General features: G+C 44.4%; 1 protein-coding gene across 1 annotated transcript; it reads right to left on the bottom strand.

Annotated features, from left to right (window-relative positions):
• Positions 1-1,205: 1,205 nt before the first annotated feature.
• On the bottom strand, positions 1,206-41,910 carry Tmc3 (transmembrane channel like 3). The gene is made up of 22 exons (XM_021231687.2): positions 41,682-41,910; positions 40,406-40,552; positions 33,869-33,944; positions 31,873-31,954; positions 29,489-29,595; positions 28,786-28,884; positions 28,549-28,691; positions 27,048-27,195; positions 26,263-26,306; positions 23,743-23,890; positions 22,414-22,523; positions 19,678-19,756; positions 18,300-18,548; positions 17,432-17,560; positions 16,648-16,715; positions 14,813-14,941; positions 12,228-12,338; positions 11,269-11,394; positions 10,459-10,537; positions 9,050-9,092; positions 7,211-7,466; positions 1,206-5,445 (listed from the first exon to the last, which is right to left on the bottom strand). The coding sequence occupies exons 1-22, from the start codon at positions 41,768-41,770 to the stop codon at positions 4,611-4,613; spliced, it is 3,297 nt and encodes a 1,098-aa protein (XP_021087346.1). The 5' UTR covers positions 41,771-41,910; the 3' UTR covers positions 1,206-4,610.
• Between the last annotated feature and the right edge of the window lie 30,179 nt (positions 41,911-72,089).

A 72,089-nucleotide genomic window follows, 5' to 3' on the forward strand; every position in this document is an offset into this window, starting at 1 on the left:
CTGAGGTAGTGTGGAGCTGCTCTGTCTATTTTGTGGCTGCAGGCAGGTCCAGGGGAGGGAAAGCAACTTTCTTGAGCAGAAAGGAGTTAGGTGGTACCCACAAATCACTCCTAGGGGGCAGACAGGCTTGCGTTTAAAGTCTGCTTGAGGCTGTAGTTGAGAGCTGAAGGGGAAGAGAAAGAACGGAGCTCTGCAGGTTCCTTGGTCAGTGCCCTCCCACAAAATGCTAGCCTCTCAGCCCACCAGGATCCCTTGGCAGACCTCACAGAATCCCTAGCTGACTTTAAGATAGGGGTTCAGGGCAGGTGTGCCACAAACTATGCATTGCATTATCTCGGGACACCATTAATCTAGTAAATAAGTATGGAGATGCCCACTTAGTCCCTTAGCAACATTTCTGTTTGCTCATTTACTTACTGTTTGTCAGCTGCTCTCATACACATGCATTTTACCTGGATTGAGTCATTTGTCATCCAGTTAATTAGTCACAGCACAGGGAGGTAGAGCCCAGTATTTCTAGGGGCTTGGAAAAGATAAAAGAAATCAATCACTTGCAAACAAACAAATGAAAAAGGGAAAGTACTTTTACTATGTAATGATTTTTAGGATAGAGATTTTTTTAAAGATTCATTTTATTTTTAAGTGTGTGTGTGTGTGTGTGTGTGTGTGTGTATGCATATACACATGAACACAGTGTTCGAGGAGACCAGAAGAGGACATTGGATCCCATGAAACTAGAGTTACAAGCAATTGTAAGCCTCCCAACATGGGTGCTGGGAATTGAACTCAGCTCAGATGTCTACTAGAGTGTATGTGCTTTTAACCACTAAGCTATTTCTCCAGGCCCTGGACTTGTAATAACACAGTGGATCATGTGACCAGTAATAGTTTGATGACAGGGCGAGAAGGCAGACAATTTCCCTTGCCATGGACCATTACTAAATTACACAGGCATCTTGTGAAACCACAGTTACATAAGCAACCTTGATAAAGCAGCCTGGTAGCATTCTGTTCTAAAGCATAGATAAGAGCTGGTATTCCCAAAGAGGAGGGAGATGAGCCATCAGCAAGCCATGCTTTTGTGAGGAGCGTCATGGAAGCCCATTCACAATGATGACGGCGATGCGGTAAGAGAGTAAGAGTGCTGAGAGGCGATCACCTATCAGCCTGAGGAGAGTCCGGAAAAGGAAAACAGAACAGAGTAATTAAAGCCACTTGATTTATTACATTTTCATCAGATTGACAGAAATTACACACTGCGGCAAAATTAAGCTCGGTCAGATTGTAAGGAAAGTTATTCCAGTCATCTGCCAAGGCAGGAGGATGCAACATCTGGGCTTGCAAAGAATAATACAGAGGAAACTGGGAAAGCCTGATATGATTGTCTCCAGCAAGCTCAAAATTTTCTCTATAGGACTAATAACTTCAAAGAAAACATACAAAAGAAATATAGTACAACTTTTTAATAGGGAATATATGGAAATTATTTCAATACCCTTCGTGTAGAAAAGGAAGAGACATTATGTAGTTCATCCTAATAATGAAATACTAAACAGCTGTCATAGGGAGTTTCATCTGTACATATTTCTATAATAGATTTCAAAATACAAATACAGTAATGGCATTGACTTAAGACATAGGTATTGCTTCTGTTATATATATTTATATATACATACACACACATACACACATATTCATACATACAGTATCAGTGTCCATAAATACAACGATCTATTGAATGTGTATACACTGAGTTCATGATAATATGAAAGGAAGAACTTCTAGTATGGGGGCTAGAGAATAATTTGATGATCTCTCTCTTTCCCTTTCTCCCTCTCTCCTTAATATTCTTTTGCTGCTCACGCTAGCCTAACACTATGTAGCTCAGGTTGACCTTGACCTTCTGGTTAAGTCCTCCTGTATCAGTCTCAGTCTTTCAAATCCAGCACTATAGGGTTTTCTTTATTATTAAGAGCTAAATGGCTCCATGGAAACAAGATACAAACCGTTGTTGACCCTCACAAGGGAATAGGGATGCTCATCACCCTCTGTTTCGTATTGTTCGGTGTCCTAAATTTCTCCAAGTGGGAATCACCCAAAACAAGGTGCCATATACATAAACATGCTCCGAACTCACACTTCAGCCCTGGGTATGGGGTAGATGGCTGTTTTCTTGGAATGTTCCAGGATATGCTCGTCACACAGGTTGCTGCTCCTGCAGATATCTGGAGGTAGGTCTGGCTTTCCTAACCTAATTCCATGTCCCAGGAAACTTTAGGCTTCAGTCCTAACCTCAGAACCTGGGATAGGAGGCCTCCTCACTGTGTCACTGATGTGGGTACCTCTGACAAGCCAGGCACTGTAGAACACTAAGTCTAGACCATCACCTCCTAGAACCAACATGGCATACCATTTGAAAACCTGTGCACTCCTCATGAGTTTAGTAAGGGGGATTATCAGTGTGGACTTTGCAAATGAAGCAACATTTTTACAAACTTTCCTGGTTAGAACTGGGAGTTATCTTGGCCTCTAATCCAGTGGCCTTGCCACATGTGATTCAGTTATCAATATGGTCTATTCACCCATTCACATCTGGCTAAGTATTAAGCATGTGTGCAGATCTCCAAGATCCCTGCCTCTATGGGATGGATGACTTGTGGGATGTCCTGAATAGTATTAACTTTCACCCCATGGCTGGCTTATGATATGAAGTAAAGGTGAAGTGATTTTAGTGCTGTGATTAATATTCTTCACAAGCCAACTTCTAGGAATCAGAAGACAGGGTTTCCTGGGTGGCCCTGGCCTACTCAAGCCACTTATTAAAAGAAGGCCCATTTATCCCTGCCAAAAGGGACTGGAAGCCAAATAGCCATACTAAGCTGCCAATAAAGATCTACCAGCCATGCTCTGTAGAGTGTTGAGCAGCAGAGACATGCAGGAAGCCTCTAGAACCTCAAGGACTGGACATTTGATCAAGAATTCTATGTGACTGGAAGATGACCTGGGACCTTTGATGAGATGTCAATACTTGCTGATGCTTCAGCTGTTGCCTGGAGGAGAGGACCCAGCCAGTCGTACCTGTGCTCCTAAGCCATGGAAACTGTGTGATGTTTAGTGGAATCCTATTAAGCCACTCTGTTTATTGTTGTGGGGTGAAAAATCACAAAAATCAAGATGGGGTTGCTTGTGTTGAGCACTGACATGTAAGTAAATGAAGTGTGGGGGTTGTGAAGTGAGGATTGCACATATGCCCAACAACAGAAAATGATCACAAAATTGGGCCAGACCACAACCTGACACATAAGGGCACCACAATTTTGTACAGATTGTACCTCTTCAAGAACACCCCTCTGACCTTGGGCTGGTGCCAACCTTGTTGTTGATCTTATTGACAAGGAGAATTGGCTGAAACAGCTCACGCAAGCTCCATTTGCTGGTGGAACCTTTCCCTTGCTCCAGACTTTGTATATGCCCATGGTTTACAGTGCTTTGGATTATCAATGTGATGCTCTCTGTTTTCAGAGAAATCCCACTTGTGGAGAGTCCCCATGGCTAATCTGATTGAGAGCTGTGCTCTTATTGTGTGTCAGTTACTGGGAATGTAGAACCATGGTGCCATTTTTGTTCCAGAGACACTCAGAATATACTAGAGGAGACAGAAATGTTAAAAGTCAGAGCTTCTGAAATGTGACATGGAATTAGGAGTCAGGGCACACAGCTGGTTACTGTGGGATGGAGCACACATTGCTGCCAAGCCCTGCACAAGGCCAGTCAGAGGCTCCAGGGAACAAGGGGAAGTAGGGAATGCAGCTCCGGTGGAGGCTGGAAGCTGTGCATCTCTGTAGCTGTGAAATCTTCACCACTTACCTGAAGGAAGTCTACTGGGAGTGGGAGAAAACAAGTCAACAAGCAGGAACAGAACAGAGAGGTTAGATGACAAGTGTTCTTGGGGATGTTTGAGCCTTGGTTTCAGCTGAGCATGGTACTGAGTCTCAATCCCCATTCTTCTCAGTGAAAAGAGTCAAGGAACCCCAGGTGTGAATTTGCAATCCTGTCTACTCTGTGTCCTGACTAACTAATACAGAGTTAGATAAACTTGCAGTGTACTGTTCTGGCCACCACTAAACTGATTGTCCTCATCAACTAAATACAGTGGACACGTCAAGGATGGCCATCTGAGTTCTGATGCTCACTACATAGTGTCACTACCTGTATGTTGGAAGAGCACAGTGCAAAGCACTCCCTCATATCACTGAAGATAAACAAGTGTTAGGGTTGGTCTGTGCAGTCCTGGTGAGAGGCCTAGCTTGCTGGTGAGTATGGCAAGCCACCCTGAATGGAATCAAGGCCGGATGTTTTCTTGAAAGGACAGCCTGATGTGGTGATGTGTGCTAGACATAAGGAAACACCAGGAATGGCCACTCACACACCATTGCTGTGAATAGCAAGGTATAGTCCCACGGTCTCAGAACCTCAGACAGTGTCACCCAAAGAAGTTCCACAGATCTCTAAAACACCCAGAACCGGGCTCTCTTCCAGAAAGGGTGGGGCTGTGTGCTCCCGATACTTCCAAAGAGGTCCAGCCTTTAGGAACAGGCATTGAAAGAAGTCTAGACATTTGAACAAATTAGTTCATTTAGATCCATGGGGAGCGCCTGCCTGGGTTTGGCCTTCCTCCTGCCTAGCTGGCTGGCAGACCTCAGGAATCTGCCCTGACTGGACATGACCTGCAGGTACTGGTCATTGCTGCTGTTCTGCTGGTCACTGCTGGATGCTGCTGACACAGAATCAGATTCTGTGAAGGATGGCTCCAACTTGGCTTTGACTCTGGGCTTCAGAGGATGCTGCGAGTGCTGGGCATTCCTGGCTCGTAGCTTTTTATGTACAAATGAAGGCCTCTCAAGCTGGCCCTCAAAACTGTTATCCCCAGATCTGTAGTACACTCTTCGTTGGTACTCAGGGTCTCTGGCATCACTTTCTGGTCTGTTACCAGTGTAAAAATGAAGGTCTGTCAGGGAGCCAGAGGGGATTGCCCAACGAACCAAATCTGTCCTCAGTGTCTCCTCCTCCTCCTCTTCACTCAGCTGTGGTGAGCAAGGCTGTTGAGGGGCCCAGGACATGTACTGCTGCACATTCCTGGGATACAGCTCTACAATGTCACCTAAAGCATCTATCTTGAAATGTCTTTCTGGCCAGAAAGTCGGGTGGGCCTTTTTGTGACAGTTATGTTCATTTACAACATAGTGTCTGGGAGCACGGGGTCTGTGGCCATGTATCGTCAGGGCAGAGACCCCAGGACCACAGAAATGAGGTCTGATTGGCTGAAAGTCTTTTCGGGAAAGAGGCTCTGAGCGAACACCCTTGAGGGGCTGTGTCTGTGTCACAGATGTGCAGGATTTGTTCTTATGGAGGTTGCCTGTGCTGGCACACGGTCCATGTGGATACCTGTAAGACAGAAGTGGTTAGGTAGCTATGGCCTCTGTTTCTCTTCACATCTCCAGGAATACCAAAGCATCTGTTGGTGATCTGTGGATACAATCAGTGAGTGGGACCACATTGGACATCTTAGAACCCTGATACAATAAGGGATGCCAGTCTCCTTGGGGGCTCATGGCAAGGCATGCCTCATTAATAATATCCTATTACAGAGCACTGGCTGTGTTAGGAGCATTTCATGGGACCAGTGTTTGTGGAGTGCACATTAGGAATGCTGCTATAGTGGCTAAACTGTCACTCCAGCTTCCCAGGCACTCCCTTAAGTGTCCACTTGGGAGAGCTATACCTGCTCCAAGGACTAGTGGCTGTGGTTTGATCCCACCCCCAGGGACCTCCCTAGAAGGATTTATGTCCCCATACTACTTGTTAAAGTACTACAATGATATGAAGACAACTTGCTTAAAACAAAACATCAAGTTCTATGATCACTTGCAGAAAGGAAAAAGCAAATTATATTCATCTCCATGGTGTCCACTGTGCTACAAATGATGAAGATAATTTTGACTATGACTTTGGGTCAGCAGAGCTCTGCCCCCTCATTCTTCTGGGTGCTATCCAAATGCTAAAGGAAGCTGGGCTCTTCTGCCTTCTTGTCTGAAGCAGTTAGCCCATATGCACTGAAGATCTTGCTAATAACTTGATTAGTCTCACAAAAAGCAGTGACCCTTTACCACTAATACAGCTATTCTGGGACCCAAGATGTAATGAGGCTGGATAGAAAGACGGGGAAGCTATCGGACTTGGGGAGAGAGGAAGGAGCTCATCACCCCAGGATGCCGAGAAGCTGGAATCCAGCACACTCAACACTGGCTGTGAGGGTTGGGACACAGGGTTCATATTCCTCTCATACAGAGATATTTTATGCGTGCTAAGGAGACAGGATTAAGGCCTGAATGTACATGACTTTGGGCAGTCATTCCTTTCTCCAAACAAGGCCTGAGAACCTCAAATAAGACTGCCCTCTTTGTTTCCAGAGACAATATCCCGACTTCCAATGTCCCTGAGAGCTACAAATTTTAACCTTATAAATTGCAATCCTGCCAGGTACTCCTTAGGAATCTCATTTAAATTTCATAATGACCCTCTGCACAGAGCAACTTCAACCCCTACTGCAACAAACAACAACAATAAAACAAAAACAATAAGCCGTGTCTCTCCTTGAAGAGCCCACCCCCATGCCCTCCCCTGCATCTTAGTTTTCCTTCAGAGTGTAGCTTTCTTTCATTTAGCCCTCCTGCTTAAGCCTGAATTTAATGCCATTATTAACCTCAACTCTGCTTCATAAGCTGGTTAGTCCAGAGATTCCTCCCTGGGTGGAAGCAACGGATCCCAGTTTGGCCTGAATTGGGTCATCAAAGCTCCTGGGGAACTCCTCAGGCTACTGTGCCTTCTGATGCCACACCCCCAAATCCTGTCTTGGGACATGAATTGTTATAAAGACATCTTATTTTCATAGGCTGCAGAAATATGTATGCTAGGCTGTGAGAAAGATTTTCTTACAGATTAAGTGATTAAGGTTTGAAAAATCTTGACCCCCCCCCATTTTCTTGCCCATTTCCTGCATCCTCTGTGTCCCAGCAGTCCCTGACTTCTGACTCCTCCTGTCAGATCTGGAATTCAACCACCCCGGCCTCCTGATAGCTCTTTTGGTCTGACACTGGCATCACAATCAAGAAGCCTGCTTTCTTCCTTCTGGGCCAGCATTCACCCTCACCTACTGGTGTCCTGCTCTGGCCTTGATCTAGATCCACCAGGAAGAGGAGAGCAGGGGCCCCTGGACACTTTCCCAGGACTCTGGGGCAGGGACCTTGTGACTGGCTCCATCCTGAGGCTCTTGGTACTCAGAGAGTCAAAGTTGACCATGGTGCCATTGTTTTGGGTTGTTGCCATGTATGCTGAGGACAGCTGGCTGATGAGGTCACCATCCTTTAGAAGCCTCTTGGTGCTTTCTTCATGAGTCTGGATTCGAGCTGTGGGCAGAGGGAAGAACAGATTACAGGTCCAGGTTTGCTATGCTTTGAGTCTTAAATCCCTCACAAGACCCTCAGGCTAAGACCTGGTTCCTAAACTGGCCCTCTTGGGGGGAGGTGGAGCCTTTGAGATTAGGGCCTGGTGGACAGTACTCTGGTCACAGGGGGCATGTGCTATAAGGGGATTGTGGGAACCTGTTCTGCTTCTGACTGTGAGGTTTGCTTGTCTAGCAAGGTGGTGTGCTCCCTCCCTAAGCAATGGGGCCAAGGGAGCACAGATTGGAACCTCGAACCTGGGAGCCAAAATAGACTTTTCTGTCTTTATAAGAAAGTGATGCCAGGTGTTCATTATCATGACTGAAAGATGACTGACACAAAGCTGATTTAGCTGCAGGACTTTTATAACTAAAGTCTACAGTCATTAGCAGCACCCACAAACATGGTAGAACCATGGCAACACACATCCAGTTATTTGAAACATGGCATCCTGGCAGCTTAAGCAAGGAATGGAGGAACCCAGGGAAGCCAGAAACTACAAGGGTACAATCTCATACTCCTCAGGCAAGGCAGGCTTTTTGAGAAAATCTCTGTGGACCCTACTTCGGGAGGCTCTGGCTAGATTAAACAACATTCTTAATTGGCAAGTCATTCCTCACAGTTACTATGGATTTTATAGCACAAGCCACAGTCACCTTCTGTGTGTGAAATTGTCACCTGGTGACTCCTCTGCATGAAATGTGACCCTTAGGCTTGAGTCTCCTGGAGGAGAAGCGCTCTCCTTCAGATAGCTCGCCTTAAAATAGTGACAGGAACTGGGCCATGGCCACATTTGAGCCCCGTTCTCTTCCATGCTCTGGCAGGTAGTGGGGGCTGTGCCAGCCCAGTGATACCAACTGAGCATCCTGGATCTCAGTGCACTTCGCTAATGACCTTAAGGAGCAGAGTCACTGCCTCGGTTTTGAGCTGCACCTGCCCCCCCCCCCATCCCTGAATCTAGCCCAGCCACACCAAATCTTGTTCTCACGCTTTCCTTCCTCTCGGGCCATAGCTGTCTCTTCTTCATGAAGGGTCTGAGTTTGGAGAACTGGGGGAAAGAAGGTATGGCCTTGGAGAGTCTCTGACTTTTGGTCTTTACTCTGGAATCTGCTTCAGTGGCTGAACCTGCGTGGCTGGCATCACTAGGTAAGGCTAAGTCAGAGAAGACAAAACTTAGGAACATGGGAGCTGGGGCAGAGGCCTGGGATGTGGGCTTCCATGGGAACACATGGGTGCCTGAGAGGACTATACCACATGATCAGACAAGCAGATTCTTGAGCATTTTCCACCTTGCCATATTGAGTTTTCTCTCCTGTTTTAAAGCCCCTTTCTGTTTACAGAGATTTGGGGGTTGGTTACAGGCCTAGGCATGACTAAATCAAGGGCCTAGAGCTGTAGATGGCCTGGTCTTACTTTAGTGTGATCAGTGACTTGTGAGAACCCAGCACTAGTTATGAGGAATCTTCACAAGTGGTGGGCCTTCTGCCCTTTCTTAAAATGCCCAATCTGTTTAGAGAATAAACATTTGTATTTTAAGATTCACTTACCCTCTACCATTTGAGCAACCTTTTTCTTATCTTCAGATCTTGCCTGAAATGGGAATGATAATCAGTATGCTTCTGGTTTGAGAGGAGGCAGTTAGCATTTTATTTGGGGGAGAGAGAAAAAGACTTTTATGCTATTATTCAAACCTTGGGCATGGTAACACCAATGAGGACAGGAGGCTTGGGTCATAGAGACTGGACCTGTTATTTGAGTGAGTAAATGCAAACATGGAGGATCCAAGACTTTACAGTTGATGGGTTTCCTCTAAAGACAGCTAACTCATGGGTGTTACATTCTGCCCAGGCAGGCAGAGGAGCTGAAGGAGTTAGGACCTATTCTGGTTATCTTAGGGATAAGATACAAGTCTCAAATGACATTCATTTGTTTCACCTGTACTGAGTACATGTGACCCAGAGGTGATTTTATAGAACATTATTTTTGGTAATTTTGTGCACAAAACATTTTCATGGTGTAGAATCTTCCACTAATGGCCTCATGTTGACAAGCAGACACTTTCAGGTCTTGAAGCAATTCAGATCTTTAGATTAGACCCTGCCTGAAATGACTTGAGTCACAAAGAAAACACAGATCAGCCACTAGGGAGATACCCATGGGCAAAATGCCCTGCAAATAACTGTGAATGGATTTCTAACTTGACATTTCACAAAGCTAGTCTGTTACCCCTTTCCATAAATTTGAATTTATGGAAGCAGTTGTTTTTCTTTCCTTAGTGAAAAGGGAGTTGTTTTTCAATGACGGTAAAGACAAAGGAGGTAACTAGGATGACCGGGATGCCACACTTAACAAAGGATGACTCTTGGTGTTACGAAAGGCAGGGTCGGTGGGACCCAGAGAAAGCATCCTTGAATTTGGTACCCTGAGTGTTTCCCAGGCTTCCTCCTGACCCTAAGGGAGGGGATATAGCAGAGCAATTTTGAAAGGGTTGGGAGTGTCTGCCTCAATCTGTTTACTTTAGGAGAGGATGTGTACCCCAGGCGGGAAGGAGTTCATGCCAGCCAAATCTAAAGGATAAGAAAGAGGAAGGAGGGTATTAGGTTACAAACAGCCCTAGGAGCTCAAGGGTCAGAGTTGATCCAGGTTAGGTTAAGGGTGGCTCCTCACCAGTCTGTTAAAGTCTGCAGAAGTGCCTGGCACACTGGGAGCCTGGCATGGCCATGCAAAGAATGCTCAAGTGAGCAGGCTCACTCCCAGCAAATGCAAGCAGCCACTGGGTATTCTTAGAAGTAATGTGAGGGGACTCTGGGGGTAGCCACTTTGTGCCACAGTATGTCAAGTGTCACTATAACATGAGAGTTTGAGCTCCATTGCAGTATCCTGCTAAAGAGGGGGCAGTTACATGGCCAGGGTTGACATTGTCACAGTTGAGAGCTGAGTTCAGATGATACTTAACGTTTTGGATCTGCATCCTGAGTTGCTGGCTGCTGAGCTTCAGTGATCTTGCGATGCTCTGGAGGTAGTAGATGAGCATGCTGGCATGGAAGGACATGGAATAGTGAGCGGATTTCAACTGGCTCTTTAGCTTTCAGGTCCTGCTCAGGTGGTAGTGGAAGTGTGGATTCCCAGGTGAGACGTGAGCTACCCGCTGACCCCTGACCCCTGAACAAAAGTGCATCTGCCTTCTCACAGCATGTGGCCACTGGGAAAGTGCCACCTCCCCCCTTTTCCCTGTCCATAGCTGATCCCTGTTGCCTTCAAATCCTGTTCCCTGGCAATGACAACAAGGCACCAAGATCAGCAGGCGCTTTGTAGCCAATCAAGCTATGAGTACTGGTTTCACTTCTCCCTGGAGGCACTAATAAACATAAGCTACCCAGCTGAATTATGACATTCCAAAATTATCTACATTTCTGCAGAATACTATACTGGTACTAATAGCATTCGGCCCCATTTTAGTGGTCACCAGATGCTGTGGATTAGAGTAGCTATGCAGTAGCTACGCAGCGGTCTCTCTGTGGCACGGTGGCTTGTGCTACTGTGAAGTGTGGCTCAGTGTCCGTGCTTAGAGCGTCAGCTCCTGTAAGTGATTTCTGAATGGACTAATTTTATTTAATTATTAGACAGCAGTGTGATCGTGTGGCTACCCACACAGCGGTCCTTGAGGGGTGAGGGGTGTGGCATCCTTTGGAGGCTGGGAGGAGTCATGGCCCTTTAAGGTTGGGAGGAGTTGCGCCCCCTGGAGGTTGGGAGGTTTAGCACTTACAAGAGAAGCAGTACAGCAGGAAGTATCACCACAGGGCTGCTGATGTGTCCAACCACAACGTGAAACCATGCAGGGAAGTCATTCTCTATTGTCTCTGACACAATGTCATAGATCTTCTCTTGTCCACTGTGAGAAAGCAAAAGATAACTCCAGATTTGACTGCTTTTGGCTAGGGAATGATTCAAGACTTATAACAAAATGTTTGGATGTCTAGAGACAGATCTCCAAAACTAGCTATAAAAGCTGGAGGCAAATCTCCAAATGGCAAAGATATATAATGTTCCCCAGAAGTTCTTTGAAGTAGCTAGTCATCTAGTTACCCAGCAGGACTGGAGTTGGGGCCATTGATCACACTGCAAGTGTACTGGCTTTTTAACGAGTAAATCAAGACTCCTCCAAGGGTTTGTGTGTCAAAACGGGCTTAGGCATTGGTGGAGACTGCAGTTGGGATTTATATATGGTTACAGAGAGATAACATAGACTGAAAATTGACATGGACTGTCTTCAAGTAAAGCTTCTGGCTTCAGCCATGTAGATTTCTATAGAGCTAGCTGCTCTCTCTCTCTCTCCTTTTATTTTTTGAGATCTTAAAGCATAACTACATCATTTCCTCTTTTTCTTTTTTCCCTTAAAACTGTATCACACACCCCTTCCTTGCTCTCTTTAAAACACATGGTTTCTTATTGCATTAATTTTCTCATATGTATATACATATATTCCTAAATACATAAATACCTATTCTGTGTATCACTTGCATGCATGTTTTCAGTTTTGAGACAGAGTCTTACTTTGTATCTCAGCCTGACCTTAAACTATTGACAATCCTCCAGCCCCAGCCTCCCAAATACTAGGATCTAGAGATGTGACAGACCATACTAGGTTTTTTTTCCCCCTCTTACTTAAAAATACATGATTTTCAGTTATCTATTTACTTATTTACTTTTTTCTGCATGTGTTACCTGAAGGGGCCACAGTTCAGAGACGGCTTGTAGTGGACGATAGCAAAGATAGTTGGCAGCATGCAGAGAAAGAGCATAAACAGGAGCATCGCCAGGTAGAAGTTGTTGGATCTGCAGAAAGACCAAACACCATGCAGCGCTCATCCCAGAGTCTGAGTGAGCTCATCCTAACCCACCAAGAAGCAGCCAGCGCCTCTGGAGAGGGAACCGGTCTCTTAGCAGGGCCAGTTGGTCCAGTGCTTGCCACACAAGCGTGAGGACCTGAGTTTGATCCCCAGCACCTCTGTAAGAAGTCTGGAGGCTTGAAATCCCAGCACTAAGGAGGCAGAGATGGGAAGTGCCTGGGGTTCACTGTCCAGTCAGTCTGGCCAGACTAGCAAAACATAAAGTGGAGAGTAACTGAGAAAGATGCCTGATATCAAGCTCTGGTCTCCACTCCTATGCACACACATGTGCACATGCACTTGTGTACATACACAGGCCAGCATGTGCTTGAGTGTGGGCATTTGCACCCCCCCCACACACACCCCACACACGCCTGTGCTTTATGTGAGGGGCTTGTACAGCTTAGAACCTGGCTTTCAGAAAAAGGCTTCCAGCCCAGCAAATTCACTTTACAAACACTGGCTGGGTACTTGTAAGCTGTAAATGGAGAAAGCAGTGCCTCCACCCCTGTGTCCATGGCTTCTATCCATTAGCTCCACATAGGCAATCTTAGAACTGCCCTCCACCCACCAGGGGACTTACTTAATTGTAGTGGAATATTAACAGGGGCCATTGCACCTGACATTTATTCTGGTGTGATGGCCTTGGAATTATCTCTTGTAAATATCAGTGATTGCTATCTGAGATTTATGTGATTGCTGTGTCTTGGAAATTTCGGAACCTTAGCAAACCTCAGCCACAAGGCCTTCCTGGCACACCTGGAATTTTTATCACGACTGTGTTTGCTTAGGTAACAAACAGTTCCTTAAGATAACTCCTCATTCAGATAAGAGATTATGGTATTTGGGAACTCACTTGCTAAATGGCCTTTAGTGTATCAATAAAAAGGGTTCTTCAGTCAGTCAGTCCATGGAGACTGATTTCCCCTGTTGCCTTTGCTAAGCCTAAATTCATCTGCAGTTGCTCTCTTTCATCGACTGACTCATGTAGCTCAGAGCACTGATACTTCGTGCCTTCCTCCCATGCTGCCAGCCCGGAGCTTGCCTCTTGGGTCTCAGGAGTAGGGCTTGACCCTCAGCCATCTGACTTGGATCACATTTGCTCTCAGTTTATTTCTCTGCCCCTTACTGCTCAGAGTGAATAGTCCCAGGCTGGTATCAGGGCCTTCAGTGACCTGGCTTCCCCAACAGTGACTCGGACCAATTTGGTATGTGAGGCCCTGCATATAGTTTATCAGTCTAGTGATATTCAGCTACCTTGTCTGTCTGTTTCCCCATCTTTCTCTTTCTCTGATGAAACAGACTTAACTGGAAGTCCTGCATGGAGTGTGTTAACTAGCTGCTAATGCTTGTACCTGCTATAGCTCATGCTGACATGAGGTTGCCTTTGTGGGGTCTTTGGGAGGTAGAGACTAAATAGCTACATGTAAATATATAAAAGCACATATATCCAAACATAAGCATAAATGTGTACTGGTCACCAGGTAAAGTGGAAGTAGTTTGATATCCAAGTAACGTTAAAAAGCTTGATAGTCACTGACAGACAAGACAGATATACAGATAATTACTGTAACTGAGGTCTAATCATGAGATTTAAAATGTGTTATGAATTCACCCATGTGGCTAGAATGAAATGCAGGGAAGAATAGATATAGTCAGGATTGCAGAAGAATTCAAACTTTTAGCCAACTATGAGAATGAATGTGGGCCTGCCCTAATACTCAGCATTACACTTTGTTCAGGGTGTTGGCCATTACAGTCAGCAGCTGGAAGCAGCTACAAAACAGATAAAGAAACCAGAAGTCAGTTTTCTGTGTTTTGGTCAGTGACATGAAGTGGGGAAATACAATGTTGAGTGAGGAAGGGGGAGGAGGAGGACAAAGAAGAAGAGGAGGAAGAGGAAGAGGAAGGAGAAGAAGAAGGGGGAGGAGAAGGGGAAGAAGAAAAAGAAGAAGGAGAAGGAGAAAAAGAAGAAGGAGAAGGAGGAGAAGAAGCCTGAACACAAAGGAGCACATTCTGTGTGTGTCACATTTTACATAAACCACAAAACCAGGCAGGCCCAACTAGTTCTGTAGCGATCGGGTGATGGGAAGAAGGGATGTGCTCTGGGAATCACTCATGTTTCATGTGGATGCTGCACCTACCTTTGTGTTCTGTGAAAGTTCAAGCCTGACATTTCTAACTTGTGCACTTTTTCCAAATGCTTGTTAGATGTCAGTAAAAACTTAAAAAAAAGTGTGCCAAGAGCTTCAAAGGGATGACCGCTGACTGCAAGGTGGAGGCATAGGCAGTGACTTCATGACAGGCGCTGAGTAAGAAGCCGTAGGCTTTGAGAGGCTCTGTGCTAGGAGGCCCTAGTGTGAAGCGGCCTGCTCAGAGGATGCATGGTCTCAGCACAAGGCAGACACAACTGCTACCCACCTGGAGGCTCGAAACACTTGCTGGTGGGGTACATTGCAGGTCAGCACCGCCCAGCTCCTCAGGTACATCAGCCCAATGAGCTTGAGAACATTGAAGGCTGGTAGACATGGAGAGAAGAAGGCCCCCATCCTGAAATGGCAGAAGGTAGTCTGTGTGTGTCCACATTCAGGGCTGCATACCAGAGGCCCCACCCATGGTGGAGCAAGGGTCTGAGCTGGGGCATTTACATTCTATATGTCAAGAACTGCAGAACCCTCTAATGATCTGAGACACAGTCTCCACATTCCAGAGGTATGATAAGTCCCTGCAGGGTGCAATGGTGATGTGTTTGTCTCTCCTAGTTTAGCAACAGGAAAGGCCTTCTCTGGGGAGAGGCAGGCATTGGAGAACTAGGGCTAAACTCTACACTTTGCAGCTCTGGGGCAAGAACTAAGTTAATAAGTTACTGAGTCCGATCAACACAAGTCAAACACCACCCCCACCCCCACCCCAATTTTCATGGCCATTGCTGTCATCACCCTTGCACATGTTAGCTTATTTATTCTTCTGAAATTGTGAAAAAAGGAGAGATGACCAAAGTTAACAGATCAGGAAGGCAAATCTGGGAAAAAATTTTGATCAAAGACATGTTGACAATTAAGTGGCCCTATGTCTCGATGTGGACACTTTTAAAGCGAAATAAGTAGACTGGGAGTAACTGGGGCATCTAGCCAAAGTACAAATGCCAAATGCACAATAAAACCCATGACCTCCGTTTTAGTTCAAAATCAATTTGTATTGGATATGCAATTGGACTGATCCCCATGGAATTCAGACTCAGCGGCCGGAAAATGAAGTGTTTAAAAGTAAAAATGTCAGCATTCTTCCTTGTGTTTCTGTCGCCTCATTTTCTACTGCATTCAGTGATTACAGTGACTTGATAGTGTTGCAGTAAAAATTAACTCAGCATGTGCATATTAAATAAATATTTCAAACACCAGATTTGTACTACTGGATTCCCGGTGCATTCTGTGACTGATGATGGAGGCTGCATTTTCTGAATGATTAGAATAGCCAAGCTTCTTTTTCTTTGCCTGATAGTATTTGGACCAACAGTGCCATTTATGGTTCCACAGGTAAGACTGGAGGCCCCCACACATAGACATACTACGGAGGAAAGGATGGCAAAATGACCCTTGCCTGTGCTCTGGTGCCCCTAGGAACAGGATCCACTTGGCTGGAGGCTTGCTAGGATCCTGCTCACCCTCAAGGATGTGCCAGCTATCCAGAAGACTAGTCCTCCATCTAGAAGAATAGCCCTCCATCTAAAGAATGGCCCTCCATCTAGAAGAATGGCCCTCCATCTAGAAGAATGGCCCTCCATCTAGAAGAATGGCCCTCCATCTAGAAGAATGGCCCTCCATCTAGAAGAATGGCCCTCCATCTAGAAGAATGGCCCTCCATCTGGCCCCCATGTCTACATGAAAGAAATGATGGGAAATGCCCAGGATGGGTTTGGCTCTAAGTGTTCAAGTGTAACACAGTTCCTGACACCTTCCTGGCAAGAAGTCCTTCTTCTTGGATTGCCCCCCTCCCAGCTGAGGAAGTCAACGCTTCCTATGCAGACGTTTTTGGGGGCTGTGACCAGAAGTGATTTAAAAAAGAACCACCCCCTGTCATTTTTTCTATAAAATCCTCAGAAAGTCACTAGTAAAATCACCTCACCTGAGAAGTATCCCTTGTCAATACCCTTTCCTGATTGTGCCCGTGGCCCTGTGCATTCATAGTCCACCTGGGCTCATCGAGCCTTAGCCCAGATGGCACAGGCAAAGCTGGGAAGCAGGCTTGAGACCTACCAAATCATGCCTTGATTGTAGACCAGGTGCAGCACATTCTCAGCGATCTTGAATTCCCCATATTCAGGCTGTTGGAGAAAAGCCTTTGCATTAAAAACAAAGTCATGAGGTTCTTTGTACACGGCGGCTCATTGTGGCAACTTGGACAGACTCCTTTGCTCTTACAGATACTCAGAGATCACAGAAAATGGAGAAATTTGAAGCCGGGGAAAGGGCTAGCCTTGCATGTGTGCCCTCTCCTCTTTCCTCATGAATCCCCTCTATGGTATCTCTGTGCCACCTGGGCCATGCTCTTATGTAGCTGCTTCCTGGGGCTGAAGCATTGCCTCCCGGAAGGAGGAAGGTCAGGAGCCTTAGGAAAGTCAAGACTCAGAGGCTCAGGAAGTGTTCAAGGCTCAGGATGCCCTCCCCCATGCTGTAAAAGCAGTTAACAAGGAGACAAAAGAGTCTTCGGAGCAGCTGCCTGCAAATTGTGCAGCAAGCTTTGCTGTCACCACCCGAGCTGGAGTGGGCATTTTGGTGAAGTAGCTGCCTGAGTCACCCATGGACCTATAAGTAACCTTTCACCCATGCCCTTGTAAGTAACCCCAAGAAGCTCATAGGTTCACTAAGTTAGACTTGAATGGAATCACTTGGTGGGCCTGTTTCCTCTATTTGAGATAAGTGGAAGTAAACTTTGCAGAAAAAGTCATACAACACATGCCTGGCTGATTCCTAGACAAGCCAACAGCGAAAGGTGGATTTAGTTTTAGCACCCTCCCAAAGCACACAGTGTTTCACTTACAAACTTGCTTTCAAGGTCCCAACACCAATAGTCACTTAGGTAGCGAACGAAAAGTCCCCGGAAGAAGTCTATGAGGAGGATGCTGGCCACCGTGAAGAGCATGTCAATGACAGACAGCTTCAGCATCTCCTGCAACACATGGGTCCTGCTACCACCATGCCCTGCCTCCCCAGTCCTCCCCATCTCTGTCTTCTTCACCATCCTCCAGGGTCTGCCCTGTCTCTGTCCCTTCCCCGGAGTCAGAGCCAGAGGCTATATAATGTTTTCCCTTCACATGTTTATACAGCACATTGGCAGAGGGAGGGGCTTCCACTACATCATGGCTGTTTGGAGGGTATCTGTTCATTTGCGTTTGGGTCACAAGATCCAAGGCAAAGCCTGTACTACACAAAACTTGGGAAGACCCTAAGGTCAGGTTCTGAAACACAAGTTCTTTTTCTGTTTTGTTTTGTTTTTTGCTTTCAAGACAGGGGTTCTCTGGGTAACCCTAGCTATCCTAGAACTAGTCCTGTAGGCCAGACTGGCCTTGAACTCACAGAGATCCGCCTGCCTCTGCCTCCTGAGTGCTGTGACTAAAGGTGTGCACCACCCCCACCCGGTCTGAAACACAAGTTCTTAACAATGTGGGCCTCAGTTTCCTCATTTCTGCCTACGAGGTTGAGGTCAGCACCTTATAAGGACCTTGCTTAGTTACTACTCCACAGTACCTTTTCTCTGATTACTATGATTAATTCTGAGACCAGGAACACAAGAAAATAAAACATCACTGGATTCCATGTTCCTTTTCTATGAAAAGGGAACAGCGATGCCCCAGAGAGTTGCCAGGGTGAGGTGTTGAAGGGACTTCCCCAGGGGCAGAGGGAGACACCTGGCCAACATATGTCTCCCAGCACTGTCCTTGTGGGCTCTGCATGTAGGACACCGTTTTGTTGGCCTTGGTGTGTGGTATAGCCGTAGTCAGAATGCTTGTGTCTTCCAAGTCCCACGTGCTGGTGTTTCTCCTGAGCTCCACTCCTGTCCCAGGTGTGGACCATTGCCCTTCTTCAGGCACTGCTCTGGTGGCATAGAAGTTGGAAGGATCTGCCCAATGGCTTGTGATGTTTTTGGCAGCCGCCTCCTGTTGAGAGGGGAAGGAGAGAAGGAAGGAAGAAAGAAAGGCTGTTTGTGAGCAAGAATCCAAATGAAGAGGACCACGGCACTGCTTTGGAGTAACTATTCTCTCTCTCTCCATCTGTCTCCTTCTCTCTCTTCCCCTCCTCTGTCTTTCTCCATCTCTAGACTCCTTTTTTCTCACTGCTTGTCCTCTCTTCTCTCTTTCCTTCCCTCTTACCATTTGACTAGAGGTTACCACACTCAAAAGACACCAGCTGAAATAGTGCTCCCCAATGAGTATCAGAAATAGTTCTATGGTTCTTGGTGACAGATTCCCATCGTCTCAATCTCAAGGGAATTTTAGATCAAAGTCATAAGGATTCAGTGAGTGGTAGACTAATGCTCCAGACAGAACTCCAGTAAGTGGCAGGTAAGGACTGAGGTCTATGTGACTCCAAATCCTCGGCTCTCCACGGCTTCTTTGGCCCATATGCCCTGAAATTTGTGATGTACTTGAGTAAATGACTTTCAGAAATCTCCTCCTCCTGTCTTCCCTCCTCTTCTACTCAGGGTATCCTGGAAGGCTGAATTTGCTCTATGGTGCTGGGACTGGATGGAACATACTCTGGACCATCTGATATGGGAAGACTATTCTCTTTCCACTCTCTGGATGGGCCTACGGCCTGATCATCTTCCTGGGGTTATTTGAAAGAGCCATTGACAGTCTTTCCTGATGGAGGCATGAAAGTAAGAGAGCATATCCCAGGCTCTGTTAATTTTTTAATCTGGGAAATGTGAATTAAATTTCTTTCTACACCTTAAAAGGACCACAGCGGCATGGTTTGAGATGTGCTATATGAGACACACATATAAGCAGTAAAGGGGACATAGATGATGAAGACACTGACATGGGGATGCTGTATGGGAAGCAATGACAAGAGCCTGTCCAGTTTGGACAGTAATGGGAGGGAGACTGTTCAATATAGGCCTTGATGTTGACTGAACATCTTTTCTAGGCAGTGGTAGCAGGTGACTATCCAATCTGGACAGTAGTTAGAGGAAGACTAGTCAGTTGAGCAGTGATGGCAGGTACAGCACAGTCTAGATAGCTATGACAGCAGTGACAGTAGGTTTTGTTCCATCTGGACACTCACCTCAATGTTCATGCTGTTCACTTTGTCCAGAAGAGCAATAATCAAGCTGTAGAGATTTCCTAGATACAGTACCAGGACCCTGAAAAGCACAAGACATCTTGAGAAACAAGATCACCACACACAGGACCAGCAGTCTGGAACTTCTAGAGTTCTATGCCATCATGGACATGAAAATAAGACAGTGGTTACTGCACATCTTATAGGGCAGGCGAGATGGCTCAGTGGGTACAGACACTTGTGGCCATGCCTGACCTCTGACTTTGATCTCCAGGAGCCACATGGTAGAAACAGATAACTGGCTCTTGCAAATTGTCCTCTGACCTCCACGCACATCACATGAATCACACACACACACACACACACACACACACACACACTATTGTAAAAAAAAGCAAATCACAGACTACTCAAATCATCTAACTTGAGCAGGTGAGGATGAGGTTTGGGGTCTACATCTTTCCCAGGCAATCCCACAGTAGCCATCCCTGGACCAGCCTGCTAGAAACACTAGTACAGCAGAAAGAACACGGGTCCTGTGGGGTAATGTAACATCTGGCCCATGCTTTTTTGCCTGTAAGTTTATTACCTGGCATCATTCCACTCAGTTCTCAGTAAGTCTATGTTACACTGTCCAAGGAATGAGAGAACAGAAAGGTGGAGTGCTGAGAGTTGTTCAGTCCATGAGGCTGGAAGGACCAGCATGCCACTGGCAGATCTCAGCACCCACCCTTAGAAAGACAGGCTGGGCTCCACAGCAGCACAGAGGGACAGTATCACAGTCACACCTGCAAGCAGCTGCCACAGAGTGGAATCTGCTTGCTGAAGTTTGTGCCAATCACTAGAGACACCACGTCTGTTCTCCCAGAATAGAATATTTGGGAAATACAACGGAGCCTTGGGTTTTATGGAAACCTGTCTAAGAAATAAGATGGGCAAGGAAAGCACCCTCTGCAGATCCTTCCCTGGGTCAGCAATGCACAAATGTGGAATCAAATCCAGTGATAGGGAAATGGTTTTATTTTAAGGAGACTACTTCTGCATGGAAGCAATGACCCACACATCTGCATGGGCCTCTTTCATCTCTATGGGGTTCAGGTGACGTCACGTGTAGGTAGACATCTTCTCAAGGAGACACCTTTGCCACTTGTTTTTCCTCTGAAACCATGGAGGGGGTCATCTCAGGATGACCTCAGCATTTGCCTTAACCTGTGTGGGCTACGGCCCCTCAAATGGTACATGGTGAGTACTGATGAAAGAAGGGTCTGACGAGTTCTTGGCAGAGCCAGGCTCTCACTACATCTCGTTGAAGGGTATCATGGTCTGTTGGTGAGTGAATGGAACTGAAATAATAGGTCTTGCTTTTATTATCAAAATTATGTCTCATTTGTCTGAGGTTATGTCTCTCTGTGGCTCTGTTTCTCTAGTTTTGATTATGAATAACGAGGCCGATCTGTGTAATAGGATTGCTGTTACACCAAATGCAATAATGGAATTGATTCAGTGCCTGTGGGCAAGGGAGGAACTGGGAAAGGTCCTTCTTATCCAGGCTGGAGAGGTACAGAGTGGGACACAAAAAAAGCAGGGTGAGCGGGCCCACAAGCTTTGCCCCAGGTGTATCACGTGCTGTGGGCTTTTGGTCAGCTCCCTGATCTTTCTAGCGATGGCTTCTGTCTTTGTGGCAGTGGGATTCCAGGAGTCATGGAACTGGAGTCTTCAAGTGAAACAATGCTTTCACCTATTTTAGTGAATAAGGTGCTGTTGGATAGCCCAGCCCTTTGTCTGCACTATCAGCAGTGGCTATTTTCATGCTTCTTCCTTAGAGCTTGTAGTTGGGACAGGGATGTAGACATAGATGGTAGAGTATAAAATATTGTGGCTGCCATGTCTTTTTCAGAAGATATTTACTGATTCCTGGGTGGAAGGGATCCTTCTCAGAGTGGTCTGAGGTTTGGAGAGTGTCATGAGGTGTCACAGGAGATGGCATGGAGAAGCCAGGAAGGACACGGTAGGGAGGAAGTGTCCAGGGCTGTGATGCCTCCTATACCATTCTCTCTGCTTACTAATACAGCATTTAAGTGGAGAAGAAAAAACTCCAGGTAAGAAAAGCAGGCTTTCAGAAGGCCAGCCCTTGCTAGACACGAATGTGGCTCTAACTCTTGATGAGGCAGTCTTGGGATGTTCTCTTGTACACACAGTCTGCTGTGCCTCAGGCCACATCTGCTTTTGACATCTGCTGTAGCAGCCACTGGCTGCCTTGGTACAGCTCATAGCATTATACAACTCTGTGCTTGGGTAGTTATTAGCAGAGAACAGGCTGTCTATCTCTTATGTCTGGCAAACAATGAGGGTCCATTTTGCCACTCAGAGTCCAACCACAGAGGGAATTCAGTAATGAGGAAATCCAGACACACATCCCATCAGCTCGATGATCTTTTGTGTCTGCTTTCCCTGCCCACTTCCCCTGTCTTCCTCTCTGTTCCCTCCTCTTCTTTCTCTGCTTCCTCTTCTTTATTACCCATAATTCCAGCTGTGTTACCTGCATCACTCTGTTCTCTCCTTCCCCACTCCTCTCCTTCCTTTCCAGTTGCCCCCAGTTTTTCTTGAGCTATGTCCCTAGGAAAGCCTTATATTAAGTGTTGAGGAGAAACCTGCCTTAGCTCTGTAGGGATCCCCAGTCCTATTGTGGGTGGATGATGACTGAGCCATCTTGGGGCTCTTCTAGCTAAGATGCTATACCTTGCTAGCTGGAAACGCAGTGTTGTCCGTGGGTGGTACATCTCCAGGGCAGCGATGAGGTCAAAGGCAGATGGTGCTAGCATGGTGACAAGGGAGACCACCACACTCACCTATGGAGAGAGTATATGTTTCTCAATTCCAACTCTCTCAACAACATTTGGTTTTCTACATGGCCACCTAACATTCACAGGGACACTGAGCTCCTGTTTAGAAACCTCCCTAAGTCCCCGAGAGTCATCCTTTTTCAGAAGACTACCACCATTCCACCATGAGGTTGCTTACGCATGCTATCTGGGCTTCTGTAGCATTTCTGTCACGTTCACCAGTCATTAATTCATTATATTTATACCTTCCTGACCTTGGATGGAGGATGGAAATAATTGTGATTATTACGATCAGAAAGGGGAAGGCAGAGATGTAATTGAATATCCCTCTGCACACGGGGGATTAATTATCTGGAGAACCATGCCTGGCTCTTGTTTGTCTGGACTTAGGGCAAAAGAAAGGAGAATGTAAGCTGGTACAAAACATGTTAGAGCTAACTAGAGAAGTCATTTCTGAACAGATGTTCTAAAAGTTGCCACTTTATAAGTGTGCAAGGAAGTAAAACTTTACTTAACTCACATAACTGGTATAAAATATAAGGAGGCATGGGAAAGGCTACCTGGTGTAATATCAGCTTCTAAGAAACGGACGCATGCGACACAGATGGATCCCCATCTAATTACTTGTTATTTTATCAGAATAATCCAAAAGGTGGTCTGGAGTTATTTTTGTCTTTTAAATCTTGGCAGGTAAATTGGGCCAAACATTCAGGACAGCAGTCACAACAGATATTAGAAATTTGGAAGTTCTCCCTAATCTCCTCCTTGGTAGTTTTTAATTTTTGGAGATAGTCGCACAAGTGGGGATGTAGGTTGTTCAATGCCCAAACACTTGGTGTGGCTGGTTCTGGAAACTATCTAAGTATTGGATGAGGCAGCTAGTGGGATTTGAGGCACACACGGTAGGTCAGTGTAGTCACTGATGCAGGTCTGTGCGTGGGGTCCACGCCTGAAAGTGTGGATGCAAAGGAACAGAAGTCAAAACTGAACCATAAGGGTCAGCGTGAGCGCATGAAGGAGTTCTTAAAAATGAAGATCTTCCTGGTTATTTAACCAGGACTCCATGCTACTGGAACTGAAGGTCCTGGCCTCTACTCTAGAACTAGCAGGCTATGCTCATTTTTAGAGATATTTCTGTCTAATTCACTAAAGAAGCAGAAACAAGGTAATGCTGTCATCCTCCTTAAAGAGCAACCTGATAATATAATCACTAGTCACTGGGTACCTCATTCTTTTCCCAAAGTGTCAGCTCCTTCTTCGACTGCTCCAGCTTCTGGGACCGGTCCACCACAAAGTAGATGAGATAGATGCTCCCAGCCAGTGACAGGAGCACCAGGATGTTGGCAATGATTCTCAGGCAGACAGTCACTGCCCTGAAAAGAGTAGCAACACAAGGATGCTGGTGATGGGACTTCAGGAGAGGGGCCTTTTCCCTGCTTGGAGTCCTCTCTGCTCCTTCCACATCCAATTTCTCATTTTCTGAGAGATCAACAGAGTTGTAAGTACAGCTATCCAGTATCCTGGAGCTTCTAAGAAACCACCAAACATTTGTTTTAGGATCCAAGTATGTGGGTCTCAGTTCTAGGGTTGTCACTTATAATTGGAGTCCTACAGGGGTCAGGAGGTGACTCTGCTGTGAATTGCCTGCCGCACAAACATGAGGACCTGAGTTCAGATTCTGAGAGCCCACATTTAAAATATGCCAGGCAAGATGGAGTGTACTTGTAGCCACAGCACTTGGCTTTGGGGAGGCAGTGACAGGCTGATCCCTGAAGCTCATCAGCTAGAGAGCCGAGGCAAATGAGTTTCAGGTCTCAAACCACAAAGGAAGACAGACTTGAGGAAAGACACCCAGCATCTACATGTGTGTATTCACACCTACAGTAACCAATATATACTCACATACACCCACACACATACACACATTAGAGTCCTGTGATGCAGACAGGAATTCACATAAAGCTTCCAGCAGAAGAGGAATGGGGTGGAGAGGGGAGACTGGCCTCCTGTCTTTCAAATGACAGTTGGTGGACACGCCCATCATTCCACACCATGAGTCTGACATCTGCATGTGTTTACTTGGTTACTAGTTATCTTTTCCCTGGGTTACATGGAATCTCAGAATCTCTTTTTCATCCCTATATTTACAGCTCTCAGGGTAGACCCCCATCACATCTAAATAATTCATCAATATGTGTCACATAAACAGCAACTCAGTTACCATGAGATGGGAATTGATAATATCCCCTCCCTTGTTTGGTCAAACTTCCTCTGACAGTGTGAGAAGATTAATAAATCATCAGTGATTCTAGAATTTATATAGAACACCTCCCCCCTTTGTAGAGACTGGGCAACTGACTGGTTGGTCTGTTTCCAAAACTTTTTCTTCTGCCTGTTTGGGGACCAGCAGGAAACGAGAGTTCCAGGCAAAGGTTTGTCTTCAGGGAGGTGACTTGGGAAATAATTTCAGCAAGCAGGAGTGAAGGCTGGGGAAGTGGTAGAGTCTGCCACAGCTGGACACAGCTGGAGGCCTGCTCAGGGCAATGGAATGCTCCCAGTTACTCAGCATACAAGAGAAAAGTGTTCATTCCATTTCCTGAGTGACTCCATAGGTACCCTTGTCCAGAGTGTACCTAGCTGCGGATGACAGTACATGAGTGTGGATCAGGACCCTGTGAATACTTCCCAGAGCAGCATTAGGTTAGCTAGCCTAGGTATGAATAAGCTTGCATAACTCTGCCTGGAGAAAGAGAAAGAGCCAAGATGATTTGTAAGGGCACACAAGAATTATATCACTCCTCCCATGAAATCCCCCTACTGGCTCACCAGTAATGAATTGTTGAGTAAGACCTCTTAGATCTAGAATAAACTTAAAAGTGGCAATGTTTTTCAAATTCCAGGTGTCATTTAAATCACTTGACTAGATATGATAAAGACATAGACTCTGCATCCTATTGCCAGGGACGCTAATCCAAACTGAGGTATGGCTTTCAGAGACTGTGGTGACTGTGTTGGGCTTCTTCTCTGGTCTCTGAGAGACCTGCTGGATCTATCCTGCCAATCACTGGAGAGGAAGTGTGGGTCAAAAAGGTTGTGGGTCAGCTCTCTGGGTCACCGGGGTTTATGCCGGGGGTGGGGGGGTGACTAGATCACACCTCTCTCAGCTGCTTGTGTATAGCTCTTTCTGGCATCACCCCTGTTCTCATCACATTTAATTGAACTGGACTATGATGTCAGCAAGGACATGAGGCAGATGGACCTGTCTGTCCTGACGAGGACAGGACCATTGCTCCTTCATAGCAGCACCATTCCATTCCCTTGGGTCTCTGCTTATAGATCTCAAGACATACCTGTCCCCCAGGAGGCCTTCTCAGAATGCTACAGCTGTGAATGGGATGCTCCTTGTACCTTAGGAACTCAGAGATTTGTTTCTAAATAAAACAAATCCTAATGATACTCACATGTCTAATTGTTACTAAAAATGGCCATTTTATTACGTAAGTAAAAGAACAGGAAACTGGTCGATTTCAGACGCCCTGTCGAGGTGCAGGAGGTACAGAAGGAGAAACCACTCCTAAAGACTGCCATGGAAAAGGAATGAGGTTCCCGCAGGTGGCATTACTAAGGCGACTAATGATAAGAGGAAGGAGGAGCTGCCTACCAATTATGAAAATAAGACAAATAACTCGATAACTCTTTGTACCAAATAAGGCAAAAATTAATGAATGGGCATATTAATACTTACATGTTTTTGTGTTTTTTCTTTTCTTGCTCTTCCAGTATGGCCTCCTGGAAAGAAAAACACATGCAGCATTAGAAGCTTAGCCTCATAACCAGTTACAATCACTAGGAATAATGCATCCAACTGGGCATGGAGGCACACCCCGTCATCCCAAGCCCTTCGGTGTGAGACCAGCCTGGGTCTAAAAGCAAAATGAAAAACAAGAACATCAACAAAACCAGCCCTTCCCCAAAACTCTGATCTATTATCTTAATTCTTATCGTCAATGTCTATGACTTTCTTCTGTAAGTTTCTATTGACAGCAATGAATTAGACATCAATTATCTAATAATCAGTTAAGCAAAAGAATGGAGAGAGAAGGTTGTGACACTTTGGATCATGGGAACATTTCCCCCTCAGAATAAGGTTTCCTTTAGTTGCCTATGACATTCAGCTGTCCCAGATCTCTGATTTTGATCACACTGATTCCTAAGTTAAAGATAAAAGCTTGTATACATCACGTAGAAGTATTTATTCATTTGTAGGCTTTAAGAATCCATTGTGTAATTTATAAAAAATACACGAATCAAAAGTTTTAAGATGAAACAATATACGCAAATAAAAGAGTCATTTTGATCTTCTGCTCTCACACCCTATGGATTCTTGCCGTGCATTTCTGGGTCACGTTGACCTCATTGGGCCTGTTGCCCTGGCCCTGAGGAAAGGGAGTGTGCCGGCTCAGCCAGCAGAGGGTGCAGACTGTTTTGCAGTCTTGACAGTCTGGATTCCACAATGCCGCCTTCACTTACCCTAATGCTGTTCACGATGGCAGCTGTTTTGCTCTCTGCTGCCTCTGGGTTCCCAATGAGGTAATCCCAGGCACAAAATACCCGCCAGCAGAAGGTGTAGTTTTCATTGGAGGCACTGGCCAGGCTGGTGCGGGAGTTCTTAGCCATTCTGCAAGAGAGGCCCCAGTCAGGTCACAGGCACAGGTCTGGACCCTCAGCCCAGCCTTTCACCAGCATGAAAATGCAATAGTAATTATCTCATGAGTCCATCCGATAGGCAGTCCCACTAGCACTGTGGCGGCCAGCAGCCATTGGGGTATGCTTGTCTCAGGACATCTCATGTCTGCCGCTGTGATGGTAAAGTTGTCACCATCCCTCTGAGGTCAGCTGTGTTCCTGTAGCTTCTGCCTACCGTAACTCCTCCCATGGGATCCCCCAAAACTGCCGAATCCCTCCTGCCCAGGGCATTCCTTAGATATTCGAAGGCAGGAGATCCCTCTCTGCCTTTTAGACCGTACCTCCAGTAATAAGCATTGGCTTCCTTCCCCAGCTACATTTCTTGCTCTCGAATCTGCTCTGAGTTGCTTTTAAAGAGCAACACCTAGTAAAGGATTGGAATTGCTCTGGTGGGGTCCTGAGGCTACCAGGAGCTAAACTGGAGGGCCTTCAGTAATCTGAAGAGCCCTTGCAAGTCGCTGTATACCTCTTCAAGTGTGGTGGGTTTGCTTATTGTATTTTCTGTGTAGTTCCTGACCCTAAACACGTCTATGTGCACTTTGCTGCCAGAACACTGAACGTGTGTGTGTGTGTGTGTGTGTGTGTGTGTGTGTGTGTGTGGCAGGGTGGCAAGTGGGTGAAATCACAAAGTAGACCAAAGATATGCGCTGAGGATCCTTTGTCATCTCTCTCTCTCTCTCTCTCTCTCTCTCTCTCTCTCTCTCTCTCTCTCTCTCTCTCTCTCTCCAGCTCTACACTGAAGTAAAGAATATTAGCCTGAAAGGGAGCTTGGTAGCCTGGTGCCTTTTTGAGCCAATGTTTGCAAAGGGCTCTGGGTGAAGCTGGTGGAGCTCACAATGGGGTGCTGCAGGATTCTCAAGCCTATTTGCTTTCCTTTATACCTGAGACCTCCTCTCAGTGATACACAGGAGGCATCAATGGCATGACTTCTCACCTGGTCACAGATAAACACAGAACCAAAGAGAGCTGTTTGCTTTCTCCCACTTCTAGTCACCTAGATGCCATTGATCATATCTTATTAGTGCAGCTATGGCATTTTCTGAAATCACACGCTACACATAAATTGCTAAACTTATTTCTCCAATCCCCTCGCAGAGGCTTGCACAAAGTAGTTGGTGTACAGTAACTGCTGGTTAAAATTAGTATAACTCTCGAGCCTTGGTCTCCTCCTCTGTAAAATGGCTACAGTGACTCATAACTTCACAGGGCTATTGACAGGATGAAGTGAGATCACACACGTTCTAACTGAACTCCAGATATGGTTTAGAGAAGTCGACAGTCATACTTTTTTAAGAGAATGATGAAGCTGTAGGCAAACACTGCCATCCCCACCAGGAAATATGCCAAGGGCAGGCGGTAGCCTGCTCTCCCAATCCTCCTCTCTCTTCCATAGTACCCGTAGAACAGGACAGAGTACTGAAGGTAGCCCTGCAAAGAGAGCAAAGAGTTGTCTCCCAGATCCCAGAATGGTAGCCCTTTCAGCCCTCCTGCAAGGCCTGGGTGTAGTCAACATTAGCCTTACCCCCAGGGACCAGACAGTGTCCAGATCTTGCGCAGACATGACCTGCTCCTGGGGGATAGTCTTGCTGGCTGTACTTCCAAAGGGCTGGCCTGCGATCAGCTGGTAAGAGAGGAAGGGTTGACATGTTCCTCAGGCTGGGGGACTAGATAAGAGGAATGGTGGATCCCTGTGTATCTGTGAAGGTGCTGTGATTAGAGTTTGCTTGCCAGTGCAGTTACTGTGCAAACCCACATGAAAGAACTAGAAGCGGCATCTGTAGCTAGACCACTGAGGTCCCCAGACCTCTTCTGCAAAGGATATGAACAGTTCTATTTATAAGAGACGGGTTTAGTTGGAACACTGGGCTGGCAAGCCAGTATCTAGGCCAACTACAGGATGTCACCTCTTCTTGTATGTCCTGATATGGATATGAATGGTTTTACATCATTAAGTGGTTGGGGAAAATAATCAAAAGAAAAACAACATGATATGGAATTTAGACTTCAGCCACTCTCACTGGTCTCCGCCACATTCAAACCTTCTTTTGCAATACTGGACAAATCTAAGTAGTGGTGACTAAGTCTGACATGTTCACTGTGGTTTTTTTTTCCCGGAATGCTTGCCATGTCCTTCCTAGCCTTCGTATGAAGACAATGAGGGCAGCAGGTTGTAGCACCTGTCTCTTTCATGCTTTGCACCTCCTGGCTCCTGGGACAACTCTTACCTCAGGAATGACAACAAAAGCACCTGTCATCATTGTGAGCACTATGTTAATTCCGAATAACCACCTCAGGAAGATGAAGTAGGAGGCCACACCAGATCCGAAGTGACCTATGGGAAGACAACACCATAGTGACTGTGCTCAACCACCACAGTGCAGAAAGCCTGTATCCAGCAGCATTGCCATCCACCCTCACCAGCAGCACACACAAGAATAAAGATGCTACGATGATGACCCCCACTGGCTGGGTCAGCATCCTGAGCTTGGCCTCCACGCCTATGTACAGAAAGACTAGCCCTCGTTTACCAAGACCACTGTCTGACAATGCCCCCAGTGCCATACTCAGCTAATATGCCAACTCAAATTAACTAACTGATGTATGCTTTGGAAAGGTAGCAACTTCTGAGACTTTCATATACCTCTGTCCTGTTTTGGTCACTTTGCACATTCCAAGGTTTCTTTAAGGTCTCAATTTCAACAGCAAAAATACCGTGGTGTTAACACCTGGGGAAGCTGGGTAAAGGGTATGTAGAAAGTCTATAATGTTCTGTACACACACACACACACACACACACACACACTTCCTCTGAACTTAAAGGTAGGAGAACATTTAATTCCACTGAAATATTGGACACGCGTTTTCTAGCTTTCCATCTAGCTTTTGATCTTTTTATGTACGTGAAATCTATTTTCTGAGGCTGGAGAGATGGCTCAGCCCCTGAGATCATCAGCTGCTCTTCCAGAGGACTTGGGTGTGATTCCCAGTAACCAGGTGGTGGCTCACAACCATCTCCAATTCCAGACATCCTCTCCTGGCCTCTGTGGGCAACGCACACGTGTGGTGCACACACACACACACACACACACACACACACACACACACACAATGCACCCACACGCTTGCAAATAAACCAATCTTTAAGGAGCGCTTTCCAGTAGTTAAATTAAAAGTCAGTTTTCTAGGTAATTTTCCTCTTTGCTTTTCTGATTAGACAGGTATCCATGCTAAGATCTCATTTCTCATATTTGCGGTAATGGTTTTCATGATATCTGACTGTAGACTCATATTATTTAATAGGATATTAAAATGAAAGGACCGGTTTTTCTTTTTGAAACAGCTGTATTTACAGAGTGACTTCTATTGACTCCAGCAACAGTTTGATACAGAAGGAATGGTTTGCATTCTTATCTCCTTCTGAAATGTTTGCCTATTCCTTTGAATGTTGGTCGGTCCCCGCACTGTATTGTTTAGCTGTTTAATGTTTAGTAATATATTTTATTTTAACGTTTTGTTCATGTAATTGCTTGGGAATATTTTTCACTCCTATCTCCCAATTTATCTCTTGTACGTTTTTGTACTTGATTTTGTGATCATGTGATCAAGGACTCTATGCAATACACCGCAAATATTTGTGGAATTGCATTAAACATTGGAACTGATTTTTGTGGAAGTCTACAACTTTGAATACATGTTCCCCTGTCTCTTCAAAAGGGCATTCATCATGTCAGATCCAGCTTCCTGCTTTTCTTTAGTCTGGGACATTTTCAAGTTTATTTCTTTGTGTATGTGGGCTGGGGGGAGAAAGAGATGTGGGGCATGACTTACTTATTTTTAGCATGAATTTTCTAAATGCTTATGGTCTTCTATAAGAACATGTATTTTCATGCTTATATCTGGATGCTATCATCTTACTTCTTACAGTTTTTCACTGGTCCTTGAGAGTTTGCTGTCTGAATGAATTAGTGAACTAGGAATAAACACGTAGCCATGGCTGAATGTAGAAATGCAGCATGGGGACTTGCCCCATTCTGAGAGGTGGGGAGTGGTGGGGAATGTCATTCTGTATGCTGTGACTATGTGTTTCTCTTATTGGTTGATGAATAAAGCTGTTTCAGCCAAGGGACAGGCAGAATTCAGATAGACGGGCAATCCAAACCAAGATACAGAGAGAAGGAAGACAGGGTCAAGGGACACCATGTAGCTGCTGGAAGGAAGGATGCCAGGACATCACCTAGGTAAGCCACAGTCATGTGGTGATACATGGATTAATAAAAATGAGTTAATTTGTAAGAGAGAGCTAGCCAATAACTAGCCTAAGTCATTGGCCAAACGATAATAACTGATATTAAGCCTCAGAGTGGTTGTTTCATAGTGGCTGCAGGGACCCAGTGGGCAGAGTGAAACTGATCCAAAGGGACTAGATTAGATGGGGAAAGGTCTTCTACAGGTGAGGGCACTGGGTCTTCCATCTCCAAGTCCAACATGAGCAGAGCCTCTAGCCATACAAGTGCCCTGGCTGACTCTACGCCAAGGCCTACCAGATGTCTTAGACTGTGTGCTGGCCACAGCTGCCCATCCTTCTTCCACTCTCCCAGTGAATACTTACTCTCAATTTTCTTTATCCTCATTTCCCAAGGGATGAAGATGACCACAAAGTTACAGGCCAAGCGGGCGAATTTCCGCCAGAGCTAGACAGGAGAGGCCATGATTAGAAAATTTCTCATTCATAACCTTGAAAATGGCTAGGGCTCTGGGGTTCTGGGTAGAGGAAGGCCTCCCAGACACATCCACAGAGGCTTTAACTATGATGTTGCAGGCCATTAAACACCCCAAAGGCCACAATAGCTAGCCCCTTACCTTCCTTGTGTCCTGACCAGTCAGTATACATCAGTTTGCACTTCGTGCTATGGGGTCTGTGTTCCTTTTTGGAGACAGACTCATGCCAGGCTGAATTCAAATTCACTATGTACCTAAGTATAGCCATGAACTTCTGATCCTGCTTTCTCTGTCTCGCTAGTGCCGGGGCCCCACCACATCTGGTTAATGTGATAATGTGATGTTAATTGAGATCAGGGCTTTGCTCATGCTTGACAACCACGTTACCAACCAAGCTATGCCCCAACCCTGAAATCTAGATGCTTTTGAGTCACAGTCTGCCTTATTTATGGGTTGAGAATTAGGAAAGTGAACATCACATGAAAAATGTCATCTCAAGATTCCCATTTGACCCAACTGTAGACTCCTAGTAACTCTGTGAGTGGAGCCTATAGATCTGTTTGGATCATCAGGCTCCCAGATGATTCCATCTGCACCCTTGTTTACAGACCAAAAATCCAGAATCTTCCCTGAAAATGATCTCTACCCCATATTCGTCTTGCATTCTACAAGCTAGTTCCTGGCCTTTGTCCTGGCCGAAGCTGCCAAAAATAAGCTTGGGAATTTTGTCTTGTGGACTTAGCATACAAGTGCCAAGAGTATGAAATCATTCCTCCCTCTCTCAAAGGAGAACAAAGCAGAATGTGGCCTATACTGGCTCTGCTGTCCAGCAAAATTGACAGGTTGTGCATTCTAACACACAAACAGTCCGGGTTTGTGTTGGAAGCAAATGATATCATTGCACAAGGAAGAGCCACAAATGTAATTACCGCATTCCCAACTGTAAGACAGCACACGGTCCTGACACAGGCTCACAGGATAATGTCATTCAGGGTGCGTCTGCTAAGGCCAGACGTCTGCTTGCACATGGAAATCTGAGTTTTATCAGAAGTTGGAATTGTCTAGCTCATGATTTGAGAGCCAAGTCAAAGACAGGCACTACTCCATGAGCAGTCACACAGACTGCACTTGAGTGCCCAGGAACAGATACCTCTGTCTCTAAATTCTCCTTGTTAGGGTCACTGGTCTTTCTTGCAATTTTCTTATGTCTATTTGGCATCATCTGCACTTTACACACCCGACTCATATCTAGAGTCCAGAAATACATGAAACTTTCTGACCCCTCCCATCCCTATGGTCCCCAGAGGCAGGGAGGCTCAAGCATCCATCAGCAAGGGCCTGGGCTTAGTAAATATCAGGTCTCTACACTGTTTTAAAGTCCTAAAACAAAGAAGCACAGGGCAGGAGTCAGAGACCTGAGCTCTAGTTGTAACCAAACATCTGTCTCATCATGAGCCCCTAGGAAGTTCTTTTCCTTCCTTGGCAGCCATTGGCTCATCTGTAGAAGCAGCAGCACATCTCAGGGAGTGGCACCCGGTCCTTTTCCCATTTTTAATTGTCTGAGGATTTCAGTGTGAGGGCTATGGCGATATAGACAAACATAGGGATGAACAAGTGCAACTTATATGTATGGGGTTGAATCAGGAAGGGTCCTGGATAATTCTCACAAAAATGAACCAAGTTTACCTGTATTATACAACTCATAACTGGTGGTACCCAGGACTAAGATCCAGGTTTGGCAGAGTTCGAACTTGCTGACTCATCCGCTATTCTGCAGTTATTAATGCTGGGATGCTCCTAACCTACATGGGATGACTGGGACTATGACGGCTTCTGGATTCTAGAGTAGGAAGGGAGGCCACCTGTGCCTCGCACGTGCTCGTTACCTCTGCTCCTGCTGCTTGGTAGCCTCGGGTCCTAGTCAGCCTCCCTTCAAACTTCAGAATAATCTCCTTTGCTCGTCTGAGAGAAGAAAAATGTAAAAGTTACCACAACTTTACCACTCTCACCGTTTTTCAAATATGTGAAGACACAGCAGGAAAAGGTACCAACTGATGCAGGAGTACAATTAAAATATTTCATTCCCTGACTGTTGTTAAGAAGAAAATGTCCTTTAAACTACTTTAAGGGGCTGGAGAGGTGGCACGGCAGTTAAGACTGCTCACTGCTTTTTCTGAGGACTGGAGTTCTGTTCCTAGCACCTACATGATGACTTACAGTCACTTATAGTTCCAATTCCAGGGTATTGGATGCCCTCTTCTGACTTCCACAGACACCTGTGCACACATAAAGTCATGCAGATGTGTACACACGCAAATCTTACAACTGTCATAACATTTATGTGGGTGAACTAATTGTGAATAGTGAATCCACATCAATTAGTTATGACTGGATTTCTCCACATGCTTCTTAGGCTGACGGCTAGCTGGGGGTCACAGGCCTTAGGTATCCTGAGAGCAGCCAATATTCCTCAGCTCCTCTATTGACACTTGCCTCTTCCAGGCATTTCTTTTTAGTCCATTTCTTGAGACTTTATTTTTATTTTATGTGTATGAGTGTTTGCATATATGTTTGTGTACCACATGAATACAGAACCAGTGGAACTCTGGGAGTTAGATTCCCCTGGGACTGGAGTTACAGACCATTGCAAGTTGCCGTTGTAGGCCTTGAACCTGACCCAGACTTGATAAATGATTTTAGTCAATAAAATACTCTCCTTACAAGCATGAAAACAAGAGTTCAATTTCCCAGATCCACATAAAAATCCAGGTGTGATGGTGGCCACTTGGAATTTCACTACTAGAAACAGGCAAGCTGACCTAGCTTGCTTGGCTTGGTGAGGCCAGTTCCAGACTAGTGAGAAACTTGTGTCATAAAATGACATTGAGAGAATCCAGAGGCATGGCACCAGAGGCCATCCTCTGGTACGTACACAGATATGTACCTGTGCTCTCTCTCTCTCTCTCTCTCTCTCTCTCTCTCTCTCTCTCTCTCTCTCTCTCTCTCTCTCACACACACACACACATGCAAATAAACACACTTGCATATACACAATGAACTGAATCCATTGGGATAGTTATTGTTAAAATAATAACTGAATGAGTAACAGGTTTGCAATATGAATGTTAGCAACGTGAGCTGGACTGATTGGACTGATGTCAGAGACTCTTAGACATGCACACTGTTCAAATAACCTAATGATACATAACCCCAAGGCAGAGCTACTCATGCACACCTGATGATTAGCCTGTCTATGGGGTTACACTCAGTGTTAAAGAGCTCAGTTCCTCTCAGTTGGTCAGTTTCTGGGTTTGACGGATTTAATAGGACATTCTTTTTTTTTAACTGAGAATTTTTTTATTTTAATTTTAAATAGCTTGTTTTACATGTCAATCCCAGTTCCCTCTCCCTCCCCTCCTCCCGCACTCCCCTTCCCCCCCACCCTCCCACCCTATTGCCAAATCCTTCCACATAGGGGATATCTAGAGTCTGTCATTTCACTCTGGGTAGGGTCCAGGCACTCCCCTAAGAGTCCAGGCTGAGAGAGCATCCCTCTTTGTGCTATAGGCACACGATGACTGTTTGTATTCCAGGGATAGACACTGATCCACAGTTCAGGGCCCCATAGGTTGCCCAGGCCTTCTCGCTGACACTCACATTTGGGGGGTCCAGATCAGTCCCATGCTGGCCTCCCCACTGTCGGTCTGGGGTCCAAGAGCTCATTCTTGTATGTGCTTCCCAAGCCGTCATAATAACACCCACTAGATGTGCTCCTTTAGGGGCACAAGGGACAAGTCAATTGTTTCTACACTACAGACAAGGTAACCTCCCCAAATCATTACTTTTCTCCAAATTCTGGATTTTAGACTTCCACCCCACTAATTGCAATATCTTCATTATATTTTGTTTTTGTTGAATCTGGGTCTTCTGTGTGGCCCAGGCTGGCCTTAAACTTGCTATATAGTCAAGGATGACCTTGAACTTCCTTATCCTCCTGGCTCTGGCTTCTGAGTTTTAATGCCCTCATTATTGTAGCCTACCACCCACGCTGGCTCTACCCAGATCAAATCACAGGTGTTGAAAGGATGAAAGCTGACGACCTAGCCCCTACCATGACATCTTTTAAACACACAAACAGTAGTATGCATGCAAAAAATAAAATACTGCAAAAGTCACAATAGCAAATAATTTCATCGTCGTACTTGTAGCTTTGTTCCCTGCACATATTTTTGGCACTGTTGTTTTGGTCAAGGACAGCGCCATGCAGACATGCATGAAAGAGCTGTCCCAGAAGGGCTCCCTACTTAGTAAAGATGACTTAGCTGCCAAGAGGCAGTGATGAAGAGGAGGGGACACCGCAGCTCTGTGGTGGAGGATGAAGGTGTGGGGAGATGAGGGAGAGAGGCACACAACACAGGCCCGGTAACAGGAAGCAAGTGTGAGCTGTCTTCGCAGACGGGTAGCTTTTACTGGTGTTGGAGTGCCTCCTTGATTTCTAAGCTGTCAGGGTTCCTCACGCTCCACATACACCAGGACAAGCCTCAGTGGGTTCAATTAGTGAAGCGGTGCTCCAGTAGCTTTTCAAGGTAAAGGGCAAGAGATGTGGGACACAGGACAATGACAAAGGAGCCTTGCTGCCAGTCTGAGGTGTGGCCTGTGTCTGACATTGTTGGAGTTGTGGTGAGGCAGGCAGGGTGATTGAACTCAGCAGCCACCCAGGTTTGTGTTTTATTCCTGAAATTATCTGAAAGAATGGTAAGCATCTACTCTGCTCTGGTCACAATGTTAAAAAAGGTTTAACCTGGCCTGGGGAGATGGTGCAAGGGAGTGAATTGCTGTCTTAGGTTTTTATTGCTTACAAGAGACACCATGACCGCGGCAATGCTTATACATTTAATTGGGGTTGGGTAGCTGACAGTTTCAGAGGTTCGGTCCTTTATCATCATGGGGGCAAGCACAGAGGCATGCAGGCAGATGTGGGGCTGGAGTTTAGAGTGCTATATCTTGCAGGCAACAGGAGGTCAATTGATAGTCACGGGGGAGCTTAAACAAGAGACCTCAAAGCCTACCCTCATAGTGACACACTTCCTCTGAAAAGGCCACACCTTCTGATAAGTGCCACTCCCTTTAGGGGGCCTTTTTTTTTTTTTTTTTAAAGAACCACAATTGCTTACTGTGTTAGCATGAAAAACTGAGGTTGGATACCCAATCCAAGAGAAAGCTGGTCACAGAAGCATACATTTTAAGTCTAGAACTAGGTGGTTGGGAAAGGAGACATGGTATGGAGAATTCACTGACCTGCTGGTCTAGCAGGAATAGTGAGCTCCAGGGTTCAGTGAGAGACTCTGTCTCAAAGAATAAGGTGGAGAGTGACAGGGGAAAGTGTTTACCCCTGGGCATTACTAGTGCACACAAAGGTCAGCTCTCTCTGTCTCTGTCTGTCTCTGTCTCTCTGTCTCTGTCTCTGTCTGTCTGTCTGTCTCTCTCTCTCTCACACACACAGTTTAACTTCCCACTACTCAGATAAAAACTGTCATTTCTGAATGGTATTTGAAAGTTCTGGTAGAATGCATTCTTCTTTAGTTTTAAATTAATTGCTCCAAAGAGTAAATAAAATCTGTCTGTCTGTCTATCTATCTATCTAACTATCTATCTATCTATCTATCTATCTATCTATCTATCTATCTATCTATCTGATATCCCAGCCACAGTTTCCCCTTTCTCCTCTCCTCCCAGCTCCTCCCCAGAATCTGCCAATCCACTCCTCCTCTGCTTCTGTTTAGGGAAGGGCAGGTCTCCCATGAGTATCAACAAAACATGGCATATCAAGTTGTAGTAAGACTAAGTACCTGCCCATGAATTAAGGATGGGCAAGGTGACCCAGTATGAGGAATAGGGTCCCAAAATCCTGTAAAAGTCATAGACAGTTCCTATTCCCATTGTTATGAGTCCCACAAAGGGACCAAGCTACACAACTGTGACATATATGCAGAGTGCCTAGGTCAGTCCCATGAAGGCTCACTGGTTGTCTCTTCAGTCTCTGTGAAGTCCTGAGAACCCAGGTTAGTTGATTCTGTGAGGTTTCTTGTTTGACCCCTCTAACTCCTACAATCCTTTCTCCCCCTCTTCTACAGTATTCCCTGAATACTGTTTGAACTGCATCTGTTTCCACCAGTTGCTGGATGTAGCCTCTCTGATGACAACTGGGCTAGGCACCAATCTGGTCACAGGAGATGGCTAGTTCAGACTATGTATCCAGTATTGCTAGGGGTCAAGCTGGGGTCTTCCTGGGAGATTCCCTTGCATCATGTTTTTACCTGACCCCAAAAGCCCTCCTTTTCCAGTAGTCTCCTTCACTAATCTCCCCTCCAATGCCCTCCCCACTAACAACCTGATCACTCATGTTCCCATTTCCACCCACCTTCGTCCTCTCTGGGAATCTCTTCAATTTGCCCAGAGTGTCTAGCTTAAAGTTGATCTTGGCACTCATGTTTGCTCAGGCTGCCTTCTTGACATCTCAATGGTCTTTCTCATCTGACAAGTGGGCATGGTGCTGCTTACCCTTAAAGGATGGCAACAATGAGATCCAGAAACAGACACGGGAAGTGGGCAGAGGAGAAGCCACTGCAGCCTTCCGAGATGAAAGTGTCTTTAGCCAGAGGGTCACGTTGGTCAGACTGGGACTCAAACCTCAGGAATAGGTGATTTTATTGGAAGATGAATGAATGAGCCTGATAGATGGGAGGTCTCAAGGGACAGGAATGCACATCGGCATCTAGGAAACCATGCCGAAGAGCACAATGTGGTGATGTGACCGTATTTCTCTGTACACAGGAGGTCCCTGAACAGCAGGTATGGGGAGTCAATTCATCCTCTAAGTATAATGTTCACCACCACAGCTCGGCAACATTAGTCAAGAAGACCATGCCACCAACTCCCCTTATGGGATCTGTGGCAATAACCCCCTTCTTAGGTGTACATGTTAAGTATTGAAAACATAGCACCCACGGTGCTTAGCACATCTTATGTTTATAAACTCAAACTTCAGAGGACAATAGGATCAAGCCTAATCAATAGTAAAAATTCTGGAGACCTGGAATGTTGGGTGAGTATGGTCTATTATGCGTGAAGCCTCATGTTCCGCTCCCAACGTCACAGAGATGAGAGGAGAGAGACTGGATGCATCTTCCATAGTGTCTGGCTCTGATTCTGAGAGGTGTCACAGGCAGTGTTTTTGACAGCACTCTGAGTGCTTTGCTGTTGACATTTTCACAACACTGTTGCAGGAGATGGGAGTCATTGATTGTCACCACCTCAGCTTTAAAGAGAGGACCCTGTATCTAGAGAAATTAGGAAACCTGCCCAGGGTCGAATAGCTAGAGATCCAAATAGGTAGTGGAATTCAGAAGGGAAGTTTTAGTTTTAGAGATTTGTAATGGCCTGCTCTTGGGGTTCCGACAGGATTCACCCTCAGCTGCGGCCCCTAAGAGCACCACCTGTGCACATTCACTATGCTCCCTTTTAAAAGGGCCCTGCCCACCTCCCATCCCCCCCTCCTTCTTCCCCCCCACCTGCCTTTCTTTCCTCTCTCCTGCTGTTCCTGTTTCCAGAGCTGGTCTCCCCGCTCCCCTTTATGATTCTTTTTCCTTAATAAAAAACCCTTCCACTTAAACTCTGTTGCATGGCATCTTTCTCTTTTGGGCCACTTTTTAAAATTATGACAGGATCTGTCTTAAAGGTCTAAGCACGCCAGACAGTGGTGGCCCATGCCTTTGATCCCAGCATTTAGAAAACAGAAGCAGGCGGATCTCTGTGAGTTTGAGACCAGCCTGGTCTACAAGAGCTAGTTCCAGGACAGCCTCCAAAACCACAGAGAAACCCTGTCTCAAAAAAGCAAAATAACAACAACAAAAAAAGAAAAAGGCTAAGTTTTTAACCATGAGTGAGAAAGATTTTCTAATGGGCTCAAAATATCCTAATAACCTGGTCACTAAAGATACTTTCTTTGTAGGAGAGATAAAAGCAGGAAGTTAAGGGGATGTTTCTTTGGTTCTGGCCCTCACCCTGTGTCCTGTGAGTGGGGGACAATGAGAAAATCTAGTGTTTAGAAAGGAGATTAGAAACCCCAAACTGTCTACCAACACAAAACAACTCTCTTTCTCTGTCTCTCTGTCTCTGTCTCTGTCTCTGTCTCTCTCTCTCTCACGCACACACACACACACACACACACACACACACACACATACACACACACACAACACTGTGACTAGATGGTCCCTTCAAGCATCTTTGGGTCGTCTCTGAGTCATATGCAAGGTGGTCACTGCTTTCACATCCCTCTTCACCCCAGCTTTTCTGGGCAGGATGTGGTTTAATCATAAAGTCTACTCACTCTTATTAACATTCTCTGTGGAGGCCCTCACCTCAGTGCCCGCAGCTTCTGTCCCATGGTCCAGGGTCTGCAGCGGATGTTTGCCATGAGATCTTTCTGGAACTGTATACTCTGAAAGATTTGTTCTGGATCATTGCTGTCCCCCGTTTCATCAGCATTAAAGCTGTCATCCGAGTTACTGAATGGAAACGGGCATCATGGAGGAAATCTGATTAGAGAATTGCTTCCAGCAAAGAGCATCTTTCCTGGGTAATTTCTGCATCTCACTGTCCTAGGGTCAGCTGTATGGTGTGTGTGTGTGTGTGTGTGTGTGTGTGTGTGTGTGTGTGTGTGTGTCCATAGACTGAGAGCAGCCCACAGAAACTCATTTGTGGGATTCTATTACTTAAGTTGTTAGTGAAAAAGAACAACTTGTTAAGGCAAGAGACACCCAAGGAGAGAGGAGAAGAGGGTTTCCTGCAGTGGAATCCACTCTTAGGGAGCAGCAGTTTTGATAGGAGACACAGTCTCATTTACAGACTCGCCAAAGTGACCAGCCAAATGTAGAGGCATAATGCCTTCTTCTCCCACACTGAAGGTAAAAGAGATAAACACAAACCTGCATCACCTAGAGATGCCTTTGTGTTCTTTTAAAACCCAAGACAAGAGAGTTAGAAGTAGGCAGTGGTTTTTGCAAAGAAAAAAAATGAGTTAAGTGAATGCTGGGGCAGACTCCTCCAAAGCATGGCTACTGTGTAGAAGAACACTATTCTAACACATAACAGGGCCTTTCCCCCAGCAATATTTAATATGTAACCCAATACATTTTTAAGTGCAGATGATAAACTTTGGCTTTTGCAAGAGAAAACATTTCTTTTCATTCTAATTGAGACGTCTTTTATTTCCTTGAAGGAAAAAATATTCTTCAGAGTTAGCGGAGGTTTCAGTATTTAACAACAACAACAACAATAAAATCCTGTTAAAAACTTAACACATTGGGTTCCTACCCTTACCCACTTCCAAGTTGTCAGAAGCCTTTTCAAGCAGACACCTGATTTACCTGAGGTGACAGGTGTCTTGTAAGCTCTGTTCTGACACGACACTAGCAATAGAGAAAACAGGGACATGCAGAAAGAGCCCATGTGTGGGCTGTGTGTGTGTATCCATTGGCGGGCAAAAAAGTGAGTGTCGGTTACAGCTCTGGTCAAGAAGCAGCAGCTGGCAGCTTCTCCCTCCCAGTGCACTGATGTGGTGGAGACCCCAGTTCTATGTGACTCCGGAGAAGTAAGTTTATGCATTCATTTTGGAGAAGCCAGTAGGCCACTCACCCAAGCAGCAGGGAGTCCTGGTAGAGGTAGCACTGGCTGGCATTTCTCCGGATGCTCCTGTAGCGCTGGGATGCCTTTGAGGTTTTCATGAGACCTGGTCTGCTGCCCGTGGACCCCGGGGACAGCCAGGAAGTTGGGAGGCTGGGAACCTGCAGGCAGGAGTCTGTTCCAAATGAGCTTTCGGAAAGGGGCCTGCAGAGTTGATTTACTCTCCCCAGTCAGAAGCAGGAGCAAATGCCAGCCTGCATCTGGTGCTGGGGCAGAAAAGAAGCCAGAAGGCCAGCCAGGGTCATGCATATGTAACAGTGAGGTGGGCGTGCCCACATTGATTGGCTGGGATCTGGACGGTAAGGGGCGTGGCCCAGTGGCCTAGGGATGAGTTGGTTCTTCCCAAAGTCTATCTGCCCTCTCCTGTGCCCAGACGGGACTCAAAGACTTGCAAAGTCCTCTGTGTCTTAGCATAACTGATAGTTACTTAGTGCTTAGGGAACATAGAAGTCAGGGCGTGGTGTTCCCGTTCTTGTCTCTTCAGAAGAGCCCTGCTGCCCAGGCACAGACAATAGCCCTCTATTCTTTTTATTTTTTCTCCTCCCTTTACATCTTTTTGTTTTTGTACTTTGCATGATGTCAAGCTTACAGAAAGCTGGCGCCACAGTACCATGAGCATCTCAAACGTCTCGCTACTTCCCATGTAGATTTACCACTTACATTTTGCCTTAGTTCTTAACCCGTGTTTTCATTGCCACCTACCATTTGCAAGTAAACTCTAGAAATACTGACATCTCAACCTTAAAGATTTCTCTGTTCTAGTAATAAAAACTGAATTACTTTAGGTATAGTTTTACATGTGTTAAGTGTGGGCATACCAATAGGCACAATGACCCCATAAGACTGGGTTTGAGAAAAATTAAGATGTTTTTTAAGGGCTAGAGAGCTGGCCAGAAGCTAAAAGAATTTGCTGTTCTTCCAGAGGGCCTGAGTTCAGCTCACTAATCAACTGTAACTTCAATTCCTGGGTACCTGATGACACTTGCATCTCTCTCTCTCTCTCTCTCTCTCTCTCTCTCTCTCTCTCTCTCTCTCTCTCTCTCTCTCTCTCTCTCTCTCCAAAAAGAAGTCTTTAGGAAACAAGACCCTGGAGATCCATGTATGCTAGATATCAAAAACTAAATAGCATCTGAAAATGGGGCACCTGCCCATACTGAGCCTTGGGCAAAGGCTTGAGTCTCCTTCCTGTCCTCGCCACAGGCATAACAGAGCCTGTTCCCTTGTCTCCTGCACATTTGTTTCCCTTGTTAGCTGGACCCTAGCTTCTCGGCCAAACATCTCATCCCAACCTAGGACCTGCCTTCATTTGTGAATTACAAACCCGTTTGCTAGTGAACACCTGGCGAATTTGCTGCTTGTGGTGAGTTAGCTAACCTGTGTGCCACTAAACAAGATAATATAGTGCTAGAAGGCTTGGCTTTGCTGGTCAGTCCATGACTCCACATATGGCGATCAGAGTTCAGGGCAGACAACTGTGAGTGTGGGAAAGGGAGACGGTCTCACTCATTTGTTAATTTACTATTCCCTTAATTCACTAGCAAATAACTCCATTGCTCTAATTGCTAGCCACAAGCAGAAACTGGTAAAAGGAAGGAAAGAACTCACGTCAAATGAATAATTCTTTTTTATAATTACTTGGCTACAATGTGTTCTTATGGAGATTGATAAAATGAGTTTTAAAATAGTTGTTAACTTTAGATTATTATTTTTTAATTTAGTTTTTACATTCCAGTCCCAGTTCCCCCTCCTTTCTCTCCTCACGCTCTTCCGTCCTTCTGCCCATCCCACCTCCCATCTGCTCAGAGAGGGTAAAGACTCCCTTAGGATATCAACTAAGTCTGTCCTATCACCTCATTGAGGCAGGACCAAGGAACCCACCACTATGGCTACGCTGAGCAAGGCGTCTCTCTATAGAGATGGGCTCCACAAAGCCAGTTTATGCATTCTAGTTAGATCTTAGTCCCACTGCCAGTGGCCTTATAACTGCCCAAGCCTCACCACTGTCACCTGTATTCAGGGGTCCTAGTTCAGTCCTATGCCCGTTCCCCAGTTGACAGTGTGGAGGCAGTGATCTCTCACTAGCTCAGGTCACTGATTCTGTGGGTGTCCCCATCATGGTCTTGACCCCTTTGTTCATATTATGGCTCCTTCCCCACTTCAGTTGCACTCCAGGAGCTTGGCCCAATGGTTAGTTGTGGATTTCTGCATCTGCTTCCATCTGTTTCTGAAAGAGAGATCTAACTTCTCTGGGGTTGTGGATTGTAGGCTGGTTATGCTTTGCTTTATGTCTGGTATCCACTTATAATTGAGTACATACTATATTTGTCTTTCTGGTTCTGGGTTACCTCACTTAGGATTTTTTTCTAGTTCTGTCCATTTGCCTGCAAATTTAAAGATGTCATTGTTTTTTGTTTGTTTGTTTGTTTTGTTTGTTTGTCTGTTTGTTTGTTTTACCACTGAGTAGTACTCCATTGTGTAAGTGTACCACATTTTCCTTATCCATTTTTCTGTTGAGGGGCAACTAGGTTTTTTCCAAGTTCTGGCCATTCTGAATAGTGCTGCTATGAACATAGCTGGACTTTTAAATGTCCTTGTGGTATGAGTGTGCCTCGTTTGGGTGTATGCCCAAAAGTGGTATTGCAGGGTCTTAGGATAGATTGACTCCTAATTTTCTGAGAAATTGCCATACTGATTTTCACAGTGACTGTACAAGTTTTCACTCCCACCAGCAATGGAGGAGTGTTCCTGTTACTCCACATCCTCTCTAGCATAAGCTGTCTTTGGTTTGTTTTATCTTAGCCATTCTGATTGGTATAAGATGGAAGCTCAGAGTTGTTTTGATTTGCATCTCCCTGATGACTAAGGATGCTGAGCATTTCCTTAAGTGCCTTTCTGCTATTTTCGATTCCTCTATTGAGAATTCACTGTTTAGATCTCTACCCCATTTTTTAAATTGGATTATTTGGTAGTTTGGTGTCTAGTTTCTTGAGTTCTTTGTATATTTTAGAGATCAGCCCTCTGTCAGATGTGGGGTTGGTAAAGATCTTTTTCTATTCTGTAGGCTGCTGTTTTGTCTTATTGACCATGTTCTTTGCTTTACAGAAGCTTCTCAGTTTCAGGAGGCCCCATTTATTAATTGTTACTCTCGGTGCCTGTGCTATTGGTGTTATATTTAGGAAGTGGTCTCTTGTTCCAATGCACTCAAGGGTACTTCCCACTTTCCCTTCTTATGTGGTTCAGGGTAGATGGATTTATGCTGAGGTCTTTGATCTACTTGGACTTGAGTTTTGTGCCTGGTGATAGATATGGATCTATTTCCATTCAACTTTAAATTATTTTTAATTCACACATGTTTGTACATATTTAAGGGGGTATTGTGTATTATATTTACATACAATAACATATAAATAGGATCAAATCAGGATAGCGAGCAAACCCATGGTCTGGAGTGTTTGCTTTTCATTGTGTTGGGAATATTAAAAATCTGTTTTCTGGCTACAATCAATGTAAATAAGTTTTTCACATGACACCATTTCAGGGGTCTCCTCATGGTTTCTTTGTTCCAAAGTCTCCCAACTTTTTGCCAGGGGCATGTGAATGAGGCCCTGAAGCTGGTCCTCACTGGGCTGTGGATGAACTCAGACCCATTGTTCCCTGTCCTACAGAGTTCTGCCTCTTGAGATGCCAGAGAATGGGCTGAAAGTGCAAATGCAGCTGCATTTTTCCGAATGCAGGGATGCATGTCATTGCATGCCTTTATCCCCTTGAGAGTGTGATTAGAAGCCTGAGAGCTACTGGATAGTTTGAAGTCAGCTCAGCATTGGCATAGTGATACTACCGAAAAGGCCCTGAATTCTTACAAATCAAGCATTCTTATTAAAATAGATCCATCCAAACAATGTCAAAATGACTTACAACTATTATTTTACACACACCATACATACATACAGGGTTCTTATGGTGGGAGAAGAAAGATAATGAAGGCAGAGGAAGAGCAAAGACAGGACCTTTCTCATAGCATGTGGATCCTGTCATTTCCAGAAAGAAAGCAGGCTAATACTTAGTTATAAATCCCAGAAGACTTGAGTAGAAGTCACCGGGTGTCTTAGCTTACAGGAACAAAAATGTTCATTTCCTACATTGCCTATTAAGTTTCTTTATCCTACTAAGTGAATTCTATTCTGAGGCACTCATATCCCCGAGACCTGTAGACTGTTGTCTCCATCTGTCCAGAGCCTGCTTCTCAGGTAACGGTTTCTAGCCTTGGGATTTTGTAAGGAGGTAGTCTTTCCTCCTCTAGGGATGAAGCTAAATGCCAGTTACATTGTTTTAGCAACTCTGAAAGCTTTGGTTTGGAGTTGAGAAACGTTTAGGGTTTGTAACTTAGGGAAGATGGTCAATACAGTTTTCAGTGATCTGAGCTGAATTGGTTGAGACAGGAGAACAGCTTCTAGCTGTTTTCAGCTAAAAATCATGAGGAAACCCAGAATTCATGCTGAGAGTCTCTGGGGACTGTGAAACTCTGTTCATTTATAACAGTGACAAGTGGGCTGGGGAGGGGCTGGCCTTTACCACAGCTGTTTCTCAACACAAGCGAAGACAGGTGGTCAGCAACCACACAACCCTTTCAAAAGAAACACGTTTAGCTGAATGTGGTGGCTCACTCCAGTAATCCAAGATCCCGGGAGGGTGAGGCAGGAGAATCACTGTGAGTTTGAGGCCAGCGTGGGTTACAGTGTGAGTCCATCTCTCACCAGCCCCCTGAAAAAGAGAGAGAGACACTTTTTACCATGAAGAATCGAGGGACAGACACATTTAACTTATATGTATATATGCACCGATACATCACACATACAATTTTTATGTTTAACTTGAAAAAATAATGACTATAATGTAAGCTTTAAAAGGACGAAGAAGAACTGTTCTGAAGCTGAGATTCGGCTGATGTGCATGAGCTTTAGAACACTCTACCCTGCCTGCTGTCAAATCTTGTCACCCAAGAAAATTCTTCTCATGTCTGATCACACATACCCACTGTCTTCAGGCAAGGGGAAAAATGGAACCTTGTTAAAATCGAAGTAAAAAAAAAAGCCAGCAGTCAAATTCTTCTCAAATAGCTATTTAGGAGTTGGCTGAGATTTCTACAATGATTTTTGGTGGTTTTGTTTTATTCCTTTTGCTCAGGGACTCTGAGTTGGCACAGTGGATGCTGCTGTTGTGGGGCATGTCTTGGTTAGGGTTTCTGTTGTTGCAACAAAACAAACACCACGACTAAAAAGCTAGTTGAGGAGGAAAGGGTTTATATGGCTTACACATCCATATTGCTGTTTATCAGAACAGAAACTCAAACAGGGTAGCAACCTGGAGGCAGAAGCCGACGCAGAGGTCATAGAGGAGTACTGCTTACTGGTTTTCCCCTCATGGCTTGTTAGCCTGCTTTCTTATAGAACCCAGGCTCACTAGTCCAGGATGGCCCCACCCACAATGGGATCACTAATTTCAATTAGTGATCCCCACTGATCACTAATTGAGAAAATTTCTTACCGCTGGATCTCATGGAGGCATTTCCTCAACTGAGGCTCCTTCCTCTCTGATGACTTTAGCTTGTGTCAAATTGACAAAAAAACACAAAACAAACAAACAAAAACACAAAACAAACCCAGCCAGGACAGGGTGTGACCTCTGACAGCATCTCCTCAGGGCTCTTGCACAGTTGCTGTGTGCCCATCTACAGAAGGGAAGCCAAAGTATCCGGAGTTACCAAGGGAACAGAACAGAGCAGGTACCAGATACAACAGTTTTGCTGCACTGATCTGTTGCTAAAGCTCTGGCAGTTCCAGATTTCTGCTTTGGTCTTAGGGTGAAATTTGAAAATTCTTTCAGGAAAATTATCATTGTTTCCTTTAAGATTTGTTGACACCCTTTTCATTTATTTATTTTTGGTTCCAAGGTACCTAAAACTCCAACACAGATTGAATGGACTAAGACATATGATGAGTTGACACCAGTTTGGCTCTTGGCTATTCTGACCACATTGTTCTTGTCACTCTGCTAACACAGCTCCCTCAGGGTGCTAGTTCACTCAGTCTCTTCTGCACCCCAGTAGTTATAACACAAACATACACCCTCCATTGATAGCAAATTGCACTTTCATTTACCGCAGTTGTCCCTTCTAGGTGTTAAATACACATACAGCACACACACACACACACACACACACACACACACACACACTTCTTTTGTTTTGTTTTGTTGTTGTTGTTGTTGTTTGGTTTTTTCCTAGGCAGAGTTTCTCTGTGTAGCTTCGGAGCCTGTCCTGGAACTAGCTCTTGTAGACCAGGCTGGCCTTGAACTCACAGAGATCTGCCTGCCTCTGCCTCCTGAGTGCTGGGATTAAAGGCGTGCGCCACCAATGCCTGGCCACACACACTTCTTGATTGTCTGCTTTTTATGGCATTATACTTATACATGGCAGTAAAAAAAATAACAGAACAGGAATTTTCATATTCCATCTTCATTTTTAAAAGACCGTATTTGGGTGAATTAAAAAGAATAACAACTAAGCAGGTGACTTATTCAGTTTCTCCTAGAAATCTGATTTTTCAACCAAAAATAATCTGCAACTATGAACACAGCCTTCGATTAAACACTATAAGCTTTCACTCTGTGATTGCCTGGGGCCAGCAGTGATTGGCTTTGAGACTTTTCCTTAAGTACAATGTAGAGATTATTCTTCCTTCAGAGTTGTCACATTGAAACCTGGTAAGTTTATAGCTCTTAGAAATATTGTGTGTCATAGACACAGCGCAGTGCCTTGGCATAGTGGAGTTCTCAAATTGGCGGTCATGTTTTGCTATGTCCATAGCAACAGCATTATTTATTATTTAAGCCTTACCATGAAACTCTGGCCAGGATGCTTAGGGTTTATTAATTTCATATGAACTGTTGTTACATAGATGATTATCATGATTCTTAAAATTATCATTATGTTCATAATGATCCTAAAGATCATTAACATTAGCACAGAAGTTTGGCTAGAGAGCTTGGGATTGGTTATGTTTTTGATAACCAACCTGATTTCACGTAGAGAATTTACAAAGCAAATGTTGCAAGTGTGTTTCTTAACTACAACATGACTTTACTCCTTAGTGAACACATTACATGTGTTCGTTTAGCCTATTCCACAGACAGGCAGAATGCTAAAAATACCTTCCCCCAATGGAGAAATCAGACAGAATACTATCCAAGTCAGTGGGCAAATGTTAACTCAGGTCTGGGTTTAGCATCTGGTCATGGACTAAGGAAGCAGCTCTCAAAGCTGAGGACACAGAGTCTCCTTGCCAGAGCTGGTGGAGGCCACTGGCTGTCCAGTGAGCCTGGGCTGGGTAACCAAGCATGTGGTCCCAGCCCAACTGCAAGAAAGATGTTTATTAAGCTTGGTGCAATCATCCTGGCAAGAATTCAGGTGTTCTGTACCCTTCTCTTTGGTTCTCAGACTACTGAAACAATGGTCCCTAAGGAACTGAGATGTCCCCAGGTGTCTCACTCTGGGGGAAGGAAAAGGCTGAAGCCTGGTGCCAGCCAGAGGAGGGACCTGTCTCTGGAAAGAGATCCCACTTTGTTCTCATCTTCAGGAGGGACTGGAGATGAGATGATGGGTCAGTGGGACCACACCTCAACCAGGACTGCTTAGTTATACATCCCTCCTCCTTCTATTTAAACCTAAACCTCCCTTAGGACTCTGAAGACAGACTTGGGTAGTGAGTTCACTGGACATCTTTGTTTCTCTTCCAGCTGTGGCTATGTTGATTATAATTCTCTTTTCTGCTTTTCACTATTACATGTTTCTTTAAATGACCTACTTGAGGAAAGATGGGCAAGCCTAGATTGTTAGAGCTACCAAGGCCCAGGATCTGACCTCAACAACTCTGCTAACTGTATCTTTGATGAAGTTAAAAAGGGATATTATTGCATCCCTACTTTGCTAATTTGGAAACTGATAATTTGGACGTGGCATGCATAACAGAGGATAAAAATAAAGAGTTAAGTGCTATCATTTGGAAATTTTCTGTGCTGCTAGATGGAGGCCTCACATTCATTTAATTATTGTATCTCAATTCCATGCACTTATTTATTGCCCTGAGTGCCATCTGCCTCAGTGTGCTCTGGGTTCTCTTACAGTGCTCAGAGTGAGGGAAGAAGGTGCCATCAGAGCACTTGGGTGGTGGAAGATGTAGAGGCAGGTTTATGAGGACTGACTTTCTAGACCCTTCTTGGGAAAGCATCAAGGATAGACTTTGAAGAAATGCTGACATGTGCTAAACACACCAGCCCTACAAGAAGAACAGAGGACCAAGCCTCACACATAAGCCCTGTTCAGAATGAGCAGAGGGTAGATCACTGTAACTGGGAACAGTATCACAGTGAGGTCTTAAATTAGTGTCACGGGTCAGGACTGGAGGCCACAGGTTCTAACAGTCAGGCCTCACTGACACAGGACCCTGCACACATTCCCTGTGTATTGGACCTCATAAGGCAGCAGTTACAGCAGGACTGAGGGGGAAGTCTGTCCTGTTGTTGTTTTCACTATGTGATACACAACCCTGTAAACTAATTTCCCTGGCGGCTTTTGAAAGCATCCTAATTACATTATCATTTTTCTGTGTAAAGAAAACTTAGCAAGAAAACAATTATGGGATGGATTTCAAATGATCCCCAAATGGCCATAAAACAGACATGGCAGTCAGCAGAGGAAAACCAATGAGGTTTCGTTTGCTAAAACCTGTGATTCCAGAAACTTCTGAGTTCTTTTGTATGCTCGGCTCTAGAATTTCTATCTCCTTCTGTTTATGACCCCTCTGCTCTGGGTCTTACAAGCCCACTCCATCCCAAGGTTAAAGCACAATTGTTTAATGCGGCTTATTCTAGGGGGAGATGGTAAGGCCTGGGTGAGGAGAATGAGAAGATCTTTCTGTATAGTACAAAGTGAATTAGAATAGTCACTCATCAGTCCTCCCACAAGCTGTAGAATGGCGTCCTCCAGGCATGACATAGCTACTGCACTTTTGAACTCAGCAGCTGCAGTTTCCCTAAGGAGAGCTGCACAAGATTAGGCTTTCTGTTATGAAGGATGGGAGAGGGTTACAAGCCCCACTTCTCCCCAAAGATATATAAGAAGCTGAGTAGGGGGATGGTGAGGATGGTGAGATGGCTCAGTGGTTGAGAGCTCTTGTTGCTCTTCCATAGAGACCCAGGTTCAATCCCCAGCATCTAACAGTAGCTCACAATCATTGGTAACTCCAGTTCTAAGAGATATGACACCCTCTTCTGGCCTTTTTCATCAACCACCAATGCAGTGCCCAGACATACATGCAGGCAAAACATTCATACACATAATTACCTTTAAATAAGCTAACAGGAGAGAGACTTAGGAGAACTCCAGCACCAGGGTTTACCCATTAGCCACTGACTATTGGTGGGGAAGAGTTATTTTTTCATTAAGTTGTACAGTTGCCTTTGCTTCTCTAAGCAACCCCTCACTCATGCTCCTGTAATTCAGATTACTTTCACTGATTCACCAAAATATACTTAGAAGGAATCACTTCTTTGTTCCTCCGATTGACGCCCTACCTAGGTGAGTCAGTGTTCATCTACTGGAAAAACGTTCATACTTTCACACTCATTTCATGGCCTGTATCTGACCCAGTATACTTCCCTAGGAAATTATGCGGAAATATAAAGCCCCTCCTTGCCTCTCTTCCCTTAGAAGCAGCTAGGTATTTAGCTTATTGCACGACAGACAGATGAAGGCCAATAAAAAAGAGGTAACAGCTGTGCTGGATGAATGCTTGGGGATGAGGAAGAGAAGAGAAAGAGAGGGACAAAGGACTGCCTAGCTTCAGTTGGAGGGGTGAATTTGTTTTCTGAAAGTAGAGTGGTGGGCAGGTGAGAACAGAAATCTACAAAGGTCTGTGGGAGCAGATGAGATCTCTTACACTTCTCCATCTCAGGACCTAAGCAGCCAACTTATTCATTCCCAGGCTAAGATGGAAGGGCAGAAAGTTCCCAATGATAGATAGAGGTTACAGGGTCTGGACCCTTGGAAGACCAGAGAAGACATAGATCAAATGATCCAGAATCCACAGCTTAGCTTATGGCCGTGCAGGAAACCTGGACTGTGGGAGTTTATGGTTCAGCAAGTCCTTAAGACCTGGATGAAACCAAATGAGGGTTCATAAAAGATCTGGAGTGTACCTACTCATTCATTAAGTGCAATATCATTCATTCAGCAATTCGTTGATTAACAGTGATTGGTACTTAGGTTATGCCACCCATTAGCTAATCTCTGAGGACATAATTGCAGGTGTCTTGTCCTGTTTGGTGCTACTGTAACAGGCTACCTAAGAGAGGGTGACTTATAAGGAGCATAGAGTTATGTCTCACAGTTCTAGAAGCTGGGAAGTCCAAGACCAAGGAATGTACATCTAGTGATGGCAATCCTGTTTGTAGCTCCCTTGGCAGAACGCAAGAGACTGAGATGAGACAAGGAGGAGATTTGGCCAGTGTGTATCTTTCTGTCTCTTCTTGTAAAGCCACCAGTCCCATCATCCCCATCATCTGATCCCTCCCCAGTCTCAAGACCGAATCTACTCCCATATACCTTCTAAAGTTCTTAGCAACATATGAATTTGGGGATTGTTTCCGTCATATAAACATCAAGGGCTGTGTTTAAACCACAGCACAGGCACCTATTACCGAGATCCTCCGAGAATCCTGTGTCATGGCTCTGGCCAACTGGGATCCTTTTTGCTGTTTTATCCCATTGCACCTCTTCTAAGGAACTACCTTTTGCCGTTCCCATCTTCAATACAGGAAACCTACAGTTCCATTTTCAAACCTTCCTCTGCAGAGTAGCTTTCTTCCTCACTGTCAACTTACGCCTCTATGTTAGTCGTCTTTCTATTGCTGTGACAAAATACCAGAGACAGACAACTCACTAGGAGGAAAGGTTGCTATGAGCTCATGGTTTTAGAGGTTTTGTTCATTGTCTGCTAGCTCCATAGCCTGTGGCAAGGCAGATCATGTCAGGAAGCAACTAGCAGAGGAAAGGGCCCTCTTTCTAGTTGGCAGGAAGCAGAGAGATGCAAGGGGCCAAGCTTCAAATATCCCCTCCTAGGGATCATTCCAGTGACCTAACTTCTTCCAATAAGGCCCTACACTTAAAAAGTGTCTACCACTTTCTACCAGCACCATGGACTTGGGACTGTTGGAGAAGTCCTGTGTATATGTTAATAAAGCACTGTTGGCCAATAGGGAAGTAAGACAGGTGGGACGAGGAGTCGAGGAGGACTCTGAGTAGGAGAAACACAGGGAGTCAAGATGTAACCGCCATAGGGATAAGAAGCCCGGAAACTTCTCTGATAAGAGAAATACTTAGATTAACAATTATGGGATAAATACTTAAGTAAGAGTTAGCCAGTAAGAAACAAGCAAGGCCAACAGCTTCATAATTAATACAGTGTCTTGTGTGTTATTTGGGGACTACAACGCAGCAGAGCCCAGGTGACTGGCAGGGGAAAAACCAAGCGGCTGGCAAGGAAAAGTCTTCACTCTACAAATGGTGATCAGGAGCAGGATCATGAATTTCCACATAGAATGACAAAAGCTTTAAAGAAGTTTTAGAAACAAAAGAACGGAGAAAAGCATAGGTTCTTGGTAGCAGCATTTTTCTCAGGTGGGCTCTGTTTTGCTGGTGAGAAGCAGAGACTCACACAGTTCGCTTAAGGGAGTCTTCCTGACTCAGCATAAGCAAAAAACAAACAAACAAACAAACAAACAACAACAACAAAAACCTACCAAGGTTCTTTTAAGAGGCTCTGCTAACGATTGAAAGGTGGGTATATACAGCTGGAAGTGGCAGTGACCACATCTCCAAGCCGGCTGCTTTTGCTGGATGTCACCATAGACTAAGGTGATGAGCTGGAATCACGCTTACACCCGCCATCTTGGAAAAACTGCAGTTTAAACAGCCTTTTTTTTTTTTTAACAGATAAGACACGTGGCCAGAAAAACATAAAGATTTACAGTAAAGTCAGACTTTGATGAAAAAAACCTCTAAAGGTTTACAGTGTGTTTAAAAACATACAATGTATGTAAGATTGAGAGAGAAAAAGAAACGGCATAGTGGGAAATAAATAGAGAAGCTGGCTGTGGTGGCACAAGCCAGTAGGATTTACCACAGAGGCAGAGGCTGGCGGATTTCCAGAGAAACCCTGTCTCAGAGAAATAAATAAATAAATAAAAGTAGAAGAAATAGAATAATAATAGATAAATAAATAAACCACTTAAAGATGGAAAATACACAAAAAGTCTGGATACTGTATGCTATTGTGTTTTTCAGTTTTTTGATTACTAAGGAAGGAACAACTACTAAAGTACACTTGATTATAAATGCTGCTGAATTAATTCAACTTATATCTTTTGAAAATGCCTTGACTTCAAAATTTAAGTATAAGGATATGTTTCTTTGGAAAAGAGTTTTTGTTTATGTTTCTACAGAAAATGGAAAACTATGGATTCCTTCCAGGCTTCTGTGGTTTGATGAACCAAGACCCCTGGAAGCAATGGGCCAAGTGTTCCAACAATTGAAATAGCTAAGATGATGCAGTCTTACAGACCCTGAAAATACAGGTTTCTGAGTTTTGTCATGATCCCCATGGTATGAACAGTGCCCCCATCCAGCACGAAGCAGTTTGGAATGAGCGACGTCCAAATTCCCATATTGTTTATAAATCTTTGTTTTCATTTGAATGGCGTTGTTTATAATTGGTTAATGATCACAACTAATCTGTTTTTAAAGGAAAAAGGGGATTATGGTATGAAAATGAATACTTTGTATTGGTATGTTTTTTCATTTATTGATACAAATTCAAGGTCAATTTTGTGATATGTATATTTCTCCTCTTGATTAAGTATTGTGTTTATACTAGTCTTTTTAAAACATAATGTATAATTAAATACAGATTATAGATAGTTACTTATAATAGTCAGAACTTATAGTTAGGTTAGTTAGATTTTCTAGATATACAGAGATATATTTGAGATAGATAGTCTTCAAATCTTCAAAGACCTTCAGAAAATGACATTTAAAATAGTTTAGGGTTTTCTTGACAATGAGAAATGTCTGCTCCTGGCATCACCAATTACGTCTAAGACGAAGATGGGCATTGAAGAAACTCATTATGGAGTTTGCTTTCAACATGGCAAGATTAGCCATTTGGGCAAGAAATTGCTCTTGCCTAGACTGTTTGACTGTTGCTGTATAAACTGGACATACAGGACCCACAGGAAAGTGACTGCTGAACTCAAATAGTCCTTCAGGGTTCCTGCTTCATGGAAGAGTCTAAGAGACTTTCTACAGGACACAAATGACTGACAGACTGCCAATGCAGATGGACAGTTTGAAATTTCCTGCTTTGCTGAGAAGTGTTCCAGACACACTGTGGCCTATGGGCTGAAGATGAATGCCCCAATGTTACAGAGGAACTTCGGATGACTATCCAGGAAGCGAGATGTCTTTGTCAGTTCTAGTGTTTGTAAGCGTTTCGGGATGGGTCAGGACAGGATGGAACAGCAGTGGGTCAGGTATTCTGGCACAGAATACTGAGTGTTACACAGCTCAGGTGGAAAGATATCCTGGAGCTCAGGAGCCAAGGACCACCACAGGTTGCAGTAAGCTTGGCAGCTTACAGCCTTGCCTCAGAGAAAGGCTTCTCTGGTGTATCAGCTCCGCTCAGGCAGGACAGTGTCTTCCAGCTGGGGATGTTCGCCTAGTGTAGCAGTTTTGCTAGTCAGGAGTTTTCTCCGGCAAAGTTGCTACAGTTCAGCTCTGCTCCTGGAGAGCGGAGAGCAGGGAGCCGGGAGCAGAGTGTAACAACTCTGCTCTGCCAAGGAAGGTTTCCCGGGCAAGTGTTACAGAGCTGCTTGCTCTGCTCTGCTCTGCCCAGGGTCGCCTCTGTTCTGTCGCCGCCGCAAAAGATCTTCACCCAAAGCTCATCCAAAGGGGTTTATTGGAAGGCAGCTGGACCAGCCAAGCTGAACATACACAGGGTTTATATAGGGATTCTTGGGGTGGGGGAAGTTTTTCCAGAGTAGGGATTGGTCTGATTTCAGTGCTGAGCTCAGATTGGCTAGAGCTCTGCTCCGGGATTGGTTACTTTTTTACACAGGATTAGGGTCAGATTTGGCTCTGGTTTCAGGGCCAAAGCGTGTTTCTTTCTTTGGTCCTTTTTAGCCTTTTGGCTCCAATTTTAGGGCCAGGGTACATTTCTTTCACTGACTCTGATTCCAGGGACAAAGTGTGTTCCTTTGGCACTGGTTTTAGGGTAAGGGTACATTTCTTTGGTTGTGGTTGCAGGGCCAAACCACAACACACCCCTTGCATGGTTCTCCCTCATCTGAACAGTCTCCATTCTAATGCTTACCTACCCAGGGTTCAGTGCTCTCCATAAAGTCTTCACAACCGCTACAATGGCTCCTCCAAGAGCCTTGTCTGAACTATCAATCTGAAGAGGTCCTTGCTGAGGTCACCTCTGCATATTTTCTCCTCCCATTGGTCCCTTTCTTGAGTTTCACATTTCTCTGGCTTCACTTTCTTCTGTCTTCCAGGTTTTCACACCCAGCCTACAACAGTTCCTTTCCCAGCATTTTCTGCTGGCAGATTTCTGAAGTCATAATTAAGTTCTGCAGTCATGGAGTCTCTTTAATGAGGCTTTTCCAGAGCCAGGCGTTGGTGGTGCACACCTTTAATGCCAGCACTCAGGAGGCAGAGGCAGGCATATCTCTGTGAGTTTGAGGCCATCCTGGTCTACAAAACTACACAGAGAAACCATATCTTGAAAAAAAGAGGCTTTTCCAGGTGCTACTGGCATATGGAGAGAAAAAGAGGGAGTTAGCTGGAGAAAGGAGGTTATTAGGTGCATGTCCTTGAAGGTTAGAGCTGGTCTCCACCCCATCCCCTTTCCTCTGCTTCCCATACATAAACAGCCACCTCCTCTCCTTGCTCCTACCACCATGATACTCAGCCTTGCATCAAGTCCCAAGTGACAGAGCCAGCCACGCACTCACTGAAAATGTGAGCTGACATAAACCTTCCCTCCTCTTAATTGCTTGTGTCGAGCATTTTGTCACAGTGAAGAAAAGCCTAACTAACTCACACAAAAGATAGCATGGCATTGGTCATTAGATCTGTGATTATCTGGGTGTTACTTGCTGCACAGTGGTGGGGAAAAGGATAAAACATGGAAAATTTTTCGTACAGGGAAATTGCTCTATATACTAACACGAAAGGCACAGCAATATGCTTTTGCTTAAGCTCTTTAAACTTTTCACTATGTAATAAACCTTGATATAGATGAAAAAGTTAAAAACCATTCGAAAGGCTAATATCCTATGATAGAAACTAGAATGTGAGGAAACGCCCTAGCATAGAGAAGTGAGTGCAAGAAACCTTCTATGAAGATGGGAGGGAGAAGACGCTGGCCCAACTGACTTTGGAACTGGATAGGTTCTCTAAGACTAAAGACAAACCTTAAAAAGTAACAACAACAAACCCAACCAGCTCTCTAACTGGTGAACTTATTTCCCATGAGGCACGAGTTAGCATTTTTGAAACCACTCCACATGTAGACTGAGCTGAACCATAAGGTGAACGGGCAGCAGGGGGTGGGAGCCAGGTTTCTTACCATTGGAGGTAAAGGTTATAGACAAGCGTGGAAGGAGGTAGGGATGATCCATGGCAATGAATTAGAGTTGAATTCATCTTCAGCTTCTTATAGACATACGCAGGCAAATGTGCACACATCCTTAATGGTTTGTGTTTTTGTACTTATATTATCAGATACATATATTGGTTGTGTCAAGTAGGACCTAGAAGCTGTGAGCACACCCAACACCCAGCACCCAGACCTTGGTTTATAACACCATTTTCAAATGCAGAAATATAAACTTTACACATTCTAGCATCATTTGTGAAGTTTTTTTCTACTTAAATTTATTTCCTCTTCCTTTTAAAATTTAAGTTAGAAACAAGCTTGTTTCACATGTCAATCCCAGCTCCCTCTTCCTCCCCTCCTCCCCCGCCCTCCTCACCAGGCCTCCCAGTCCCCCACCCAATCTCCACTCTGATCCCTAGGGAGGGTGAGGCCCTCCATGGGGGTATCCATAGTCTGTCATTTCATTCAGGGTAGGGCCTAGGCCCTCCCCCAAGAGTCCAGGCTGAGAGAGCATCCCTCATTGTGGGATGGGCACTCAAAGTCTATTTGTACACCAGGGATAAATACTACCCAAGGCCCCATAGATTACCTAGGCCTCCCAACTGACACCCATATTCAGGGGGTCTGGGTCAGTCCCATGCATTCCACACAGCCATAAGTCTGGGGTCCAAGAGCTCCCCATGTTCAGGTCAGCTGTTTCTGTGGTTTGAACCAGTCCAGTCATAACTCCTTTGCTCATCAGTTCTCCCTTTCTGACACTGGATTCTAGGAGTTCGGTTCAGTGTTTAGCTGGGGGTATCTGCCTCTGCTTTCATCAGTAGCTGGATGAAAGTTCTGTTTCCCAGATTCTCTGGCAGTGGCATTGTCTAAAATCCATATATGGGTGAGTACATACCATGTTTCTCTTTTTGTGACTGGGTTACCTCACTCAGGATGGTTTCTTCCTGTGCCATCCATTTGCCTGCAAATTTCAAGATTCCCTTTTGTTTTTCTGCTGAATAGTATTCCATTGTGTAAATGTACCACATTTTCTCTATCCACTCTTCAGTTGAGGGTCATCTAGGTTGCTTCCAGGTTCTGGCTATTACAAATAATGTTTTTATGAACATAGTGGAGCATACATCCTTATTGTATGAATTTGCATCTTTTGGATATATGTCTAATAGCGGAATTGCTGGGTTTTGTGGTAGACTGATTCCCATTTTCCTGAGGAATCTCCATACTGATTTCCAAAGTGGCTGTACCAGTCAACACTCCCAACAGCAGTGAAGGAGTGTTCCCCTTTCTCCACATTCTCTCCAGCATAAACTGTCATTGGAGTTTTTTATTTTAGCCCTTCTGACAGGAGTAAGATGGTATTTCAGAGTTGTTTTGACTTGCATTTCCTGGATGGCTAGGGATGTCTTTTCCTCTCTTTCTTGCATTTGTTGAATTTTTTGGTTTGTCTTTTCTTCCATTTCTTGCAGTTTTTTGTTTGTTTTTTTTCTTCAATTTCTTGCATTTTTGTTTTTTTTCCCTTCCATTTCTTTAAGGGATTTTCTCATATCCTCTTTGAGGGCCTCTATCATTTTCATGAAGTTGTTTTTAATGTCTTTCTCATCTGCTTCATCTGCAGTGGGATGTTCAGGTCTTGTGGTTGTAGAGTCTCTAGTCTCTAGCAGTGTCATATTGGTTTTTCTGTTGCTGTGTGTGTTTTTATATTGTCTCCCTCCCATCATTTCTTCCTGTGGGTGCAGAAGGAGTCTCTTCCTCTCCTGGTAGGTATGTGACCATAGTTCCTTTCTATCAGGTGGGAACAGGTCCAATACCCTGGTGGCTTTCCTCTTGTATGGAAGGAGGCTGCCCTAGTATAAAGGCCTTGGCAATCTCTGGGTAGGCTTGACCCTCGCCTGTCCCATGGGTCGAGAATGGGACTTGGACACTGGCAGTCTCTGGGTGGGCTGGCTCCTGCTGGGATGGGAGCTGCAGTGTGCAGTACCCTGGCCTCAGCTCCATTTGTGAAGTTTAAGAATTATTAAATTCAACTCAAAAAATAAAATATCCCATCTTTGAGAATCATCATTGAGAAAATGTAAAGAGAAGCCATTGTTTAGAAAATGTATGCACAATCACATAAGAAAACATTTCTGTTTAGAATATATAGAAGACTTAAGGTTCAATGGTAAGAAAACAAACAGCCCAGTTAAATGGATCAAAGTTATGAACCCATTCTGCACCAAAGAATGCCACAGATGGTATATAAGTACATGGAAAGGCATCCACTCGCTTTAGTCATTAGTTAAAGTCAAGTGAAAGCACCAATGAATTGACATATACTTGTTAGGAAGAAAGAAAAAAATCAAAGCAAAGACTGGTGAAGATGAAGGAGAACTGGATTCACATACGTTAGTGGAAATGCAAAACCGAGGGAAAGTTTACTGTGTTATTAAACATTTGCTGCCATCTAACAGTGAGGGGAAGGGAGGATTATTATCATTTTGCTTACTCTCTCTTTCTCTATGACTACTTCCAGATCTCAGAGGAGATGTGTTCAAAGGGAACGAACATTCATACGGTGCATGCAGACAGCCACAGTGAACTTTCCCACCCCAGCATTGGTTAGGTGATTACTTCTTCCCTTGTCACAGTTATAAACTCATCAACCATATGGAGCATACATTGCGGGTCATGTAGAGGAATATTTTTTTCATTCTTTCATTCTGTCTCTTCTCTCATCATCTTGGTGGATGGGCTGCCCTTCAAGACTCCACCATTCTTTAGGAGCTCAGGGGCTCTGTCATCTTTATCTTCCCCTGAAATGTGTCCTGGGATGGGAATATCTACATGGGGTAAATTGAAGGGAAGGTTCAGCACATCCTGAAAAACATCATTCTGCCTGGACGATTCAGACACTAGTGAGTGCTTTATGTTTATAGTTTCATTTTGATGGCATAAGAAAGCACAGTGGGTGCTATGGCCGTGGTGAATCTGAATGCCTGCTCCCTGCCACTGCTGGACATCAGAAGAAGTTTGTCTGACAATTCTGAGGCAAGTAAGTGGCCCCTCCACATTTATACTTCTTGGTGGAAACAAATCCTCAGCTAACCACAGACCATGTTCAACTCAGGAGCAGGGGACAGGTAGAGAGGACACCTAGATTAATAACATATGCTCCAAGTAATACCACTCTGAAGACATTATCTTCCAGGACACAGAGAAAGATCCCATTCCTCCACTTTTTTTGTACCTTCTCTTTACTATCAGCTTTTATCCATCCTGTCTGTGGTGGTTATTTTTCACTTTCAACTTGAATGAATTTGAACTCACCCAGGAGACAGGCTTCTGAAAATTTCCAGAGAATTGACTGAATAGAGGGAGGCCTATTGTGAATGAAGTTTATATCAACTCATGGCATACAGTCCTCAAATGAATAAAGGACTTCCAGTGCTCTTCTTTCTTTGCTGGTCTGCTCAGAGCTGAGTATATCCAGCCACATGTTTCTGCTGTTGTGAACTCTGCAATTGGTTCCTTTCCAAAACTGACTGCACCTGCAAGCTATGAACCAAAATATAACCTTCTTCTAAATTGTTTCACATGAAGTATTTTGTCACAACAATGAAGAAAGTAACTGTCTTAGCTAGGGTTTCTATTGCTGAGATGAAACACTGTGACCAAAAAGCAATTTGGGAAGGAAAGAGTTTATTTGGCTTATATTTCCACATTGTAATCCATCATTGAAGGATGTCAGGACAGGAACTCAAACAAGGCAGGAACCTGGAGGCAGAAGCTGATACAAAGGCCATGGAGGAGTGCCATTTACTGGTGCGTTCACCATGGATTGCTCAGCATGCTTTCTTTTAGAAACCAAGGCCACAAGTCCAGAGATGACATCACCCACAATGGGGTGGTCCCTCCTCCATCAGTCACTAATTAAGAAAATGCCTTACAGCTGGATCTTATGGAGGAATTTTCCTAATTGAAGTTCTTTCCTTTCAGGTAACTCTAGTTTGTGTGTCAAGTTGACATGACTAATTGGCACAGTAACACTCAGGAAGCACCACACAGTCCCACATAACTGAGCTACTCTGTCAGAGAAAGTTGTGTTGCTTTCATTCCATTTGGAACTATGTGACAGCAGACTTAATCTTTCAGAGGCTTAATGTTTAAGTCCTACCTGCCAAAGGAAAAGGTAACTTCTTGGAATGCTGAGAGTTGTAGTTCTTGGGAAATAACAAGTCATATGTTTTTACTTTCCTAAACAAGTGTTTGTTTAACCAACTACACTGGATGTGCTTGATCACATATGGGTAAGAGGTACGTAGACAAGAAATATGTCAGAATATTTGTTTACCCATAATTGCATCTGATGGGAAATGAAATGAATTATAGGTTTTGCTTTTTTAAATACCCGAAAAATGTGACTTGAGTTCACTGGTTGGGAACCTGGAGGTGAAGAGTCCTGACGAGAGTCCATTTTTCTGGTCAGTACTTAGTTAAAGCTTGCTCCAAATTTGACTCAAAATTGTGGAACTGGCCTCAGGAATAACATTTGGAGGCCCCAGTGAGATGAAAGAAAAAGTCTTTCCACCCAAATTCTGGAGTGAGTTCTTCACTCTGGGCTTGACAGGCCACCTGTGGGGGTGGGTGGACCTTGGTCTAACCCAATGGCTTTGTGAACTCCTGAAGTTAATGGCTACTATTGAAAGCATTAACAAGCCCTTTTTAAAAATGGCAGCCTCCTTTTGGTCGGTCATAGAAGCCATTTTTAGCTTTCTGTGATATTTTCCTACCTGGTGTCTGGATTCTGGTTATAAAATACCCTGATCTGGGAATGGGGAGGACCTAAAGAGGTCTATGCATTCCTATTCAGGGTAAAGGGAGACATCCCATTGCCAACGGATCATTTCTGGTTAATTAGAGTCCAGCCAGAACCACCAATTTTTCTTTTCTGACTTGTCTTGGAGCCTGAAGGCCCCCTTGTGATGCTGGAAGCCAAAGAACCTGGATAGGATTCCAATGCCTAGGCTGAATAACAGCTGAGGAACCGTAAGGGTATTACATGACACTGGAGGCCAAGCCAAGAGGTGAAGAGGACCAGCATAGTTTCAGGAGTCAAAAATTTGGAGAGGCCCAGCCTCTGATGGGTTCCTCGTGTTTGGGTTTTCCAGAAAGGCTATAGGGAGGCCTCCTATTTGTTAAGAGAATATCTCTTGGTCAGACTGGTAGACCTCTAAATGATTCCAATTGTTGGTGTTTCTTACTGTCATTCTGGCTCTGTGTCTTCTTTCTTTTCTTCTCTTTTCGTCTCTGTGTCTTGTCTTATGTATGTACCTGTATTTTTGACTCAGGGTGACTAAATGTATGAATGACAGAAATACATTTTTCATGGGCTTTTTTAAGCCCCTTGCAAAATGTGACTCATTGGGAACTCAGGGATGAACCTGACCAGCATCCATTTTCTGGTCAGTTCTTTATTAAAACTTAATTCAAATTTGGTTCAATATTGTTAACTGATCTTTCTTTCACAAATCCAAGGATTAACAACTACTTGGCTTGAATTTCTCCAGCTTTGGTATTCCCTTCTGGGTGGACTGGTTCTGCCTCTGACTTTACAATCAGTCAGTCCTGTTGTAACTAGGCAACCAGGATGCCTGTTGACCTGACACCCGTGAGTCCTCCCCATTACCACAGCATAGTCTGGACAATAGAACACACAACACATGGGAATTCTACACTGTGTGGCAACACTGGCCATTGGGGCTTCTTTGGCTCAAGGCAGTCTGGATCTGCACAAATTAATATCTCCCTAATGCTGTGTTTCTGGAAGCAATGGTTTTGGGAATGATATGGGACACCAGAAAGATGTCAAAACAATTTCTAGTCTAACTAGAGTGTGTGTGTTCACAGGATGTTTTAAAATAGAATTTATGGCCAAGTGTGCATTGCTTCACTAGAAGGCAGCCATATACCATGTAGTTCCTGCTCTTATTTCCCTGAGGTAAATTTCATGACTGTATTTTGCTTCTCTGTGATGTGGAGAGCCACAGGAGGAAAGTCATAAACCCTCCAACTGTAACGAACAGACTCCAATTGTCCCATGGAGTCAGTGTCTGTTAGGTCCAAATGCTGGTGGCTAGACAAAAGACAGTATTCCCCAGAAATTACCAAAGGAACCAGTTCCCTTATTCTTGGCAGAAGGGAAAAAAGGCTACCTTGGTGCCAATTAGCATCCAAATGCATGCCTGCCTCCAGGCTTCCTTTGATGTCACAAGTACCTGCTACACATTTCAGGGTCCATGTTGTATCCCTGCTCTTCTCACCCCACCCCTTATCCTAAACTTCCAATGGCTCAGAAGCATCCCTCCCCCCACAGCTTCTCATTCTTCTTATAACCCTACTACTTCAGCTACATGATGTGGGATGCTGTTCCATATACTGTGAACATGCTTATTACCATTGCTTAATAAAGAAGCTGATTTGGCCAACAGCCAGGTAGAATATAGTTACGTGGGAAATCAAAATAAAGAAACAGAGGAAAAGAAGGGGGAGTCGAGTCAGGGAGATGCCATGAAGTCACTGCAGGAGTAAGATGCCAGAGCATTACCAGTAAGCCACAGCCAAAAGGCAACATTAGAAATATTAACAGAAAAGGATTGATTTAAATGAAAGAGCTAGTTAGTAGTAAGCCTGAGCCATTTGCCAAACATTTATAATTAATATTAAGTCTCTGGGTGGTTATTCAGGAATAGGTGCTCAGGAGAGAAACTTGCAGTTACAAATGGCAGATGAACATGAGGCTCTGGAATTTCCATAGGGCCTGAGAAAGCTTTTTAAAAAAAGGTTCTGAACACACAGAAACTGAGCTGCACTGGGCTTTCTAGTCTCACAGTCTCATGCCAGTAGTAGAGCCTAGAGATGTGTCTCCCAACAGCTTCCTGCAAGATGTAGCCAGCCACCAGAGTGGCATCACAGATTTCTGCTGCAGGATGCAGTACAGAGAGGCTAATCAGTCACCCGCTCTGTGGTGGATTTAGCTTTTGCTCATACAGACAAAAAAAAGGCTAAAAGCTACACAATAAAAAGAGGTTCAGACAGAAAAACACCCAAACAGGTTCCAATGTGTTTTACGACGTATTGACAGTTATAGAAAGAAGTAAATAGCTTAAAATAATATAACAAAGTCCTTAAAGAGAGAAATAAACCACCTACAGATGGAAAATACATGGGGAGTCTGGATCCTGTATAGTATTGCATTGATTTTGAATTTTTTGCTACTGAAAAGCAAAGGACAGCTGCTCAGAGACATGGGATTGAAAGAGAGACTGCTAAAATATACCAACCTAAACATTTTTTAAATGCCTTAACTTTCAAACAAAAGTCAAAAATATATTTTTAAAATTGAACTTAAAAGATACATTGCTTTGGAGAGCAGTTTTGCTTACTTCCATAGGAAGCAAGAGACTGTGGATTTGTTCAGGGTTAAGATGGACCAGCTTTGATCAAGAGAGACCTCCTGAACCCTGACAGGTGATATCTATCAACAAAGGCTACTACTGGTCTTCCCAGGACTTGGACATTATCTCAAAATTTTATCAGGGATCTGAAATATACTTTGCCCATAGACAGCAGGAAGCAGTTTGGAGAAAATGATGTCCACATTCCCAAGAGTTTTTGGGGGTAGGGATGATCTTTAGTTATTTGGCAGGTTATGGATGTTTGTTATATTTAGGGGAATATAGGAATATAGTATAAAAGATATTAATCTCAGATATTTTACATTGGCATGGATTTTGGTATAGTGATACAAATTTAAAGTTAATTTTGTTACACTGTATATATGTTTCTACTCTTGTTTAAAGAATTTTTGTTTATTGATACAAATTTAAGGTCAATTTTGTTACAGTAAATGCATATTTCTACCTTTGTTTAAGGTATTATGTTTATGCAGCTCATTTAAAAAATGTAATGCATAATTAAAATACAGATTAATAAACATCTTTAATAGTCAAACTTACAGTCATGTTAGTTAGAGTCTCTAGATATGCAAATATATGGATATGTAATCTTCAAACAGATTCAAAGACCTACAGAATATGGCATTTAAAATATTTTAAGAACTTAGACTTTTTTTGACAGTGAGACATGTCTGCTCCTGGCAGTACCAATTACTTCAAAAGGATGATGGGTAATGAAGAAGTTTCTTATGGAGCTTGCCTTCAATGTGGAGAGCCTGGCTATTTGGGCAAAAAACTGCTCTTTTGAACTGCTTGACTGTATGCTTTATAAACTAGACATGCAGGACCCACAGGAAAGTAACTGCTGTACTTACCAAAACAAGATGGGGCAGTCCTTCAGGATTCCTGCTCCATGGAAGAGTCTGCCAGACATTCTTTAGGACATAGAGGAAAAATGATTGACAAACTGTCAATATAGGTGGACAGTTTCAAATTTCCTGCTTCATTGAAAAGTCTGCCAGACACTGTAGGCCTGCCAGCTACAGATGGATGCCCCAATGTTACAGAAGAACTTTAGGTGACTGTCCAGGCAGCCAGATATCTCTGCCATTTCTAGAGTTTTGGTAGTTGTTTGCAATGTACTTCCTGCTTACTTGGGTAATATTATATCCTTCTTGAGTTTTTGGTGGAGTTGAAGACTAGATAGTTATAATTATAGTTTTCCTTAATTATGATAAAAAATAAATTAGATATGAAACTTTAAACTTACAAAAATAAGATAGATGATAGAATATTTTCTTTAATTTTGCCAAATACAACTAGACTAAATATTGTAACTGTAATTCCTGCTTGATACCTGTTTTGTTATATGGAATTTTACTATGTTAAAGTTAAACCTTCCTTTTTAATTAGACAGAAAAGGGGAGGTGATGTGGGATGCCCTTCTGTATTCTGTGAATATGTTTTGTTACCATTGGTTAATAAAGAAGCTGATTTGATCAATAGCTAGGTAGAATATAGCTAGGTGGGAAGTTCAAACAGAGATACAGAAAAAAAGCAGGCGGATTCAGGGAGACATTAGCAGTTACCAGGGAAGCAAGATCTGAGGAAATAAGCCAGGAGCCTCACAGTAAAATATAAACTAATAGAAATGGTTAATTTAGCCGGGCGGTGGTGGCGCACGCCTTTAATCCCAGCAGTCGGGAGGCAGAGGCAGGCGGATCTCTGTGAGTTCAAGGCTGGGCTGGACTGATAACCTCCAAAACAATACAGAGAAACCCTGTCTCATAAAAACCAAAAAAAAAAAAAAAAAAAAAGAAGAAGAAGAAATGGTTAATTTAAATGTAGGAGCTAGCTAGTAATAAGCCTGAGCTAATAGGCCAAACAGTTTATAATTAATATTAAGCCTCTGAGTGGTTATTTGGCAACGGGCAGGTGGGATAGAAACATCTGGTTACAGTGATAGAGAAGTCTGATTACATCTATGCTCTCCTTTATGTCTTCCCCTCTGAGTCCTCTCTCATGCCCTCTCTTAATCCTTTCTGCATTAAGGTGACTCTTGCAGTGCTGTGGTCCCAAGTGCTTTCCTGGCATGTATGTCAAAAAAGGAGAAGCAGTGTCTTCTTTTAGTTGACCAAGGTCACTATAAAAGAAAGCAATTAATTGTGCTTACAGTTTCAGAGCGTTGAGTCCCTGATGGGGGAGGGAAGGTGTAGTGGAAGAACAGCTGAGCTTACATCTTGATCCACAAGAGTGAGGCAGAGAGAGTGCTAACTCAAAATGACTTTTGAAAACCCCAGTGACTTATTTCCTCCAGCAAGGCCACACATCTCTCAATTGTCCCCAAACAGCTACCAATAGAGACCAAGTACTCAAGCATATGAGGCTGGGGGGTGGCATTCTTATTCTAACCATCACAGGCAATGTTTTTGGAAAGTTTGTAGACACAGAATGCTTGAAGCTACCTGTAGATCTGTGGCTCCACCCTCTGAGGCTATAACCTGGAATTTGGGTGGCTTCATTTGTTAACAATGACATTGGGAATCCATATCTGACTGACATGGCAAAACCTGGAGCTAGGTGAGGTTCCTGGAAGCCATTCTTGTTAGTGGTCCTACTGCTGTATTAATTACAAACCTCACATACAGGACCAGAAAAACCTTGCTTTTTATGTTTGAGTTTTAGCAAAGCCTGGCTCATTGGTAAACATTTTAAACATGTATATTTTTTGCAATCAAAATGGAGTTCTGATTTCTCCAAATTGAAGCAAGTCATTTGTCTTTCACTAAAGTTTGAAAGTCTTTCATATTATGACGCAAATAGGTCGATCTGAGGATTCTGCTGTGGCAGAAAAATTGATATGCTCTCAATAGTCTCAATAGTCCAGATGCTTGTAGTTAGAAGATGGTGAACCAGGTGATGGGGATGCAGGATGATGGTGCTGGCCTCAGCCTTGGTCCCTGCATGGAGCAAAGCTCTGCTGACATTTACACAGGCAACCAGTGAGAAATGAGACTGTTCCCTAAGCCACTCATCATTTGGAGTCATCTGCTTCCGCTGTGTAACTGACCCATCATACCTTCCGCTCTCTCCGTTTCTGCTTCCTTTCCTGGCTGCATAATTTGCTCAAGCCATCTGTCTGCTTATGGAGCCCCTTGCCTTCTTTCTGGTTTATAAAATTTTATGTGTCATGCATTGTCTATTTCATGCTATGTTTTGCCCACCTCAGGCTCCACTTGGAAATGTTTCCCATATGTTTCTCTGGTGATAGAATAGTGTGCCCCGCTTATGCCAATCATCTCATTTGCTTATCGGCATCTCTCCCTTAGTTCAGAGCCCTTTGCCCATGTCTGATTCATTCAGAAACCGGAGAACCCAGCTCAGCAGTCAGTGGAAGCAAGAGGAGGACATTAGTTGGTCTGGACCAAGTTTTCTCTTTGTCTCACGAGGACAACTCATAGGCCGGTGCAGGCACACTGTGAAATAATCTTTAGTCCTCTGTTTTACGTATAGCAGTGGAAGTGGAAAGTGGGAAACCACTATAACAATTTTAATAGGAAGAACTGTGATAGTCAGAATTCAAGAACAGAAAGTTAGTGTGACCAAAGAAGATAGCAGAGGGAAGAATGTTGCCTCTGAACAACAGAGTGAGAATTAGTAGACACTGTGTTAGATCAGACCCCTTAAAAACTGATCCTGTGGGTTCCAGAGTCTCTTCCTTGTGGGTGGGGTCAGGAGCCTGGGCTAGAGATTAACTAAGGCGTTTAGCAGGCACAGAAGTTCGTGGAGCTGGGCTGTTCCCAGTGCTAAACAGGAGAACGTCTCCATCTTGTGGCTACATTCAGATATGCATTCACTCTTAACAACTTGGTATGAAGCAAGCAGGAAGTTCATGCAGAGGTCAAGGACATGTGTGAGAAACAGAACCGCATCTCTGTAGTTAAAATACAGAAGGGAAGTGGTTCACCCACAGCAACTGGACAGGGATTCCCACTTCCACAAGCAGCAGTGCAAGCTATTTACTCATTTTTTCACTCGGGATATTTGTTTCTCCTATCTCGACAGTTTTGAAAGATGAACGGTGCCCCTGTGCCCACCGCCCCACACCCCCGGCTTGTACCCCTTCTCCTGTCTCCAAAGCCAGTGAGGTAGCAACTTGCTTAGGTCTCCATTTATTTTCCTCATTCTCCCCTCTACTCACATAAGTCTTCCCAGATCACCCAGGGAAATTTCCTCATCACAAGCTCCTCCATTTAATCAGGTCCAGGAAGCCATGTTTACCCTAGAAGACAACTTGTACATGCTCCAGAGCAAGACTTGAGTATTTTGTGGACCATTGTTCAGTCTACCATGGAGAAGAAGAGAAAAGGGCTGGGGAGGAGTTAATCGCGAGCACAGAGGCCCCTTACAGTCCACTCTCCTCGGCCACCACTGGGTTGCAGCACCACTGACACTGTCTGCAGAGTTCCCGGAGTGGCCTCTGGATTGGCATAAGCCCTGTGTTACACCTGTCCCCTGTGTTGAGTGCTCTGTGTAGGAATGGACACTTGAATTGGTTCAGACCAGCCCAGGACACTCACAGCACCCCATAAAAAGGAGGTTTGTCTTTGTGTCAGCTATCCTGAGAGACGGTAAAGAAGGTCAAAGAACTTTAGCCTTTTGTTTGCAAGTCTCTATTTGATTTTTTAAAAATTACATACATGTTGGGCTGGGGAGATGGCCTCATCAGTAAAGTCTTTGCCAAGAGAGCATGAGGATTTGAGTTGAATCCCTAGAACCTATGTTTAAAACGCCAGATATGGTTATGGTGTGTTCTTGTAACCAGGATTGCAGGTAGAGAAGAGCAGAACCCTGGGCTGGCAGGTCAGCTGGCCAACCTAGTCTACTTGGTGAGTGCCAGGCCAGTGACAGACCCTATCTTAAAGACGAGTGAGACAGTGCATGAAACATCAGAGATTAATCTGTGGTCTCTGAGACACACACACACACACTCACACACACAAACACACACACAGTAATAAGTGCATACACAACATATGAGCATATGAGTTTGTATTACATGGGTTTTTTTAAATTAAAGTAAAAATATGGTTTAAAAGACAGAACTAATAAGAGTAGTGCAATTTCAGGGCACTGAGATTACTGCTCAGAATATTTTGTGTCATCTTCATCTTCTTCTTATTGTTCATGAAGCATATTAGCTCCAAGGAGAATTTTTCACCGGGTTATCTAAAGATCATCACTGTGGTTATCCGTGTTCTTTCTGTCCATTGTAGATGTCTAGACAAGAACTCATCCTAATTGCCAGGCTTCACATGTGGCAAACAGCAAACTCTTCACAATGCTGAATCCACCAATTCACTTTCCCTTTTGAAGGATCCCTCCTGTTAGAGAGTTCCTGTAGTTCTTTGTGACGTATTCTTTGTGGGTCATTTCCTGGCACTAATAATAGATGTGAAATGGCTTCTGTTCAGTACAGATGAGAATAGGAACACCCTCTCTGAGCATGTTATTGAGGAGTGGTCATGGCTTCCTGGCCTGGAGGCCAGGCCCTCCTGAAGGGAATGAGTACATACAACAAAAGCTAGCTCACCATCTGCTGGGGGTCATTTCCTCCCCTTTGAACTTGGTGCTGGGTAATCCAAAGAAGGTTCTTCTGTCATAGCTGGTATCCTGAGGAAAAAAATGCTTCTCTCTCTCAGGTTTTGCTCTATCGTCCCTCTCACTCTGGCATGGTGGAGTTGAGAGGACTGAGCAATCTCTGTATCAACTTTTTCTTTCCAGGCACACTAGTGGCCTGGGATATGGGATGCTCACAGTTGGACAGTGATTCTTCATCGTCTCGTCCACAGAGGAAGCACCTGTTAGAAGCCTTTTGGCCTACTTTCATAATGCATCAGAAAAAGTAGTTCCAGTTTAAGGAAAGCCAGGACTGAGATCCCTGGTTTAGAGAAGTCTTTAAAATTACCTCGGGGTTGGGGCTGGAGAGGTGTCTCAGCAGTTAAGAGCAGTTGTTGTTCCTGGAGAGATCCTGGGTTCCATCCCAATACCCACATGGTGGTCCACAACAGTTTATAAACTCCAGTTCCAGGATATCGGATGCAACTTTTGACCTCTGTGGACACCAGGCACATGTGTAATGCACACACATACATACAGGTAAAACACTTGCATAAATAAACAACTAAATGTTAATGATTTAAGAAGTAAAATAAATAAAAGGGCCCAGGTTCTATTTCTCAAGGTGAAGGTAGTGACCACTTGTTTTAGAATCATTTTGTTGTGTCTTAGGATACCGCTCTTTGGACCTTACCTCCAGTAGCCACATTGTTAGGGATAATGTTTGCACACATGCCTGGAGAAGGATGCTTGACCACATTGCAGCCTGAGAGTCAGTGTACTCATCTGTCTGCCATATCTGGTCCTCAGACTGCCTCAGCATGTAGGTGGGGAATGCTGTGTTTTCTCTTGGGAAGACAGCACACATTGGACCTACACTGTTGTTGACTCTCATGCCACACTTAGTAGTATGTGTTTAATGCAAGAGTCTCTTAGAAATAGGATTCTTTTTGTTTTTTGAGATAGGGTTTCTCTGTGTAGCCTTGGCTGTCCTGGAACTCACTCTATAGATCAGGCTGGACTCGAACTCACAGAGATTCACCTGCTTCCTGAGTGTTGGATTAAATGGGATTAAAGGAATGCACCACCATTTCACATTAAAATGTGAAATAAAAAGTCTTCATGGTTTGTCAGTTGCTCACGTATGATTTGAATAGGGTTAGAATGCTCTCATATGTGTTTTTAGAAGCTGAAATTTTAAAATGGCATTGCAGTGTTACAGGAGCATCCCCAGAGGGCACAGGTAAACTTACACCAGTTGTCACTCAGCCAAAAATGTTCTGTGTTTTCCCGCATCACTATTTAGCTGTTTATTTGACATTCTTATTCGCTATAGTTTGCATTTAAAGCAATTGTGTGTGTGGCCATGCAGTTGTATGTGTTGGTATGTGTGCCAGTGTGTGCACGCATGCATATGAAGTCTGGATGACATCAGGTTCCTCCATGTGGGTTCTGGAAACAGAACCTGGGTTCCTTGGAAGAATAGTCAGTGCTCTTAACCACAAAGCCATCTCTCCATTTCATGATCCGCATTC

Source organism: Mesocricetus auratus, unplaced genomic scaffold, assembly GCF_017639785.1.
Source record: "Mesocricetus auratus isolate SY011 unplaced genomic scaffold, BCM_Maur_2.0 Super-Scaffold_4256, whole genome shotgun sequence".
NCBI lineage: Eukaryota > Metazoa > Chordata > Mammalia > Rodentia > Cricetidae > Mesocricetus > Mesocricetus auratus.

Coding starts and splice junctions, on each gene's coding strand:
- Tmc3 (XM_021231687.2), bottom strand. CDS start 41,770: ATGAAAACCTCAAAGGCATCCCAGCGCTACAGGAGCATCCGGAGAAAT. Junction 22,524..23,742: donor CACTTTGGGAAAAGAATGAG/GTACCCAGTGAC, acceptor CTCTCTCCATAG/GTGAGTGTGGTGGTCTCCCT. Junction 12,339..14,812: donor CAAGTGTTTCGAGCCTCCAG/GTGGGTAGCAGT, acceptor GTCTTTCTGCAG/ATCCAACAACTTCTACCTGG.